At 40.6% G+C, this 72089-nt stretch overlaps 1 protein-coding gene across 1 annotated transcript; it reads left to right on the top strand.

Moving 5' to 3' along the window:
• Positions 1-26050: 26050 nt before the first annotated feature.
• Positions 26051-68714, top strand: LOC129007442 (putative fatty acid desaturase 2-like protein FADS2B). Its single transcript, XM_054438355.2, is given in 12 exon segments — positions 26051-26629; positions 36063-36173; positions 38854-39051; positions 40387-40488; positions 53405-53530; positions 56237-56297; positions 62313-62389; positions 62584-62681; positions 63699-63795; positions 64538-64617; positions 66626-66751; positions 68141-68714. Coding segments are annotated over 12 exon segments (1455 nt in total). The 5' UTR covers positions 26051-26302; the 3' UTR covers positions 68193-68714.
• The last annotated feature ends 3375 nt before the right edge of the window (positions 68715-72089 follow it).

Below are 72089 nucleotides of genomic sequence, written 5' to 3'. Positions count from 1 at the left end.
TTAAGGTTATAAAAGGCTTATGGAAATTTTATCTTATGATGAAGATTATTACAATTTTATAGATTGTTTATAAAATTTTGAAATACAAATTTAATTTGCCTCATGCTGTTTCTTTTGGGGCTTATTGTTTGAAATATTAAATCTCCTCTCTTAAAGAATAAAGGTTTTACACCTTTTTTCAAAATCCTTGAGTTATCACTTTGGTTAAATGAATAACTTATTTTACAATGACCTGTGATGCTATTTTGTGATATCAAGCATTTTAAATCTTTGGTATTTGACAACTTTCCAAAATCAAATTATAAATTATAATGTCTTTTTCTGATCTAATTAATCCTTTAAGATATTAGATTCCCTAAAATCCAAAAATAACATATGTGGCTTATTTAGTATAAAAATCATACAGGAAGCATTGTCAAATATGAAATGGTGTTTGGCTTCCTGTGGACTGTATTTGTATAAATATGTTATTAGTATGTGTTTCAAAATTACAGGAAACTCCTATAATTCTGATATGATTTAGTGCACTTTATCAGTAATAATTATAATTGTTATGTTAAAATATTGTGTGCCAGAAAGATAACAAATTTCCTTGTCAATTGTGTCTTTGACTATGGCACCTTTAAAACATTTTGTCATCCAGAGACAATTGTTTTGGTCTTCTTTAGAGGGTAGTTTTATAACCAGCTATAAAACTCTAACAGGTGTTCTTGAATGCAGGGTTCTGATACCTTTGAGCTTGTGACATAAGAATAGATGGAAAAACTCAGTACTCTCATGGAGAGATGGAATGTTCATGAATATCATGCAGAACAGGAGTTTACTGCATGGACTGAACTAATAGAAGACTGAAATAATCTGTTTTGACTTTTTTGCTTAAGACATGGCTGATCCTTTGTTTTGTTTTTCAGAGTCAAGAAAACTTTTTGGGCAGGGCATGGTGGCTCACACCTGTAATCTCAGCACTTTGGGAGGCTGAGGTGGGTGGATCATCTGAGGTCAGAAGTTTGAGACCAGCCTGGCCAACATGGTGAAACCCCATCTCTACCAGAAAATACAAAAATTAGCCAGGCATGGTGGTGCGTGCCTATAGTTTCAGCTACTGGGGAGGCTGAAGTGGAAGAATCACTTGAATTCAGAAGGCAGAGTTTGCAGTGAGCCAAGATTGCACCACTGAACTCAAACCTAGGGGGCAGAGTGAGACTTTGTCTCAAAAAAAAAAAAAAAGAAAAGAAAAGAAAAAGAAAAAGGAAAAGAAAAGAAAAGAAAGGAAAACTTTTTGAGCTATTTACAGCTTCCAGGAATTGAGGTAAAGTATACTCCTGTGAACACAATTTGGAGCATATTTATTTCTCTCTGCCTGATTTTTCCAGAATTTGGAAACTATTTGTGAGTATTCTTAACTTACGGCAGTGTATTTATTGGCATAAGTGCAATATGCCTGTTTTCTTTTGCAGCAGGACACCATTGCAGAAACTGGTTATTTTACCAAGGTTTTGACTGGAATGGTGTGCTTCCCTTTAAGGAAGAAAACTTGACTTTTGGAGCTAATAAAAGCCCCTTGGGAAAACTGCTCTCTTACCTTGTCTACACAGTCTCTGGACAGAGTTCCTGACCTGTGGTAAGTAAAGAATGCCACTTTCTGACAGGCTTAGGAGCCCCAAGTTATCTTGGGACCTCAAGAAGAGAGGAATCTACCCAAATCATAGTTATTTGATGGTACAAAGCCGTGGCTGGGTTTGGCTTTAAAGAAGTCTTACTTGAGATTCCTTCTATGGAACAAAGTTCCATGAAAGCCAATTAAAAAGGCCTATATGAAAAAAATAATTATTCTTGCTGCACTTTATACAGATAATCAGGCCACATATAATAAAGCAAATTGGTCCTACCATGATTTGTCTTTAGCAAAAATGGGAAACTTGAGAGAGAAAAATTATGTTTTAGAAAGTATAGTATACCTATTACTAGATTCTAGTCTTGCCTAATGGTTTTCCACTTTTATTATTTTCCACAGTTTGGACTGAATCTGAATATCTCCTGGCTACAAGTCTCCAAAATAATGTTTTCATTTTTTTTCCTTCTTTCTGTTCCTCTCACTCCCCACTCCCATTTTTCCTAATTTAGAATCACTGAAAACTAAGCTGTGATTTCTTAAAGTCCTGCAAACTGAAGCTAGATAACTTAAACTTCAGAAGAAAATACATACATATACTTTCATACCTGCCTACTGATGCACAGACTTCAGAGTAATATGACCTATTACAATTTTCCAGGATTGTTTCTTTCTTGTTTGTTGTTGTTGTTCTCCCTTCTTCTCTTACATTCTCTTCATAGAACGTGTGATTTCACAACCTGCTAAAAATGAGCTTTCCTAATACAGTGGGACCTACTCATCTGGGGATAAACCATCCTAGCCATGAGAGATTAGACAAAACCTGAGACCAGAGACTCATTTTCTTCTCAAATGCTTTCTCCAAAAGATTTTAAAAAGAAAAGCGTGGGGGGAAATGTGAAAGAAAAATAAATCTTCGATGCCCCAAATCACTAAGTCAAAGGGAAAAATCAAGCTGGAAACTGTTTAGGGCAAAAACCTGTCCCCCATTTTATTCCTAAATAAAATAGTTACAAAGATAAGAAGCTACATTCCTCCCACACAATTTGCCCACAGGGAAATCCCTTGTGGACAAAGGACAGACAGAACTCAAAAGTCATCATTCTGACACTCACCTGAGGCAAATTTATATCTGATTATTTCCTCTGCCCTACTGTTTATGTAAAAATTCAGATTTGCCTAGCTAGACCAAATTGTGTATATAGTGGAAGGCTGATCAAGGACTCAAAAGAATGCAACCTTCTATCTCTTATCTACTTCTAACCTGGAAACCCCTACTTTGAGTTGTCCTGCCTTATTGGACCAAATGAATGTACATCTTACACATATTGATTGATGTCTCATGTCTACCTAAAATATATAAAAGCAAGCTGTACCCCGACCACCTTGGACACATGTCTTCAGGACCTCCTGAGGCTGTGTCATAGGTGCGTTCTTAACTTTGGCAAAATAAACTCCCTAAATTGACTGAGACCTGTCTCAGGTATTCGGGTTTCACGGTAGTAAGTTCAGAGATCACATGCACTAGGTTGCTGACAAGGTCATGGCGGATCTCACAGGATTAGCAGAGGAAATTCCATTGCGGTGTAAACTCCCTCCTCATGAAATGCGATCCCACACAGCAGCAGGCCCAGGTGAGAACACATACTGCTTTTGCATAGCTGCATACCCTGATCTCAAGTTGCCAATCCCACTTTGTTTGGTAAAAGACTGTTACTGGGTGCACTATTCAGCCCATTGCCCCAGTGGAGACTGTAAACCAAAATCCAACCATTTTCTTTCAAATCCAACCATTTCTATTTGAACCATCGGGGGGAATGTTCCAAAGAACAAATTAATTTTGTAAAACACACCATGCTCCCCAAGGAGCTAGATTTCAACTTTAGAATGATTTCCTATAGATATTCTTGTGAGTTTGCCTCAATTGATGACATAAGTGCCCTTTTAGGTTTTGGTGCAAATTACAGAATTCTTCTTACCCCTTCTTCTTTATCTCTTCAACCAATTACCAAAAATGAGGACAGTAGCATTTTGAACCAGAGTATTTGATTCTGAATCTTTTCTGATTCTATTCATTTTCCCCATGATTTAACCACAGACACCAATCTTTTGGGGCCAGCTTCTTCTTGCTATATATAATGCTATATAATAATATTCTTCCTGCTAAAATCTTCCAGTCACTGTACAGATGATTGAAAATGGAAATAGGAAAGTCATAGTCTCTGCCCTTAAGTGTGTATGTGTGGCAGGAGTGAGGGCAGGGTGTCAGTGAGAGACAGGACTAGCTGGATTTCCTAGGCTAAGAATTCCTAAGCCTGGCTGGGGAAGGTGACTGCACCCACCTTTAAACATGGGCTTGTATCTCAGCTCACACCCGGCCATCAGGTAGTAAAGAGAGCTCACTAAAATACCAATTAGGCTAAAAGCAGGAGGTAAAGTAATAGTCAATCATCTATCACCTGAGAGCACAAGGGGAGGGACAATGATCAGGATATAAACCCAGGTATTAGAGCCAGCAGTGGCCACCCCCTTTGGGTCCCCTTCCGTTGTATGGGAGCTCTGTTTTCACTCTATTAAATCTTGCAACTGCACACTCTTCTGGTCCGTGTTTGTCTGGCTTGAGCTGAGATTTTGCTCACCATCCACCACTGCTGATCATCGCGGTCGCAGACCCCCCCCCCCACTGATTTCCACCCCTCCAGATCTGGCAGGGCATCCACTGAACTTCTGATCCAGTGAGGTACCCATTGCTGCTCCCAATAGGGCTAGAGGCTCGCCATTGTTCCTGCATGGCTAAGTGCCCAGGTTTGTCCTAATCAAGCTGAACACTAGTCACTGAGTTCCTCGGTTCTCTTCCATGACCCATGGCTTCTAAAAGAGGTATAACACTCACCGCACAGCCCAAGGTTCCATTCCTTGGAGTCCATGAAGCCAAGAACCCCAGGTCAGAGAACAAAAGGCTTGCCGCCATCTTGGGAGCTCTAAGAACATAGACCCGACAGTAACACTGGGAAGAGGGTTGCCTGTGTGGTAGCAAAGCTAGACAATTAAAGAGACACATACAGTGTAGTAGAAACCAGCTAAGGCTAGCATAAAATAGACACACCACAAGAATATCTTCCATTGATACACTGAACCTTATGAAACTAATGATATTTGAGCAGTTTGACATGCAAAAAATGGCAATGCAATACAGGTTCTGATAGGATTAAGCATTAGGTATTATAGAAATATAGTGGAATAGTTATATGGACCCAGGAACTGCCTTTTTAAAATTCAACTTTAGGGCTGTTTCCTGGTTAGAAAAGCAATAAATCAGGGAAGAATCTTGAAGGATGAATTTGGTTGGACACTCTCCATTTCCACTGCCACTCTTCTTACCCAATCTACCATCATCTCTTGCCTGGGCTAGTACAAGATTTTCCTAACTCGTCACTTACATTTTTCTCCATCCTCTTTCTACACAGTATCCAGAATGAGTGATCCTTGAAAATCTCAAATCAGATAATGTCCTTCAGCTACCTAAAACCTGTCAACGATGACCAGTTGTACTTCAAGTAAAATCCAAATCCTCTCAAGGTACCAAGGTACAAACATGATCCTGTATTCGCTACCTCTCTTACCCTTTCCACACTACTGCTCTCTCTGTCTCATTCAAAAGCTCCAGGTTTACAGGCCTTCATTTTCAACTTCTCCAATAAGCATTTTTATATCTGTGGCTCAAGCCTCAGAGGAAGGTTTCTTCATTTAGAGAATAATAAGAAAGTCATATAAATCTCAACTCCATGTTAAAACCTTATTAAATACAACTTTTATTATTTATACTGCACAAATAAAAAGCAAAGAAACATGGCCCTTTTATTAATCATATGGTAAGAGGCCATTTTCCTTCAGGCATTTTGAATTATTGAAGATACCTTCCCTCTCTCCCCCATGTATTCTTCGCTTTCTTCCTTCACTTTTGGTTGTGTTGTTTTGTGTGTCCATAATTGATGTGACAAAGAGCATTTAATGAGCCCTGGTCTGGTGATCTTTTCCTGCCCCACGCCACCGCCTGACATTTGTTCTAATTTGGACTTCTGCTTCTGACCTTTGCAAAGCTCTCTACGTAATAAGCTCCCAAGATAATAAGCTCCCTAGATAATATGTTCTCTAGATAATAAGTTCTACAACATCAGAGCTCACAATACATCTCCCATGGCTACCACAATTTCATGTACGTCAATAAGTATTTATGGAAAACAAGTTGTGGATTCAGCTGCAACCATATATGTGTGGCCTATTAAGGTATATGAAATAAGGACCTGTCACCTAATATTTCTTAGCTAATATGTTGGCAGGGGAGAAGGAAGAAACAATACAAGAATTGGCCCCAGGAAATATTTATTCTAAATCCAGCACATGCAAAACCCTGAGATAGACATCAAGGACAAAAATTGTCACTGGGAGGTGGGAAGCCCTGGAGGAAAAGCACTAGTCTTGGTGTCAGGAGACCTATGCTTGTGTTTTCATGCTGACAGGATGTGTGGATTTTGACAAGTATCTTCATCTTCTGAACCTATTTCCTCATCTATAAAAGGTCACTAACACCCATTTTGAAAAACCACATGTAGGTTAGAAGGATTCAATATATGTGAAAGAGTTCTTCAAACTCCTAAACACTTGCTGTGCTGATGGTAAAGGTGATAATGAGGAGAAAGGAGTGTCTGCTACGGGCAAACTACTGTCCTAAAACTTTTAAATACATTGTTAATTAACCTTCATCAATAAGTCTATGAATTAGATTCTATCATAATCTCAATTTTACAGATGAGGTTCAGAGAGATGAAAAGTTTTGCCCAATGTCACACAGTCAGTTTAATGGTGGAACAGAAATTTTAACCCAAATCTATCTGGCTCCATAGTTAACACTCTTAACTACCATATTATATGGCCAGTCTAACTCCCTTATCTTTGGGAAATACTTTTATTTACAGGTCACTGACACAGAGTTACAGATCCTGGGTACAGCCTGGGTCTGTAACTTATTCAATGTATAATGCTGTGTAAGTCTTAACCTCTCTGTGCGTCATCTGTTAAATGAAGGAGTTGAACTCTAGGATCTCTCAAGTTCATTCCCTTTGAGTTCATCTAACATTATATGGTCTTCGTTCTTGTTGGTACAATACTTTATTAGGTAATTGTTTATTAGATAATTAACAGTCCAAGTCACCTTGGCTATCTGCCAAATGAATAGAAGCACACTACAGATATTAGAGGGGGTTGAAGGGAAGAGATTTCCAAGGGCTTTGGCAGGTGGAGAAGGCTTTTTGTAGAAGATAGGCCTGAACCATTTCACCATTAAAAGCACTTTTATTATTTTTCTCCATAGTCACTATATTTACAAAGATTTTATTTTTACTTAACATTGTGGCATGGCCTGGCAAAAGAAAGCATCTGCATCTCCTCCAGGAAAGAAGAGAAATCCTGCAAGCCCTAGAGAGAGTCAAGCAGGAAGACAAAATTAGTGGCTGCATGCTTACTGCAGACCAGCATGGTATAAGAACAGTATTTTGTCATCAGCTGTGAGTCAGCTAAAAGTTGAAGCCAAATGTTCAAGCATTGTTAGGAGTTGAGTCTTTTCTTTGATGAAGCATATGGGAGGCTCATTCATCCACACTTTCCTTGCCTCCACATCCTTGCCATTATGGGAATGGCATATAAGCCAGTGGTTCTCAACCAGAAGTGACTTTGTCCCTTATGAACTACAGGCGATATCTGAAGACAGACTAAATGCCATGACTTGGCTGGGGAGGAAGTGGGAGCTTGCTACTGATATCTAGTGGGAAGAGGCCAGGAATACTTAGGGCAGGCTCCCCACCCTCCATCCCCAGCAACAGAGAATTATCTGGTCCAAAATTTCAATAGTGCTGAGGCTGAAAAACTCTGATACAAGGGAACAGCAGTTACAACAAAGAAAAAGAAAGCCAACTCACCAAAAGCAGCTGTAAATAGAAACATCTTATTTTTACTCTCTCCTCTCCTCCCCAGCATTAAAGGGAATAGAAAGGAAAGCACTTGGAATCCCCAGGCAAGCTTGTGGAAGGTTTTGGGGTAGTGTGGGTGGAGCTTTAAACTGAACATGAGATTGATTTTTAAAATAACTTTTTATTTTGAAATAGTTTAAGACTCACAAGAGTTGCAAAAACTATAGTATAAAGTCCTCATATACTCTTTAGCTAACTTCTTCCAATAATAATGTTATATAACCATAGTAAATGGCCAAAACCAGAAAAGTGACTGTGATGCAATAATACTGTTAACTCAGGTGCAGATATTATTTGGATTTCACCAGGATATACGTGCACTCTTTTTGTCTGTTTATTTGTTTTGGTATATAGTTCTGTGACATTTTATCACATGGGTAGACTCAAGTACCCATCACCATAATCAAGATACAGAACTGCTCCAAATCCACAAAGAAACTCTCTCATGTGTTACCCCTTAATAGGCACACACTTCCTTCAACCCCAGTCTCTAATAAACACTGATCTGTTCTTTATTACTGTAATTTAGTCATTCCAGTAATTGTATATAAATATAATTTTACGGTATATTGCCTTTTGAGGTTTTGTTTACTGTTTTATTTTTCATTCGGCATAATGCACTTGAGTCATCTAAGTTGTTGTATGTATCAATAGTTTATTCCTTATTACTGATGAATAAGAGCCCATTGTATGGATGTACCAAAGTTTATTTAATGATTTACTTGTTGAAGGATATCTGGATTGTTTCCATTTCTTGGCTGTTATAAATAAAGCTGCTATGAGCTTTTGTGTTCATCTTTTTGTGTGAACATAAGTTTTCATTTCTTTAGGAGAAATACCCAGGAATGTGATTGCTGGATCATTCATATGGTAAGTACATATTTACTTTTATAAAAAAAACACCAAACTGTCTTATAATGAGACTGTACCATTTTACATTCCCATTAACAATTCATGAGAGATCCATTTATAAGGTTGATGTTTTAAAATAGAAGCACTATGTGAAAATAACCCAAATGAGATTGTTTTAATAACTAAAATGACTTCACAGCTAAGATAATCTGAGTACAATTATATTAAAGGAATCCACTGCTAACCTGGAAAGGGAGGTTTCAAAGTGCACAGGAGGTAGCAGTTATTAAGGAAAATAACAATTATTGTACATCAAGCAGATTCTCCTCAGTCAAACATATTATACATTAAATATCATTTTCTTTGAAAGGTAAATTTCTGTTTTCAGTTTTTATTTCTAAAGGATATAAGTCACTGTTATTTGGAGTTTCCAATTACCATGTGATAACACACAGCATTATCCTGAGATAAAGTAATTCCAGCCAAGTGCAAAGAACCAGACTTCCTACTGAGACTAGTTGAGCTAATATGAAAAATTAGTACTTTTAATAAACCTGGAAGCAACTGGATCTGTCAGTTAATGATATGGCTATAATATCCAGTAAAGGACTTAACCTTCCCAGTCTGTCATAAATTATAGCACACAACAATTCTTATCTCACATACTTTTTTTAAATTTAATAAGGTATGCAAAACGTTTAACACAATATCTGAGACATAGTGAATACTTAGCTCAGTCTATGAGATGGAATGAAAATACCTACCTGTCTATTATGAAGAAGAATAAAACAGCAAATGTGAAGCATGTAATCAGCAATAGAAACACGATAAATGTGAGCTGAATATATTGCCACCTTGAGTTTTTACTCCAGGAGGTGCACACAGTACCAAATTAAAAGAGAGTGCTGGAAAGGGGCCAGTTTAAAATTTACCTGGTTCTTTCCTCAATGCCTTTGAATTATTTGACCGTAAAGATTTCAGATGGGCTAATCATCATGCTTTCCAAGTTTTTTCGTTGTAATTGTATTTAATTATTGTGATGAAAATGACACTGTTCCCCATAAATACTCAAGACCCACTCACAGTTTCTTATATTTATATTCACATATCTAGGATCTCTCGAGTTCATTCCCTTTGGGTTCATCTAACATTATATGGTCTTCGTTCTTGTCGGTATAATAGTTTATAAGGTAATTGTTTATTAGGTAATTAACAGTCCAAGTCACCTTGGCTATCTGCCAAATGAATAGAAGCACGCTACAGATATTAGAGGGGGTTGAAGGGAAGAGATTTCCAAGGGCTTTAGCAGATGGAGATGGCTTTTTGGAGAGGATAGTCTGGAACGATTTCACCATTAAAAGCACTTTTATTATTTTTCTCCATAGTCACCATATTTACAAAGATTTTACTTTTACTTAACATTGTGGCATGGTCTGACAAAAGGGAGCATCTGTAGCATGGTATATATACATATATATATGCTATCGTTGTATTCTTTAAAAATTATTATATATTTCTTGAATCATATTGACTTGTATACTATTGGAAATGTTGTTCAGGAGATACAACATTTCTGCTGAATGTGTTCATTCAACATTTAACGTTTCTCCTCCTGAATGTGTAGAAGTGTTGTGTAGGAGTGTTGTTTCCTACATAACAAACATGTAAGCTCTCTTTGTTTATTTCTTTACTTCTGCTCTGGTTCAAGCAATTTAAGCAATATCAACAGAAATATATCCACAAGCATCTCATGAGCATCTATTAGAAGCTCAGCACCAACCCAAACTCTGGGGAGGAGTATAGTCATCAGTCAATTAATCTCCTAGTAGGATAGTACATTCTGGAAAGTAACCTCAGACTAGATGACAATATATATTTATGGCAATATCAATCAAGAAACTTAGAAAGATGCATTCCTTTGGTGTTGCAGTTATTAAGCCTTTAATGAAACTTTTAATGGCAGCATAAATGCTGAAAAGTAATTTGATAAGAAGTGTCAATAACTTTAGCATAAATTCTGAAAGGTAATTTGATAAAAGGTGTCAATAACTTTAAAAACAGTCAAACCCTTTAACGCAGCATTGCCTACTCAAGGCATTTATCCTACAGAAATAATGCAAATAAGTACTATCAAAAAGGGTTTCATTACATCATTATTAATAATGGAAACAATTGGAGATTCACATAACCAATAATAATGCTATTTCTAAATAAAGGATGATACATACTTAATTTGGAAAATTATGTAGCCATTTAAAATTGTGCTTTTTAAAAGAATATTTTACACAGAAAATATTAAAAGATGTTAAGTGGATAAAAGCAGGATACAAAACAGCAATATTATTAAATGTGTGCAGTTTTATTTCAAACGTATGAATAAATGTGTGTATATTTGTGTGTGTGTGTGTGTATATTTGTGTGTGTGTGTGTGTGTATTTGTGTGTGTGTATATTTGTGTGTGTGTGTGTATATTTGTGTGTGTGTGTGTGTATATTTGTGTGTGTGTGTGTGTATATTTTTGTGTGTGTGTGTGTGTATATTTGTGTGTGTGTGTGTATATTTGTGTGTGTGTGTATATGTGTGTGTGTGTGTATTTGTGTGTGTGTGTGTGTGTGTGTGTGTGTGTGTCTCGAATGATCTCTCTCAAAGGGACAAGGCCATCAGTATGTGGTAGAATTACAGTCATTTAAAAAAATTCTTTATATGTCCTATAGAGTCAGAAAAATATAGAAGGACGACTAAGCTCTCCCTCCTCTCCCTCTCCCTCTCCCTCTCCCTCCTCTCCCTCCTCTCCCTCTCCCTCTCCCTCCTCTCCCTCTCCCTCTCCCTCCTCTCCCTCTCCCTCCTCTCCCTCCTCTCCCTCTCCCTCCTCTCCCTCCTCTCCCTCTCCCTCCTCTCCCTCTCCCTCCTCTCCCTCTCCCTCCTCTCCCTCTCCCTCCTCTCCCTCCTCTCCCTCCTCTCCCTCCTCTCCCTCCTCTCCCTCTCCCTCCTCTCCCTCCTCTCCCTCCTCTCCCTCTCCCTCTCCCCTTTCTTCGGTCTCCCTCTCCTTCTTTTTTCGGTCTCCCTCTGTTGCCGAAGCTGGACTGTGCTGCCGTGATCTTGGCTCGCTGCAACCTCCCTGCCTCCTGCTCCTGTGACTCTCCTGCCTTGGCCTGCCGGGTGCCTGGGATTGCAGGCACGCGCCGCCACGCCTGAATGGTTTTTGTGTTTTTGGTGGAGACAGGGTTTCCACGTGTTGACCGGGCTGGTCTCCAGCTCCTGGCCTCGAGTGATCTGCCTGCCTTGGCCTCCCGAGGTGCTGGGATTGCAGACGGAGTCTCGCTCACTCAATGCTCAATGGTGCTCAGGCTGGAGTGCAGTGGCGTGATCTCGGCTCGCTACAACCTCCACCTACCAGCCTCCTGCCTTGGCCTCTTAAACTGCTAAGATTACAGCCTCTGCCCCGCCGCCACCCCGTCTAGGAAGTGAGGAGCGTCTCTGCCTGGCTGCCCATCGTCTGGGATGTGAGGAGCCCCTCTGCCCAGCCGCCCCATCTGGGAAGTGAGGAGCGCCTCTGCCCGGCCACCATCCGGTATAGGAAGTGAGGAACATCTCTGCCCGGACGCCCATCGTCTGGGATGTGAGGAGCGCCTCTGCCCCGCCACCCCGTCTGGGAAGTGAGGAGCGCCTCTGCCCGGCCGCCCCATCTGGGAGGTGAGGAGTGCCTCTGCCCGGCCGCCACCCCATCTGGGAGGAAGTGAGGAGCACCTCTGCCCGGCTGCCCCGTCTGGGAGATGAGGAGCACCTCTGCCCGGCTGCCCCGTCTGGGAAGTGAGGAGCGCCTCTGCCCGGCCGCCCCATCTGGGAGGTGAGGAGTGCCTCTGCCTGGCTGCCACCCCATCTGGGAGGAAGTGAGGAGCGCCTCTGCCCGGCCGCCCATCGTCTGGGATGTGAGGAGCCCCTCTGCCAGGCTGCCCCATCTGGGAAGCGAGGAACGCCTCTGCCTGGCCGCCCCGTCTGGGAGGTGAGGAGTGCCTCTGCCCGGCTGCCACCCCGTCTGGGAGGAAGTGAGGAGCACCTCTGCCCGGCCGCCCTGGCTGGGAGGTGAAGAGCGCCTCTGCCTGGCCGCCACCCCGTCTGGGAGGAAGTGATGAGCGCCTCTGCCCGGCTGCCCCGTCTGGGAGATGAGGAGCACCTCTGCCCGGCCGCCCCATCTGGGAGATGAGGAGCACCTCTGCCTGGCTGCCCCGTCTGGGAGGTGAGGAGCGCCTCTGCCTGGCCGCCACCCCATCTGGGAGGAAGTGAGGAGCGCCTCTGCCCGGCCGCCCCGTCTGGGAGGTGAGGAGTGCCTCTGCCCGGCCGCCACCCCATCTGGGAGGAAGTGAGGAGCACCTCTGCCCGGCTGCCCCGTCTGGGAGATGAGGAGCACCTCTGCCCAGCTGCCCCGTCTGGGAAGTGAGGAGCGCCTCTGCCCGGCCGCCCCATCTGGGAGGTGAGGAGTGCCTCTGCCTGGCTGCCACCCCATCTGGGAGGAAGTGAGGAGCGCCTCTGCCCGGCCGCCCATCGTCTGGGATGTGAGGAGCCCCTCTGCCAGGCTGCCTCATCTGGGAAGCGAGGAACGCCTCTGCCTGGCCGCCCCGTCTGGGAGGTGAGGAGTGCCTCTGCCCGGCTGCCACCCCATCTGGGAGGAAGTGAGGAGCGCCTCTGCCCGGCTGCCCCATCTGGGAAGGGAGGAGCGCCTCTGCCTGGCCGCCACCCCATATGGGAAGTGAGGAGTGCCTCTGCCTGGCCACCCTGTCTGGGAGGTGAGGAGCGCCTCTGCCCAGCCGCCCCATCTGGGAGGTGAGGAGTGCCTCTGCCCGGCCGCCACCCCGTCTGGGAGGAAGTGAGGAGCACCTCTGCCCGGCTGCCCCTTCTGGGAGATGAGGAGCACCTCTGCCCGGCCGCCCCATCTGGGAGATGAGGAGCACCTCTGCCCGGCTGCCCCGTCTGGGAGGTGAGGAGCGCCTCTGCCTGGACGCCACCCCATCTGGGAGGAAGTGAGGAGCGCCTCTGCCCGGCCGCCCCGTCTGGGAGATGAGGAGCACCTCTGCCCGGCCGCCCCGTCTGGGAGGTGAGGAGCGCCTCTGCCTGGCCACCACCCCATCTGGGAGGAAGTGAGGAGCGCCTCTGCCCGGCTGTCCCATCTGGGAAGTGAGGAGCGCCTCTGCCCAGCCGCCACACCGTCTGGGAAGTGAGGAGCGCCTCTGCCTGGCCACCCCGTCTGGGAGGTGAGGAGCGCCTCTGCCCGGCGGCCCAGTGTGGGAAGTAAGGAGCACCTCTGCCTGGCCGCCCTGTCTGGGAGGTGAGGAGTGCCTCTGCCTGGCTGCCACCCCGTCTGGGAGGAAGTGAGGAGCGCCTCTGCCCGGCCGCCCCGTCTGGGAAGTGAGGAGCGCCTCTGCCCGGCCGCCCCGTCTGGGAAGTGAGGAGCGCCTCTGCCCGGCCGCCCCGTCTGGGAGGTGAGGAGCGCCTCTGCCTGGCTGCCACCCCGGCTGGGAGGAAGTGAGGAGCGTCTCTGCCCAGCCGCCCCGTCTGGGAGGTGAGGAGCGTCTCTGCCCGGCGGCCCCATCTGGGAAGTGAGGAGCGCCTCTGCCCGGCCGCCCCGTCTGGGAAGTGAGGAGCGCCTCTGCCCGGCCGCCCCCTCTGGGAAGTGAGGAGCGCCTCTGCCCGGCGGCCCAGTGTGGGAAGTAAGGAGCACCTCTGCCTGGCCGCCCTGTCTGGGAGGTGAGGAGTGCCTCTGCCTGGCTGCCACCCCGTCTGGGAGGAAGTGAGGAGCGCCTCTGCCCGGCCGCCCCGTCTGGGAAGTGAGGAGCGCCTCTGCCCGGCCGCCCCGTCTGGGAAGTGAGGAGCGCCTCTGCCCGGCCGCCCCGTCTGGGAGGTGAGGAGCGCCTCTGCCTGGCCACCACCCCATCTGGGAGGAAGTGAGGAGCGCCTCTGCCCGGCTGTCCCATCTGGGAAGTGAGGAGCGCCTCTGCCCGGCCACCCCGTCTGGGAGGTGAGGAGTGCCTCTGCCCGGCTGCCACCCCGTCTGGGGGGAAGTGAGGAGCACCTCTGCCTGGCCGCCCCATCTGGGAGGTGAGGAGCGCCTCTTCCTGGCCGCCACCCCGTCTGGGAGGAAGTGAGGAGCGCCTCTGCCTGGCTGCCCCATCTGGGAAGTGAGGAGCGCCTCTGCCCAGCCGCCACACCGTCTGGGAAGTGAGGAGCGCCTCTGCCTGGCCACCCCGTCTGGGAGGTGAGGAGCACCTCTGCCCGGCGGCCTAGTGTGGGAAGTAAGGAGCACCTCTGCCTGGCCGCCCTGTCTGGGAAGTGAGGAGCGCCTCTGCCCGGCCGCCCCGTCTGGGAGGTGAGGAGCGCCTCTGCCTGGCTGCCACCCCGGCTGGGAGGAAGTGAGGAGCGTCTCTGCCCAGCCGCCCCGTCTGGGAGGTGAGGAGCGTCTCTGCCCGGCGGCCCCATCTGGGAAGTGAGGAGCGCCTCTGCCCGGCCGCCCTGTCTGGGAGGTGTACCCAACAGCTCCGAAGAGACAGCGACCATCAGGAGTGGGCCATGAGGACGATGACGGTTTTGTTGAAAAGAAGAGGGGGAAGTGTGGGGAAAGGAAGGAGAGATCAGATTGTTGCTGTGTCTGTGTAGAAAGAGGTGGGCATAGGAGACTCCATTTTGTTCTGACTAGGAGAAGTTCTTCTGCCTTGGCATGCTGTTGATCTATGGCCTTTCCCCCAGCCCCCTGCTCTCTGAAACATGTGCTGTGTCAACTCAGGGTTAAATGGATTAAGGGCGGTGCAAGATGTGCTTTGTTAAACAGATGCTTGAAGGCAGCATGCTCTTTAAGAGTCATCACCCACTCCCTAATCTCAAGTACCCAGGAACACAAACACTGCAGAAGGCCACAGGGACCTCTGCCTAGGAAAACCAGAGACCTTTGTTCATGTGTTTATCTCCTGACCTTCTCTCCACTATTATCCTATGACCCTCCCATATCCCCCTCTCCGAGAAACACCCAAGAATGATCAATAAATACTAAAAAAAAAAAAAAAAAAAAAGAAAGTTCAAATTCTTAAATATTGACAGTGACATTCTAGATTACCATTTTCTAGGTGATGTAGTTTGCATTTATTAGTACTACCTTTCAATTTTTCCTTTTGTGGTGTAAGGTTATAAAAATGCCTTCCAGTTGATTTCCTGGGTAATAGCAGAATCTGTTTTCTCAGTAGCCTAAGAATTCTTGATATACCACTCTTAGAGGTACTGAATACTTAGGCACTTGTCTGAGTTTGTTTATGACATCCCTTGCTTGGGGTAGCTGACATTACAGAAAAGAATATTGCTACTCTAGTAAGATTTGGAACAAATACTTATGTGCTTGTAAACCTTTGCCTTAATCCTTAGATAAATGTCATTCTGACTCAGTCCTTTTGGTACAACTTCTTATGATTCTAGAGTCTCCTTCCCACCAAAGTCAACCCATGGAGTTTTCAGCTTTTTATGTTTATTTTTACCCAGTAAGCTTCATAGTTGACATCATTACATTGGCCTCCCCCAGGGAATTCCTGAGCCTTAGAGCTGACCATCCTACCTCTTCCTTCTTGTCTTACATTGTCTGTTGCTGGGTCCCTCTCACTCCATATTTGAGCCTTCATGAGGCCTCAGTTTGGAGGAACCAGAGGAAAGCATTGTCATATATGTTTGGTTGAGAATCAGGATCCTCTTGAAGATAAAGACTTTACATTTATTATTCATAATACAAAACTGTATTTTGAGATGTGGACATGTTTCACTCAAATTAAATAAAAATGATTTTATCAGTAAAAAAAAAAAAGAAGGATGACTAATAGGTTTTTATCTTCAAAAAGAGTTAACATCCCAGCAGAAAAGATATAATTTACACATGGCATAACAAAAAAAAATATACAACAGAATATGGGAACTAGACTTCTGCTGTCTCATCCTCTGTTCCTTCTTTGGGGAATTACCTCTCCCTCAACATGATTGTGTCTCTAGTAAGGCAACCTCATCAGGTAGACTTGCAGCTTCTTGGGCTCAGTCACGAGTGGGGTCCATGACCCAGGCCAGCTCACGTGGTATCGCTCTTTGTCAGGACACAGAATGAGTGAGAGTCCATCTGGGTCCCATTTTTACACTTTAGAAAAGAGAAGCTCTTTGTAGGAATTTGAAGCCCAAACTTCTAGCATTGACCGAGGAAGTAATATACCTGAGAACGAAGCTAACCTGGAGAAGAACTGAGTTGAACATTGAGAAAGAGAGACATTAGGACAATGTCCTGAAAAAAAGTAATTTTTGCCCAATAGAACCAGCCATGCTTGAAGACATATGTAATCCTGAACTTTTCTGTTTTGTGAGCCAATAAATACCTTTTTTATTTTCATTTTTTCAGACAGTAAATTCCATTTTCCCTTAAATCCATTTGATCTATGTTACTTGTCTTTCAACTCACAGGGTCATTATTGATATAAACACATCTTTCAAAGACACAGCATGAGTTACTGAATCAGGGGAGAAAGAGGTCACTTCCAGCCTGATGACTGGGAAAGGCTTCTCAGAGAAGAGGCAATCCAAGCTGGACCTTGGAACAAAAGAGAGAGTAAGCATAAGGACCAGAAGAAAGCTGGAATTTATAGAGGTATAAATGTAAGGTATTTGGTAAGATGCTTTTACTGAAGGAGAGACTTTGTGTTGGGAAGCAGGAAGTGATGGGCTGGGGCCAACACTGTAATTATCAGGCTAGTGGGTTTAGAAATTATCCTGTAAGCAATGAAATATCCATTAAAGAATTTTAGTAAGGGTGTGACCTGTTGAAAATCATCCTTCCAGAAAAATAATTAGTGTGAGAGTTATATCTAATAAAAGTATAAAGTTGGCACCCTCTTCATCCTTTTCCTTCTGTAATCTCTTCCCAGGGAAATTCACTAGCTAATCTCCTGGTCTTCAGTTTTCCATACTGATTTATCCTCCATACATTGTCTGGTGGACTTTTTAAAAATATGTCAAATTGTGGCACTTAAAAAGTCAGGATGTTTCCTAATGTCCATACTGCAACATGGATAAATCTCAAAATAATTATGTTGAGGGAAAGAAACCACACCAAAAAGGAAAAATGCATAGTATATGATTCCATTTATATAACATTCTAGGAAAAAAAATGACAGAAAGCAGATCAGTGGTTGCCTAGCAATGGGGAGAAGGTGAGGAGGAGGGGTGAGAGTGTAATTACAGGGGGATGAGAGGACTTTAGGAGGCAATGAGGTAATCACTGTCTTGTGTGCTAATGGCTTCATGGGTATATACACATCTCAAATTTTGCACCTTACATATATGCAATTTAGCATTTGTGGAATTGTTACACAGTTATACCTCAACATAAATAATACCCCAATAAAGCTAATTTAAAAATAAAGTGACAATGACGATGTGGTCCAGTCTCAAAGCAGAAAGGAAAACAGTACAACTAAAGACCAGTTTTTAAAGTAGTTCAGGCTATTTTCATGTATTTTCTGAACTCGACAGCAACAACTCTCTAAAGCACCCTTATTCTTTCTCGATCCAACTTCTTCCAAATTCCTTCGTTGTTCCCACATCCCTTTATTCTAAATTCCTTGAAAATTTTACCTTCTACCATCAGCCATAAGGGAATAGATTCTCTATTTTTTCTAAATCATATTAAATCCAGTTCCAGACTCCAAATGTTGGCAAGAAGTTCTCGAATCAAGTATTTTTGGTATTAACCACTGCCCTTTTATTGTTTAAGGATCTCAGGGTACCAGAAGAAAAGAAATAACAGAAGATGCCTCATCTTCATCATCTTCATTCTGTGGTGATTATCCTTATCACTGTTGATCGTTCTGCTACACAAGGCTATTTTTTTACCAGTTAGCATTCAGTAGTTCTTTCATTGTGCCAGGCATTAAGCTAAATGCATTTTCTTACTCCTCATAACAACCCCATAAGAAAAGACATATGGTATCCCCTTTTCCCACTCACTTGCCATCTTAGTTAGGGCTAGTCACTTACCTTCTCTGATCACCAGTTGTCTCTTGTAAAGCGAGATGTAAAACTAGGTGGCTCTTCAAACTCTGACGTTGGTCTTTTTCTTTATTTATTATACATACCAATGCCAAATAAGGTGCCATAAGAAAGAAGAAAGGTGGATTGCACACTGAAATTGGGCTCGTTTTTATAGACTGGACCTACATGGACATTTACTGGCCTAAAGTAACTTTATTTCTTTCTTTTCTTTTTTTTTTTTTTTTTTTTGAGATGTAGTCTTGCTCTGTCACCAGGCTGGAGTGCGGTGGCACGATCTCAGCTCACTGCAACCTCCACCTCCTGGGTTCAAGCAATTCTCCTGCCTTAGCCTCCTGAGTAGCTGGGACTACAGGTGCATGCCACCATGCCCAGCTAATTTTTGTATTTTCAGTAGAGACGGGGTTTCACCATGCTGGCCAGGATGGTCTATATCCTGACCTCTTGATCGGCCTGCCTAGGCCTCCCAAAGTGCTGGGATTATAGGCACAAGCCGCCGCGCCCAGCCAGTAACTTTATTTCTTGTTCAGCATACTCAGAACAGATTAAGACTACAAGAAATCCCTGAATACATAGACACATTTAAAGTTCTTGGAGACCATCTGGTCCCTGGAAGAATTCAAGACTTGATTTCTGAGCACATAGAAGAAGTCTGAGGCTAGGCAGGTTTTTTCTGGGATCTGGCAGGGACCCAGCCAGGACATGGTGTAACACGGGCAGTGGTATTCCAAGGACAGGGTGATGGGAGCAGTCTATGCTGGTAGAAAGGATGATTTTATCACTGGCTTTAACAAAATTATTTTTAAGTGGCAATCTTCAACCATATGTGCTGCTACTTCCAGCAGTCTCTTCCAGGACTGCTGATTCAGCATGGCAAACTTCCCCAAAGCATCCAAGGCCACAGTGCCAAGTGGCAAGCATCCCTGTGCCCCCAAAGATACCACACAACACAATATATACCCAGCTTCAATATGACAACACTGGGCTCTGCCTCACAGGAAGCTCAAAGCCTCATCACAGGAAACTCATACATTGCTACTGACAGCATAAAATTATATAACCCCTATGGAGGGCCATAGAACAAAACTGCCTACATTTTCACCTTTTGACTCAGCAATTTCACATTAGACACTTACCCTGAAGATACACGTCCTAGATATCCACGCAATGAATATCATGGATATTAATTTTCTGTAAAAAATAATACACTCTACGGTGCTTAGGGGTGAGGTGTCACAATGTCAGTAACGAACTCTCAAATGAATCAGAAAAAAAATGGATGGATACTTGAACTGAATGAATATAGATGGATGGATAGAGAGCAAAGGATGAATGGACAGAAATGAATAATGACAGAGATAAATGATTGATTGATAGACTGATAGCACATGCAACATGAAATAAATAAAGCAAATATGGTAAAATTCTGACAACTCATGAATCTAGATGATAGAAAGATAAGTATTCACTTCCCTATTCTTGCAACTTTAGGTTTGAAATTTTAAAAAATAAAATGCTGGGGAAAATTAAACCAAATTACTTTGTTCTTAAATGACTGAGGGACCATGGACCAAGGACCTCATGAAATTATAGGATAAACCTATGGCATTTCCCAAAATTGAAGTGAGGCTAAACTGGATATTACTGAGCAGGAAGCAAAATAGCCATGAAGTTTTAAAATAAAACTGCATCAACCAGTCACTTGAAGCCACTTGAAGCTTAAACCCTAGAGCGTACATTTATTTTCCTTAAATATTAGGGAGTATTTAGGGAAAAATTTGAAGAAGCCATCTTCATCTCCACACCTTTTAAGCTATCTAACTCCTTGCATGAGATTTCCTCTCTTTGAACCTGATTTCTCCTTTGAGAGAAATGGCATTAACACTTATCACACACTACTATTGTGAGAATTAAGTAGTGTCATATACCACTTATCACACACCCCTATTGTGAGAATTAAGTAAAATTAAGAGGTATGTAAACATGAGGGATGCATGACAAACGCATCACAAGTGTCTCTTCTCTTCAATTTCTTTCTACCAATAGTGTACCTAAGAGACCAGCTAAAGGTCATTGGCAAACTTAAAACAATGTCCCATTCCCCAAGATAGTTATTCGTGCATTATTCATTTACTTAGCAAATATTTAGCAAGGACCTAATTTTATGCCAGACTCTACAGTGATGAATGAAACAGGCAAAAATCCCTGCCCTCCTGGATGTTGGAATTTAATCCCCTGCTCTTTCCTCCACCACTCCCTGTCTCTTACTTGACTAGTTGAGCACCATTTTGGGTGTTCCTGAGAACAGGCCTCTGTTTCTCCTTTTCCCCCATGAGATAAGGCAGCAGCTGAGACCACAGAAGTAAATGATTGATTTGAGTTTGTGTGAAAACAAGGCCACACTGCCCCACTTGAATACTGCCCATGGCAGGATCAGGACTGCCCATGGCAGGATCAGGGCTACCCTGTCAGCACAGCTAAAGCAGTCCTTCCTGAATGTCCGCTTTGAGACAATGAGACTCTTTTAAGCCAAGGCACCAGTAGCCAACTGGAGTGTTTCTCAAACAAACTGTTGAAATTATAAAGCAGTACTTCAGAACAGTTGCCCTGGGAAAAATGGGAGTGCAGTTTACACAGTGTTCATACAACAGAGCCAGGGTGTGCCTCAAGTTAAATAAACCCATCTGGGGAGCAGATCGGCCCTGATCGTAATGAGCAAATCAGCCCATGATAAAAATAGCTGTACTCACATGCAATAATAAAGTAGATCTCAAGGAGCTCAAAGGACGTTATAAACAGATAGGTAAGTAGTGAGCCAACAGAAGAATCCCTTTATGTTCAGTCCAACATTCTATATGGTTCTGTAGCTAAGAAGAAAAGTTATGTTTTTCTCTGTGTGACACAATGGATCCAGCTGGAATAGTTCCTATGGAGAACATAGAAAATCTTGTACTCATTGTAAAATCACAATTATCATAATAATATTAGCTTGGTACAAAAGTAATTGCTGTTTTTGCCATTACTTTTAATGGCATTAACACTATTACTAACCTAATAACAGATTTCTGCATTAAACCCATACTTGTACTTTCATTGTCTCTTTTGAGCCTCACAACGGCCCTTTAAGATAAGCAGAATAGGTATCATATCTAATTGAACAGAGAAAGAAACTGAAGTTCAGAGAGGGTAAGTGCCTCATATAAAGATGCACAGCTTTTTAGAAAGAAGTAGCATAAAAGAGACATGAACAGTTTTTATGCTAACACTGGCACTTTTTTGCTCTCTTTGCTATCTTCAAAAAAGATCTTCTTTCTCTGTTGGTTACAGAGTCTGAATCCTCAGAACCTCAAAGTGGCATAGGCTGGCATCCAAGCCTGTTGTAGAATTCTTTTTAATGATTTCCATTTTTTTACCTTAAAGAGCAGTGCTTTGGTTTTGAGGGTGTTACCATAGAACTGTCCATAAACTTGATCTTTTGGTTGATTTGTGACATTGCAGAGCTGGAGAATGTTCATTTATTAATTTAAAAGGAGTCGAGGAGCCTGAAGAAGAGAGATTCAAAGTGGGACAGCTGTGATTCCAAAAATCAAGCCCTTGTCCGTGGGAGAAAGAAAGATGAGCGTGCTTCTTCAGTCTGTGATGAATGCTTTGATATTTTTTCTCCCACTTCTTTTATTGAACTAATACATGTTTGTCTCTTTTTCCTGCCCATTGACTGACTGTATTCTCACTTCCTTTAGGAACACTGAATTATTCAGTTCAGAGTTCAGTGCCTGGCGATTGCATGTACTCACTGAACACTGCTGAGGTTGAGTAACATGCTGACTCGGAGATAAATGAATGATATCAGTAGCTAATATTTACTTCTAGTACATCTAGGTATTATCTTAAGCACGATACATGAATTAACATATTTAAATTCTACAATGGAAAGTCTATTAGGCATTAGTATTATTAGCTTCCTCTCTATTTTATAAATGTGAAACTGAGGCACAGGAAGGTTAAGGCACTTGTCCCAATTCACAGCACTAGAAGCAGCGATCCTGGATTTTGAATCCTGGAAATCTAGCTCTCTACAAAGAAACCACATGCTTAGGAATGGAGGGAGTTGGGCAGTGTGTTTTCTTTATTTGTTTTGTTTCATTTCAGCAGCTCCTCATACAGAGAAAAGAAAGTTTTGTTCATCTCACATCTCCAGATTATCTAGTGTAGCCATCGGAAAATAATAAGTTCTTGTGAAAACTTCAATAAATTACATGAAGACAAGATGGCTCTTGGCAGCAGGAAAAACTCATATAATACCTCTGACCAGTTTCAGGCTGAGAAGTAGGGGCACTGGGATTTTGAAGGTCAAACTGCTTTGGCCAAGGGATACTGCCTTGAGTATCTTAAGTGATTGAATACACATATTTGAGTCACAGTAATCCCTATTCTGCTGCCCTGTTGAGGTACCATGTGAAAATGGCCCAATTGTTTTAAAGATGGTGAAAAGTCCTGGAGGCACAATGCTGGACCATGGAAGCCACTCCATATGGGTTTGGTGGATGGATTCATAAATGAATGAATGAATCATTCACCTTCAACCAGCAAAAGATGTCTGCTTTTCCAGTAGCTCAGTGTGGGATTCACATCTCAGAATCTTATCCTTAAAAGAACTTTGGTTTAAACACTTCTTTTTGTAATCATTGTAATGATTACAACGATTACATCTGAGGCAAGGAATTTACCAAATTTTCCACCAGGAAGCATTAAAATATTATGAGGGAGCCGGGGGAAGGGGGTGGGGAGTAGTTAGTGAGAAGGGGTCAGTTCTCTGTGATGCTAGGACATTTGTTTCTGACTTTGGGAAAAAATTGAACATAGCTAACATATCCCCATATTCTGACTGCATTCAATCTGAAAAGGAACATTTTAAAGTTGCCAAGCATACAGAGGGCTTTTGCTAGGAAATCTCTCATTACCAATACTTTCTGAGTCTTCCAAACACTTTGCATGCATATACCTGAGACTGGGTAATTTACAATAAACAGAAATTTATTGGCTCGCAGTTCTGGAGGCTGAAAAATCCAACCAAAGTGCCAGCATCTGGTAGCCTTCTTGCCATGTCATTACAGGGAAGAAGGAAATAGGATGACAGAGAGGGCTTGAGGGGACTGAACTTGCCCTTTTATAAAGGCACCAATCCTACCCATCAGATGGAGCCCTCATAGCCTAATCATCTCTTAAAGGTCTTACCTCTAAATACTGTTACTATGGCAATTAAATTTCAACATGAATCTTGGAGGGGGCAAACATTCAAACCGTATCATCATGATACGGCAAAACGACATTCTCTTAAATTTACTTAAAAGTGCCAGGCAACTCCTCTGGACAAGCCCCTGACCTGCCCTCACCAAACTTCCAACCAGATTCTTACCCTAAAACCTCATGTATACTGGAACTCTGGAGCTGTCTTGAATGTACGCCTGGGATCTACAAATACTCAGTGTGTATATGTTGGATTTATAAAATTCCCATTCAGCAATCATAGACAGTACAGGGGATTTCTGTTAATAACACAGAACCTAAGTTAATTTAAAGTAATCCTGAAATTTGTGCTTATTCTTTCCTTTTGCAGATGGGAAACTAAAGCCTAAATAAGTAATTTGCCTGATCTTCCGCAGCTAATAATGGGGAAGCCAAAATATGATCTGAGCTTCAAAATCAGTTTCTTTCTTTGATTCCCTATTTTTATTAAAGAAACTGCCTTTTACATTGTAAAAGTAACATACTAATTTGTAGAAAACTTAGAAAGTATCACAAAAAATAAAGAAAATAATATCAAATAATGTTTTAATGCAAAGAGAAATAATGCCAATATTTTGGCATATTTCCTTCCAATCATATACCATCTAGTAAATACAATTTATTGACTAATTTTTTTCTTTTTTATATAGCAAGCAGGAGTCCATGCCATTAAAAACTTCCTGTTTAGTATCTATATAATATTCAGTATATACATACTTTGTACTTTATTTTAATATCTATGTAATATTGAGTATATACAGACCTTATTATATAGTAACACAGTCTTTATTGCTAAATATTTAGATCATTATTCTGATCTTAACAATTATAAATAATATTGAAATAAATCTCCTTCTACATAAATCTTGAACTGAAAGACTGATAATTAAGTTAGTACAGACTCCCAAATGTGAGAATATGTCTTTTCTATTTTATGTAGCCTCTTTCCTTAAAACTAAGACCCTTCCCCCCACCACCACCCTGAAATTATTTCTTCTGCTTTGTTTATAAACCACAGAGTTATCATTACAAATGTCTAGATCAAGGTATGGGAAACAGAGTGAAAGAGTTGGAGATTTGGAATCAGAAAATCTAGATCAATGCACCAGTTCACTTCTCACTCACAAGGTGATCCTGGAATGTTACCTGAGAGGCTTTCTGTCCATGTTTTCTCACCTGGAAAATGGGGCACTAATAGCACCTCCCTCAAAAGATTGAACTGTGGCTTAAATCAGATCAAACATGTGACACCAGCTTTGTAAACCATCATGTGGTCTCACAAACATCAGTTGTGATTACCTTTACATGTGCTGACAGATTTAAACAGCTTTCAAAGGGAAATCACAAGAGAGAAAACTAGCTTATGTTGATGTGCTTTTCTGGTAAAATGAAACCCAAACCTTTCTTTACTTTACTTTTTTTTATTTGTAATGTTTTTGGGTACATAGTAGGTGTCTATATTTATGGGGTACATGAGGTGCTTTCATACAGGCATGCAATATGAAATAAGCACATCACGGAGAATGGGGTATCCACCCTCACAAGCATTTATCCTTTGAGTTACAAACAATCTAGTTATCCTCTTTAAGTTATTTTAAAATGTACAATGAAGTCATTATTGACTACAGTCGCCCTGTTGTGCTATCAAATAGTAGGTCTTAATCATTGTTTCTATTTTTTTGTACCTGTTAACCATCCCACCTCACTCCCCCAAATCCCCACTACCCTTCCCACCCTCTGGTAACCAACCTTCTACAATCTATGTCCATGAGTTCAATTGTTTTGGTTTTTAGATCCCACAAATAAGTGAGAACATGTGATGTTTCCCTTTCTCTTCCTGGCTTATTTAACTTATTGTAATCCAAACCTTTCTTTAAAAAAGTTTAAAAGAACTGAAAGGGCCTTGGGATAAATAACAGCTGTCCAAAGAACATTTCCCAAGTCCAAGTTGTGTCATCCTGGAGATTTTGAAAGCTTTTGCTCATATGTTGGATTAGCACATCTAAAAGTCTCTGATCACAGGCAAGTCCGAGAGCTAGAGAACCCAACACGCCTTGAGGCTGTGCAAGAGAATCGCCAGGACCACAGCTTAGTCCCTCCTCCCTCAGGGAGGGCCACGACATGAGGCCAGAGTGTGATTGGCCTAGGATCTTTACTAAGGAGCATTTAATGATGAAGGAGGATGCTTCCAAGAGCCTAGGCAGCAGAGAGAGGAGAAGTGAAGAGAGAAAGAAGGAAGGAAGGCATCCTAGCCTTCATCAAGGCAGAAAAGATTCAGGACAGGCAAAGAAGTGAGAAGCTGGGAAGGTGCTCACTATCAGATTTGTGAAGAGACAACTAGGCTCAGAAATTTTCAGTGTAGGGATCATACAGCAATGGAATGAAAAGGGGGAAAGGCAGTCATTTTATGGTTCAATCAGAGGCAAGGATTAGAAATTTCAAGCATTAATCCAGAAATCTTAGGGATTCAATGACAATGAAATTTGAAGAAAAGTGTGGGGACAATGGAAGCATTGTAGGAAGGAACCAGTCATACCTGGGTGAGAAGCATCAGCCAAAAGGAAAACCCATAGCAAATGGGGAAGCTGAGGTCTATGTAAAGCAGGAGGCAAACGGGAAATGCAGCGTGCCCAGGAAAAGCCTCAACATGTACACCTGGCAGGAGATCCAGAGGCATAATCAGAAGGCTGACCAGTGGCTGGTCATCAATTGCAAGGTTTACAATGTCTCCAGCTGGGCCGACAGGCATCCAGGTGGGCACCAGGTCCTCAACCACTGTGCTGGGGAAGATGCCACGGTAAGAAACTCCAAGCTTTCCCCCCAACCCTCTCTGTCTTTGCCCCGGCTGCTGGGTGGCTGAGATCTTGGCTCTCCTCCCAAAAGCATTCCACAATCACTCATCTCCTCCCAAACCAATTTTTCAGGATTCCTCTCTAGCAAAATTTTAGGAGTAAATTAAGCCTCAAGGTCTAGCTATGAGCTGCGCCTGGTTTGGGATGAGTTCAGATGCTGCCAGTGAATACTATGTTTGCATATTCTGAGTTTTGTTTTGTTCTTGGTGGTTTGTTTTGCTTCATTTTGAAGCTGAGTCAGTCTTATAAGAAGAAAATGATAAATGTGCGAGTAAAATCTGGAAAAAAAAAAGAACATCTGAACCTAAATAGAAATTTATAAGACTCTTACAAAGTTGACATTCAAAGATGTAAATAACATGTCACACAGCCAGCAAGTAATGGTGCCAAATTTTGAAATCAGGTCGGTTTGATCCTAAAGCCCTAAATATCTGGATTGTAAAAAATAAAATAAAATTTCTACTTAATATTTGATAAAAAGGTGTCTCAAAATCTTAAATGCCTTAAGGAATCTCTTTTAAAATATTCCATAAAGCAGTCAGTTTTCTCTCAATTGGGACTTTTATTTCCCACACTGTACAGACGAGGAAACAGAATTAGAGGAACTAAACAACTAACTCAAGATCAGAAATTAATATATGACAGAATAGAAATTTAAATGCAGGCTTTTAAAAAGTATGTGGCTCCTGTTGGTTTTACAGTTTAGCATATAACTTCTTTAACTGGTTTTAAAGATCGGATTGAAAACATTATTTTGCTAAGTACCAGTCTATACATGGTACTGTACTAATAATAACAAAATTCACAAATACCTGCAAGATTTCATCTTTTGATGCCATCTGCATCTCTTTTCCTCAATTCTTACTTTTTCCCCAATTTCTCATCCCTCTTCTCTGTCTAGGTTCCTGTTCTTCTACCGTCTTCCTATCTTGTTTTTACAGTCAGATGACTACCTTTCTGAGTATGCCCAGCTACAGCCCCACCACTTCTCTCAGATATATTTCTTAAACAAAGTTCAAACTTTCCTTGGAAAATAAGCATGGGCTTGTACACAGTGCCCAGAAATCAGAGAGCAGAGGGTAGAAGTAGCAAGAAGAAGAGCATTTGTGTAAGAACAACAGGAGAAAAAAAAACAAGAAGAAAATGTAAAACATACTACAGATGCCTATCTATACCATCCCCTCATTTCTACAACTCGGAGAAAATACAGGAGAGACTTTGTTAACACAAGTCACAGAATTAGCTCAGAGGATGTGTTCGCAAAGACATGAGCCTTCAACCACCTTAAAAATAACTGATAGCCTCACTCAGTTTGAGGCAGCCCAGATAGATGATAAAGTTTTAATTTGCTAATGATTTTTATCTCCTAGAAGTCAGGAAAAGACCCTAAGTTTGTGTCCAATTATAGCCAACAAGGAGGAATTGATTAATATAATAGAAACCATCAGAATCTTGTGGGAAAATACCCATGCCACCTTAGAATTTACCTGTGTCAAGGAAGAAAATCGTAAGTTGGTCAGTAATGTACCTTAGACTTTAGGAAAATAGATAAAAAATGTCCAAAGAAAAGATTCTCCTAGAGAAAATGGCTTAAGAAGAAACGGGGAGTGCCAGAACAATCCACAGTACTCCATGACTCAGAGTACAGGGAGCCTGAGCTTTGGAATAGGTTATGTGAACCTAGGAATGTTATTGGGATGTTCTGAGCCTCAGCTTCCTCATCTGCAAAATGAGGCTGACATTACCCATCTGAGTGATTTATGGCCAATAGAACCAACACATGTAAAGTGCTTGGCATTGGTGCCAGATACTTAGTAAAAGTTCATTTGATCATATCTATTATCAGTCTTATCACCAGCATCTTTATCCTCATAAATATAATTATTATTTCTTGTTTGTTCACCACTAGCTTAGAAATCCTGTGTGACTGGGAACAGAGGGATATATAATGAAGCATCATGCTTTCCAATGAAGGAGGGAAGATCATAAAGTCAGAAGGTGTGAGATCAAATGCTCACCCTATAGCTTAAGAGACGCTTGCAGGTCAAGCCTCTGAGTGGCAAGTGTGAGCCAAAGTATTCTCACTGTGTGCCAGCCTCAGGCCCATGGCTGCACCCACCCAGAGAAAGCACCCTTTTCTTATATACATAGTAATCTTCTGTAGGTCTCCATTGTCCTCATAAAAGGTGAATGATGGTGTCTACGTAATCTATCCCACAGGGTCATTAATTCATACATTCATGCAGTCAGTTATTCCAAAACTCTTGTTAGGGTTCCAGCCTCATGGGAATGAAACAGGTCTGCTTTGCACCTGGGCTCCACATTTACTAGGAATGTCCTGAGGCTCTTGAAGCCTCAGCTCCCTTATCTAGAAAATGAGGATAGACTGGATTAAGAAAATGTGGCACATATACACCATGGAATACTATGCAGCCATAAAAAATGATGAGTTCATGTCCTTTGTAGGGACATGGATGAAATTGGAAATCATCATTCTCAGTAAACTATTGCAAGAACAAAAAACCAAACACCGCATATTCTCACTCATAGGTGGGAATTGAACAATGAGAACACATGGACACAGGAAGGGGAACATCACACTCTGGGAACTGTTGTGGGGTGGGGGGAGGGGGGAGGGATAGCACTGGGAGATATACCTAATGCTAGATGACGAGTTAGTGGGTGCAGCGCACCAGCATGGCACATGTATACATATGTAACTAACCTGCACATTGCACACATGTACCCTAAAACCTAAAGTATAATAATAATAAATAAATAAATAAATAAATAAATAATACCTTCACCTTAGCATTGCCGCAAAAGTCAGCAGAGATCAAATGAAGTGCTCCCTGTGGTGCTTGGTACAAATTAGGTACTCAAAACATAGAAGCTCTTGTATTTTATTATTACTTCACTCTTCTGAGATGGGTTTCCATTTTCTCCAAGGAACTTTACTAAGAACAATAAATCTATAAAACAAAATTGGTATATAAGTTCCTGTTATTGCACACATGAGTTATCCGGTATTTTCAAACGATACGGTTTAAAACTAATGTCACTATGCTAATAACTAGAGTTATGGCCACAGTCTTTTTATCTGTAAGAGCTCTCCTAGGAAAATCCAGAAACAACCTGTAAGTACAACAAGGAGGATTAATTCTATAGATTATAATTACAATACAATAAGCTATTTTGCAATCATTAAAATGAGGATTATAAAACATATTTTTCTTCTTAGAGAAAGGTCTCACTCTGCTGCCTAGGATGGAGTGCAGTGGCATGATCATAGCCCACTACAGCCTCCAACTCTTGGGCTCAAGTGATCCTTCAGTCTCAGCCTTCCAAATAGCTGAGACCACAGGTGTATGCCATCACAGCCAGATTTTTAAAATTTTTTGTAGAGAAAGGGTATCACTATGTTGCCCAGGCTGGTTTCCTAATACCTGGCCTCAAACCATCCTCCTGCCACGGCCTCCCAAAGTGCTGAGATTACAGGTATGAACCACTGCACCTGGCCTACCAAACACTTTGATGGCAGTAAATATATATGAATAAATAGCTGGCCACAAATTTTGTATAAAACAACTGTATGTTCTGAGCTCCACGAAAAACATAATTGCAATCTTATAATGCATTCAGAGAGGCAGCATAATCAGAACAAAGAAAGCAGTTTTATTGTTTTGTGTGCTGTTTAGCACACTCCTTATTTCTGGACACAACACTCTAGTAGAGAGACTAAGAAACTGAAGTTCTTTCTCATGAGACTTAGAGTCCAACATGATGGGAAAGAATGACAAAAGCTTATAGGAAATATGGCAGGATCCATTTCAACTATTTGGAGGACTGGTATGTGGAAGAAGGAAGAGTTGTGTGCAGCACCAAAAGAGGGCATTCTGAATGGTTTCAGATGAGCAGAGCCAGCAGAGGCAAGGCTGGGGCAGGGGAAAGGGAGAGTGCATACAGAAATGGAGTACAAATATGATTCATGGCGTAAGCACCCCACCAGAGTGGGCATCCCAGCCTGGACACTTCCTTTACTCAGCACAATATTGGCCAAAACTACATGCTAACTAATGTTAGTGGTTATTACAGAGGAATTCACTGTCTAAAAGAAAAGGAGAAGACAGATAGAAGATGAAGAGAGAGAAGAGATAAAGGAAGAGAAAAGAGAAAGCAGAGGGAGAGAAAGGATCTTGTGTGCTGAGCTAAGGAGTTTGCATTTTATCCTTACTGCATTGCTGCCTCTCTTCCTACTATACATGAGAATGTGTCCCTAGCACAGCATCCCTCCCACCTTCATCCTCACAACACAATCACCTGGCATTTCTAAGCTGTTGGTAAAAGAAAAGTAACAATCAGTGATAATTACATCTTTCCTGCATCATCAAAACTTTTAAAATTATCTGATTCTCATGGAAATGATAGTTCTAGCTGTAAAATCGATGGAGGAGAGGAGAGAGAAAGAAGTTCAAGTGCTAAGAGATGAAAATGGGCCATGAGGAGACACTGCCTTTCTGGAAGGTGAGTCTGGCAGTTAAGTGAAGGATGAAATCCAGAAGAGCCTCCCAAAATGAAGGAGGACCAGGGTGGAGTCCAGGGAACATGTTGAAGGCCCAAGCAAGGTGTTGGCTATAGGAATGGAGAAGAGGAGATGGGTGGGAAGGATTTTTAGCAGACATAATTTATAATATTTGATGAGTGACTTGATAAACTAGCAGGATTGAGGAGTCTAAGCTGACTTATAGATATCTGGCTTGGGCAACTAAGTGGTGATATCTATTACCAGGAAGCCCAGGAGATGCACAGGTTTGAAAGGAAGAGGAAGGGGAGGGGAGAGTTGAGTTCATTTGGGCTGGAGCTCAGCCGAAAGCATTATACCAAAAAATCTCAATATAAGGAAGAGTTTTCAAGAAACAAAAGTGTTCAAACAATAGAATGAGTTGCAGTGGGAAGATAAACCTCTGCTTATCCCTATGGGTGAAGAGGAATCTGGTGACTTTCTGTGATCATTCCCACTCCAAAGCAGCTGTCTCCCAGGACAAGGGCAAAGATTCTTTCTCCACACAAATTGGCCTGTTCAGAACTCACTGTCCATCTGAAATTTGTAGAGACTTGTTCTAGCCATTGCCTTAGGGCAGATGAAATCTGAGAAGGAAGCAGAAGAGGAATTACCCAAAGGTGTGGGAGCAGGAGTCTTCATCTGTGGTTAGATATAGAACAGTCTCATGAGCTTTTTTTTTTTTTTTTGCAGTGAGTACATCAAGGTCTATATTCTAGTTATCTTGTTTTATGACTACATACACAAAACTCTCTATGGATGGTTTCTAAATTTATGTTTGTTCCTTAGTAAACTTCTTTTGGGAAATTTCAACCCACCTCAAATGAACTAAGTAATAATCATATATAATCATGGCCACTTATTGATGTCTGACTCCAAAATCTAAGCTTTTAACCTCTAGGCTGGGTCCTCCATAGGTTTTAGAATGACTGAATAAATGAATGAAGGAATTAATGAGCTCATAGAGAAGATTAGGTAGTATTATCTACATTTAGGAGAAATTAAGTAATTTCTGTGTGTGAAACAGCCTACTCCTCTGCTACCCTATACTATGCCTTAGTGTGAATTAGGAAAGGCACACTCTCTGGGTGATTGCAGCCCTATAGGCACAAAGTTCGGCAAATGGAGTGTCCATTGGAAGTCAGGCCACACTTGCCATCTTGGCCGAGTGCCTTTGTACAGGTCACAGCCTGTATACAACATTTAAGTTGTAAAAACAGAATTTTATCTCACACCCTTTGACTTTATATACTTTTCTCTTCCACTAGGAATCATACTGCTTTTACACGAAAGCACATGACTCCATCTCCCACCAAATAACAGCAAAAAAATTAGCACTTTATCCAAGGTATTTGTAAAAGCAAAGCAGTAATCACATCTTCTCCATGCTGTTACTATTTTGGAAATAATCAGTTATGAGATGAGCTACGGTATAAATCTGTGAATAATTTAAATAGTAAAGATGATGATTGAGAAGGAAGCCAAAAGGCTAACAGATGAAAATGTGAGATGCTGAAGTCACAAAAAGGTCAGAAAATAGAGATACCGTGGATAGGAAGAGACAGCAGCGCTTAACACCTGTATACTTAGAGTGCCACACTTTGATTATCCTAATACCTTGTTATAGAAATGCTATATCCATTCATTCATTCACCCTTTCCCTTATTTGTCAGGTGTCTATTGATCACATGCTATACTTTAGGCACAGTGATTGACATTAGGTATACATTAACCAATAATAGTACATGGTCCCAGTCTTTAAAAAACTCACAAACCACTAAAAAAAGAGGTGAGTACACAGATTCATTATAGTATAAGTATAGTATAGTATAGTATAAATTTGAAAAGCTCTAGGAACAAAGTGTCGTGTGAGCCGAGGAGCAATCATGAATCATTTTCCTGAGTGATTGGGGGAAGCAGTGTTTAATCTGGGCCTTGAAGGGTGAGAGGAGCTTTTAAAGAGAGAAAATGAAGGAGGTAGTCAAGGTCAAGAGAGCAGTAAGTGTAAAGCCTCAGAACTACAGAAGGCCATGGAATGTATACTGAATGGGGAGGCTCCAGCAGAGAAGATGACGCATGAAGGGTATAGAGAAGGTGAGTCTAGGGAGGCAGGTTGGAGACAGAGGCAAATGTTTTATATGACTCAACCCTATGGTGGAGACACGCCATTACCATCTGCCAAGCAGATACATACTGATTTAGCATCATCCCCAATCTGTCATCACTCCTTTCTTGGGAGGACTTTAAGAAAACAAACTATATGTGTTAAGGCTGGAATGGACCTTTAGGGCTTTAAGGCTTTAGAATTGCATAACCTTGAATTCAAACCCTGGCTCTGCTATTGAGTGTGGCATTTGGGGCAAGATACGTCTCCCCTCTGAAACTTAGTATCTTGATCTGTACAATGAAAGTGACAGAACCTCACAGAACTAAAATGGTGACTATGAGTTGGCCCATAGAATGCCTTATACACAGGACACACTTCATAAACACTGACACTACCCCTTCTACTCTTCATTTTATCCCCTCTCCGTCTTTCAGAAGGAACACATTTGGCCCAAGAATGTTGGTAACAGGACTTGCATTATTGCAGTCTTTTCACGAGGAGAATTTCACAACTTAGTATCTAGATTCTGTTTGAAAATTCTTTCAAATAGAATATTCTACCTAAACTCCTTTCTTGTGCTGCCCCACTGATGCAGGAAAGAGTTCCACAGAGCAGACCAGTATCTACTGTTCTGAAAATCTCTGCGGCATTCCCATATGTGTTGTCACAGTTTTAACCTACGAACCTTCCTGGGGATTTGAAGAAACAATGAACCCAGAAGAATATTATTGTCAGTACACTGTTCCAGGACTCTAGATAGCTGCTCAGAGTACAGTGAAATTGCAATAGATTATATTCTATACTTTGATCTTGATCCATCAGGATATCTTCCATCCTAATCTGCTCTGAAACAACAAGCAGCACATGATTTTTCAGTATGGGTCACAATGAGATATTTTAATCACCTTCTTCATCACTGAATCACTCTTCCTGGTTAGGGGACCTAAGCTTTAGTATCACAAATGTGAAAAATTTAAACACCTTTGAAATTATTTAGTCCAGCATTTCCCAAGGGACTCAGGAGGAGTGTATAGAAGCAGAATGGACACTGGTGGCATTTTCTGTACAAAAGAAGAAATGGCACTTCACTGCCTGGACTGATTCTAACAGATAAAGGCCCATTTTACATCACTGCATCTGGAGACCCATAGGTGAAATGAGTCTAAAGAGTTGATATTGTATCCTTCTAATTAACTTTGTTCATTTATAATGAAGGTATTTTATAAAACACCTTCTTATTTCTATAAGTAATTATATTAGAATATAGCATTATTATAATACTACAATAATAAGTAGGCTCATATGTAATTCTTGGATATATCTAAAGTTGATTTACTATTTGAAGATGTAGCACTCATTATATTCACTAATATAATCCAGAGCTCACTCCACATTAGGCACTGAGGTAAAGAGAGGAAATCTCTGAATATCGAAGAGAAGGTAGGTAGTGGGTTCTTATCAGTGGAGGTATACACATAAGAAATATATCTGATGTGTATTTAAAACATAGTAAATGCCATTTGGCATTATTATTAATTTACTTAACCCTCATAATAACTTCATGAATTGAGCGGGTATTATCATCACCCCCATTTAGGAAAGAGAATATAGAAGTGTCACAGGCAATTCAAGAGACTTGCCTACAATTACTTAGCTAGTAAGTAGCAATGCTAGAATTTGCATGTAGGAAAGCTGGCTCCAGGGTCCACTTTCATAATCAGTATAATGCAACACCACCACTGCAGAGTAATTTGTATGGCTTCCATATACACAGTTTACAACTTTGGTAATATTTCTTCATTTTTAATTACTCCCGTCCCCAAACCATAATAGCAACAAGTCTAGCATCTCCCTCTTGGAAAATCTTTCTTCTTTCCAAAAACAATTTAAATTCCTGGAAGAGAAGACTCTCTTTCTTCCAAACATAAGCAGGATATAGGGACCATCACTGCTTCTCATAGCCATATGGAATTGCTACTTAACATGCACCTGAGGTGGAAAAATATAGTTTGTCACCTCTATTCTGTTTCTGGCTGTCACCAAGTCTCTGCACAGACCACAACAGCACTTTTTTAATAGAGAGTGAGGAGACTCCAGTGACAAGCTTAGCCAAAGGTGTACTATTTTAGACCACCCAGGGCTCTAGGGCTGTGCTCTTATAATCTCTCATGCCTTTGCCTTAAGGCATCATCAACTTTAAGCTGTCCTTCTCTAGAATTAACTAATTCAAGGGGCCTTATTCCCCTGGGCTTTGGCCAAGAACCCAGAGAGGGCCCTCAATGGAAGATATAATTTGCATAGCCAATCTTGGTTGCCGCACTGTCTCAGATAGTGTGAGCAACTTTCACATTAAGACTGATGCTGGACTTTTATAAAGATTTATCCCAACCCATAAACTCAATTATTTCTTCTGGTGATAAATAAAATAGTGATCTCATCAATGCTCCAGGATCCCCTGACTGTGTTGGTCATACCTAGAGAAGCAGTATACGTAGTAGGTGGGTATCCAGCAGGAAGCTTTCACAGAGGTGGTTTTCAGGGATAATTTTGATCAATCAACTGGAAACATCAACTTGGAGTTACAAGCAAATCCTCTGCAATGAGGTTTGTGCTGATTGCCAGACTGAGCACAGGACAAGATAAGAAAAGGAACTGATCTGTGGATAAGCATGTCTCTTCAAAGCCTCTGACAGGTATCTCTGATTTACAGGATGTCTTCAGGGCCATGCATCCAGAGCTTGACATTGTGCAGTTGTACCTGAAGCCACTGCTCATTGGAGAACTTGCCCCAGGAGAGCCCAGCCAGGAAAGACACAAAAATGTGAGTGAGATGTCAGGATCCAAGCGTGTAGAAGGATGGAGATGAGGCATATTTTAAAGCCAATTAACTGTTTTCTGTGAAGGGTGGGACCACAGTAGAGTCAATGGATGGAGTCCATGTATTTCAAAACTGCCTTTTTCTTTAGATCATGAGAACTCTTAAATCTTTGTGAAGCAAAAGAATAAAATTCTTATCCCTTCATCAAACAGTAATTTCATGTCTCTAAGCACCTACCTCATGCCAGGGAACTTACGGATATAATTTCCTTTTCATTGACTGCTTTTAATTATGTTTCATATGTATGTCTATGTTCCCAGCCCAACTAAGTTGCATGAGAGGTGAGACTATGTCCACTTTTCTTATCCCTGTGTCTTGAAGACCTCCTTTCACAGGATCAACATGTAGTAGGAACTCCAAAAACAACTACTGATTGAAAGCTGTCACTGTATCCTAACTACAGCCTTTTTACATTTGGGGAAATTATCATTCAGGGAAAATAAATTACTTTCTAAAAGTCCGACAGCTGGTGTATCAAAGAGCTGAGACTCCAAATCACTTCTCTCTGGCTCCAATCCTTTAGGTATTCCCAAGTAAAAATGCCATTCTTTCTTTAATATTTTGGCTACATGAATACTGTCTTCTAAAGGACAGAGTCTCCATAGGACTAAAAATTCACTGGGATGGTTTTACATCACGCCGAGAGGAATTTTACTTAATATTGAGTAATTCCATTTTTTAAAATTTATTTTTTGTAACAGCTTACATTTGCCTGACTCTTGAAATAATTTTTATAACGTGTGGATCCATAGACCCCTGTGAAGCAGAGGGAGCAAGGATTTTATTCTCTCTTTAAAAAATGAAGAAAGAGACTCACAAAGTGAGCAGGACTAATCTGAGGACACAGAACTGGTTACGGGCAAATCTGAGACTAATACTTAAGCTCAATCTTTAGGCCCATGTTCATCCCACAGCACAGCTCTGTTCTGAAGAGTGGGTTGGTAGGATGGACAGCCTGCACTCAAGCCCTAACCTTGCCATTCTCAGATTGTGTGAGTCTAGGCCAGTTCCCAAACCTCTTTTGGCTCAGTTTCTCCCCCATAAGATACCGAAAACAATGGTACCAACCTTATGAGAGTCATTGGGAAAACAATTGAAAGAAGTAAAGTCATCATTTAAAGTGCTTAGAACAATGCCTGGAACACAGTAAATGCTCAATACATTTATCTTATTATCATAATCATGAACTGATGATGGTACTAGTAATTTTAAAACTTTCAGATATGTCCCCATCATTTGGGTCAGGTAGCTCTAGGTTAAAAAGTGAAGGTGATGCAAAACTTTATTGTTTTTCCTAAATTTTTTCTGTAAGAAAAGTAAAATCCCACTAACGACTGAGACCTATCAGATAATCATTATCTAAAAGAGTGTTGGTCTCTGGAGATAAAGGTCTACCATAAATTTTCTTTAATACATTTATGTGGATATTCAAGTTGCTGTATATAGAAAATTAGTATTTGATCATAAAATTGTGTGTCAGGTGTGGGTTTAAGTTCACCACCTGTCACTGACTTGTTGACAACTTCAACCCAGTCACTCTTCTGGGTTTTGCTGACCTCCCTCAACTCTGCAATAAATGTTTTGCAAAAGATGACCAGGCTGGAGGCACCCTAGAGATAACAAATTAATATTAGATAATTATTAAAATAATCTGTGGCCACAAGAATTCTGAGATTGATGGGGGCTTGGGAGATGAGCCTGTCCAGAACTTTTGCCAGGCAGTAGGTCCTTTAAAAGTTGTGTCTGAGAATTTTGAAATTTTTGGCTTCTAGAATTATTTTCATAGCTCTTTCTTTTTTTGTTTCTAACATTTCTCCTTTCTTACATCTGTACAACCCTGTTATAGTTCTCATAACCTGGTCACTTTCACAGCTGTCCTAGTTTCGAACCCATAATAGTCAATAAGCCAAGAGCTATTTCTTTCTAACCTTGTGCGCTCCACAGTATGATGTGGCAAGCTTGTAAACCAATGCTAATGTTGTACATGAACACTCATACATGCACATACACACAGGGCCCTTAAACGAGACCTCTCCAACCGAGTACACACACGCTAATAAGCCCTGCCTTGTTTTGGGGGATCCATTAAGCAGCTCTCAGAAAATTCATCCTGAAAGCTAATCTAAGTGAACTATATTGTTCTATGATCTCCATCTCTCAGGAAATAACCCTTTCTACACATTAAGCAACTGATGGCCTGGAAAGCACTTTGTAAACTATACCAGTAACTATGGTAACACAGATCCATATAGATGATCAAGTTCCCCCAAACAGAACCAGAGCTCACTCAACACCTGAAATAATTCTGGTGGTTTAAAAGGCGACAGTTAGGTGCATGTATCTCTCCACTGCATTCTCCTCTCCTTCCCCCTCCCCTGAAAAAATCTAATTCTGAATTCCATAACAGCTTTAGGACAGTTTACAAGTCATAAACTTTGTTTTAAGGTTTTATTTGCTGGTTCATTGTTTTGGGGTTTTAATTTTGGACAATTAAATGTATTAATAAAATTATATTAATAGAAGAGATGTATACAAAATTAATAAAATAAATTATTAATTATGTTCATCTGTATTCCCTTTCCCCTGAAAGAGCTAATTTACTCTTTGAATATTTATTTCATAGTCCCAGTTGGTGAAAGATTTCCAAGAATTGCAGAGGATCGCAGAGGCTATGAACATGTTCCATGCCAACCTGGGGTTCTTCTTTCTTCACTTTGCCCAGATCTTAATTTTGGAAGTGCTGGCATGGCTAATGGTGTATCATTTTGGCAGTGGCTGGCCTGTTACTATATTCATTTCCTTTCTTCTCACAATTTCTCAGGTAAGCAGGTATACTAAGCCCAGGCAGCGTCCTCATAGAAAGGCTCAGAATTTCTTCTGTTTTTAGATTGGTGTCAGCTGCTGCCTAACACTTCTTGGAAAGGTACTCATCATTGTCAGGCACTTACCAGCAAGTGACCAAGCTTCATTGGGCTTTGGTTCTCTCCTCTCTAAAGTGAGGATAATAATGAATGTGGAATTATTCTGAGACGGACTAATCAGGCAAACGTGTAAAATATAAAGCACAGTGTCTGGCCTATGGTAAATGTTTAATTAATGACAATTGCTGCTGTTTGCCCTGTTTTAGCCCCACCATCTCAGTGATTGAAGTTCTGTCCTTAGCCATGCAACACACATATTTATCTTTCATTCTTTAATCAATCAACATTTATCAATGCATCAGACCATGAATTCTTCAAGGGCAGATGTGATATCCTATGTAAGAATAAGAACATGTGAGTTCCTCCATAAATGACAAACAGCAACTGACACTTAGCAGGGCATTTGATACATCTTTGTTGAATGAAGTATGAATCTCTGAATGTAGCCTTCTATGAGCATGATACCATGTTGTTGATACAAAGGAAAACTCAACATGCTCCCTGCTCCTGAGAAAGAAGTCACCTAGTGGAGGAAATAGTCCTTCACAAACAGCTAAACACACTGCCTGGCACAAATCAATGATATTAATCCCAAAGAGAGGAACAAGCATGTACTGTTGGAGCACAAAGGAGCATTTAAGTCTCATTAGATCATTGGAAGAGGTTTCATAGAGAATTAACTGCAATGTGTTTCCAGTTTCCAGAATTCTGGATGTTGATTCTTTTTCTTAAATCCTCTTGTTTTATTTCTTGAAAAGTGACTTTTGGAAACAAGAAAGGAAACAAATATTTGTTTAGTGCTTAGCATAAGCTGGACACTTTACATATAGGTACGTAGCACAACAACCCCATGAGTCAGGTATTAGTGTCCCCTTCTATCAGATGAAGAACTGAAGGTGAGAGCTACTGAGTAACTTGCCCAGAGTTGTGAAGCTCATTAGTGGTGAAGAACAGTTTAGAATTCAAATCTGTCTGACACCAAAGACCATGGTCTTTGCACTCCATACTGGAAACCTTTGAAAGTGACAAGGAGAGCATTCCAGGCTGAGACAACAAAGGCATAAAAGTTGGAAAGAACAGGCAGGATATGTATGGGAAACAGAAACTAATTTTGGCTGGAGGTTGAACAAGATCACCCACTGTTCCCAAATAAGGTTGTGAATCTACTACGGGACTCATTGATTGATTTCTTGTTAGGGTCCCAATTTCTCTAACAGTAACTTCATCTCTCCTAGGCTCAGAGTGCATTTTTGCAGCATGACGTGGGGCACCTTTCCATATTTAAGAAGTCCAAGTGGAACCACGTGATGCATAAATTTGTGATGTGCCATCTCAAGGTACGGGACGTCAGGGAGCATGAGGGGGATTCCTGAACATGAGTCCCTAAGGAGTGGCTCCCATGTTTGTGCATTGATATCAGTAAAAAATATTTATGATACCCCACAAATAAATGTAAGTGTACTAACAAGGTAGATAATATGTACTAATATATAATGCAACACTATAAAATATGTGCTGAAATGAGAATTTTAAATTAAATTTTTTGTGAGGATTTATTTAGTTCTATTTAAGAAGCTCTTATATTTTGTATTACCCTGGTAGACACTTTGGCTAAATCCCTGGCACCCCCCACCCTAAGGAACCACCTCACAGAAGAAAGTGTGTGCCTTGGAAAATGAAGATGTGCATTGTGAAATCATAAGTGGGAATATTCTTAGAAGGGATTTGAAGATTTATTGTTGGGAAGCTAGGGGAAACCAGCAAGCCTGATTAGTCCTAAGGGTGGGGGCAAGGAGGAGGCAGCTATGAAGAAATAAAGGAAAAGATGCAAAACAGATACTAGTGAACAGAAAGACTAGTCAGGAAAAGCCAGATGGCTCTGTTCAAGAGTGGAGGATTGCGAAAATCCAGACTGCTGGAAAAAGCAGGTAGTGATGTGACAGCTGGTCTTATCCCCCCTTACTTGGGCTCCAGGAAGCAGGTACACTGTCCTATGCACCACTGCAGTGCAGCACCCAGGAGAGTGCCTGGTGCATGGGGCGGGGGGGGGGACTTCAATAAGCTTTCGTTGAAGGAAAGAATGAAAGAAATAAAGAAAGAAAGAATGAGTGAATGAATGAACCAGTTAACAGTGCAGGACTTCCAGGCATCGCTTCTAGCCCTGGCTCTGACAGTGCTCATTGTGAGATCTTTAGTAAATCACATTCTATCTCTGGGCCTCAGTGTTCCCATCAGTAGTACTAGGAGTTAAACTAGATCTCTGCTTTTCTAGAACTTTCTAGGGTTTGGTGACTATGTACTCTGGCCTAGAAGGGAAGCAAATGCCTCTGAGCCTTCCACTAAACCAAATCCTTGCATTCAAAGCAGGACCCCTTAGGAAAAACCTATGGGCACTGACTCGGAGCCTATTAGTTCTTCCCTAACACAGTGATTTTATACATATATCTCGTTCTGGTTATCTGCTTCCCCAGCCCTTAGTGGCTTGGAAGTAGCCAACTAATAAAAGGCTGAAGACAATGCTGGAGTCAGGCCCACAGAAAGTAGTGAGCAGTAACTACTTACAGCAAATGATAAGGAAACACAAATGGGGACTCACATTGTGTGAGCCTGACAAGTGCCAGATTCAGAACTTCCCCCGTTAGGCTATTTTCTCAAGTAATTCTAATGACGTGAGGACATAGCACTCCTAATTTTCAATTGAAATTCATGTTCAGAGGGGTTAAGTATTTAAGCCAATGGCCATAAACTGGTCAGTGGAGAATTCATAGCACAGCACTAAATAATGCAGACACTAGAGCAGAGCTGCTCAATGCTGGCTATCATTTGGAGCCACCCAAAGAAGTTATTTTTTAAAGTCCCAATGCCTAAGCACCATCTCTAGATATTCTAAATTCATCCCCAGTACAGTCTAGACATCAGTGTTTTTTGAAAGTTCCCCAGGTGATTCTAACCTGCAAAAATGAACCTGCCTTCTGTGAGAATTCAGGCACTCATGAGCTGAGCCACTTTGAACAAATTACTTAATAATTTTGAACCTCAGTTTCTTCAACTGTAAAATGATGATAGATGATGGCTTCAACCTGATAAGGATGTTGTTAGGATTATACGCAATACTCATGTGTCATGCTCAACAAAGTGTCTGGCATACAGGAAATGCTTAATAATTGTTAGTTGTTACTAATACTAGGAACAGTCTTTCCATAATCAAAATGAAGACTCAGAATCAATAAGAAAAATATTTAATCATTGAAGTATTAAGAAGATGGAGATAAATCACATCATCACTGAGTTGCAAGGTACCTGGAATCACCTACTTTTATCTACCCTCTCTCCCATTGAGCAGTTTGAGCCTTAAGTCAATCAGATAACACAGAGCTGGATTTTGATTCGTATTGGAGACGTGTCCCCCAAAATAGTTAGAATGAATAATAAGTTGTTATTTCATGTGATAGCTCACATTTGACCAGAAAATTCCTATGGGCATTCTATTCCACCCTCTCTTCACCAGTGTAAGATAGATGAGGCTGTTTCTGGATTCACTCAGACATACTTAGCACAGAATAAAAGCAGAGGCGGTTTCTTCTGCTATTGTGAGTTCCAGGTAATAGAGCATCCCATTTTTCCTCCTCTGTTCTGAGGAGTCAGAGGAAAGGTAAGATTCATCTGCCCTGGAGGTAGCTGGCAGTTGATTCAGTGCCAGCATGTGAAATATTTCAGATCAGCCCCACCCATGCTGGCACTTAAAAAAAAAAATCACTGCTTTCCCATTGATCCAGATTTTTACACATCTATTCCTATGTAAGTTGTGTCTCCAGAAACAATTTTGCACTAGTTGAAATGAATATAACCTTGATGACTTGTGAACTGAGTAAGAAAATGGGAAATGGCTCTAAAAGCAAATCAAGTGTACTCTGCCTTTTTTGCAGATAAAAACAGTGACTCATGAGCAAAATGAACATTGGCTTCAACTATGTGCAGGAGAGAAAACTACCTGTGGAAAAGGAAGGTGGGCGGGGAGGATGTGACAAAGAAAATTATAATATAAATAGCAACATCCCCGCCTTAGACATGCATCACAATTTTAAAGTTTAAAAGTTAACTTCATGTCAATTACCTCCCCCCACCACCTCCTGGAAAAGGCACCAATATGGAGATTTTTTAGAGTTTTCATTCACCAACTGCGCAAAAATGTATATGCTCTGGTCTTTCCAGTGTTTGTACAATAAAAGAGCACTTCCCAAAATAAACCATGAAATGTTTGCATACATTTTGGACTACTGTGCAATACTAAAATCAAAGTGGACTCCTTGTAGCATGTTTTTCATATTCATCAGTATGCGCATATAAAAAAACTAAGAATCAAGTCTCATTATAGGGATAGTGGGACAGAACATTTGAAATTAAGATCTTCCTAGAAATCAATTCTGGCCTATACTGATTCCATGATGACATCCTAAAACATTTTATTTTGGTAAGGAAAAGGAAAGTGTCAAGCATGTTATTTTCTGCAATCCTCTAAGAAGCCTCATCCATTTTACAGATCAGGAAATTGCTCAAGGTCACACACCTAAATAGATGGCCAAGCAGGAATTAAATTCAGGTTGGTTTCATTCCAAAGCCGGGGTTTGTTCTTTTTTTTTTTTTTTAATACTCTAAGTTCTAGGGTACATGTGTACAATGTGCATGTTTCAAACATAGATATAGATGTGCCATGATGGTTTGCTGCAACCATCAACTCATCATTTACATTAGGTATTTCTCCTAATGCTATCCCTCCCCCAGCCCCTCACCCCCCAACAGGCCCCAATGTGTGATGTTCCCCGCCGTTTTTCTACTGCACTGAGAATAGACCTAATGAGGAAATGAGGAATGACAGGGTTGTTCCTGCCTAGAATTTGGCGAAGGGGCAGCCTATTTGGCATGCAGCTGATAATCCTCTCTTGCCTGTGGAGTACTTTCTTTCCCTTGTCTCTGGAAATAGTGGCTTCCAGAAAGAGGGGCCAAGGGAAGGTATTTATTTAGATCACACCCATAATTACTCAGACTGTTATTCTGAGCTTTACCTGTTAAGATCTGCTCCCTGTCATATCATGGATCCAAACCAGACTCCCACATTACTACTCACCACAGATAGTCATTGGCTAAAAGAGTACAGTCAGCTGGTGGAAGAATCCAAACATTGGTTCTCAGGGGACTTAATTGAAAAAGGAGAATCTCTCCTTATCACATTGTCCTTGTTCAGTTGTCTACTGCTCCCATTAGATTATATGTTTCCTAAGTGTGGAAACCCCATTTTATCATGTTTATCTTTATGTTCCAAATGCCTCACTCAGTAAGTATCTGATACCTAGGACATAATTCAAAATAAATAATGAATGTGTGAATAAATACACAATTGTAAGATTAAGTGGGTCATATGCAATTTTAAAAATCTTTTATCATTTTATTTTATTTTTATTTATAATCGACACATAGTAATTGTATGTATTTATGAGCTACACTGTGATGTTTCAATACATATGTACGTTGTGTAATGATCAAGTCAAGGTTATTAGCATATTCATCACTTAAAACATTTATCGTTTCTTTGTTGTAACATTCAATATCCTCTCTTCTAGTTATCTTGAAATATATAATACCTGATTGTTAGCTACAGTCACCCTACTGCAGTGGTCCTCAATCTTTCTGGCACCAGAGACTGGTTTCATGGAAGACAATTTTCCCATGGACCAGTGGGTGGGGTGCGGTTTCAGGATGATTCAAGCACATTACATTTATTGTGCACTTTATTTCTATTATTATTAAATTGTAATAATGAAATAATTATACAATTTACCATAATGTAGAATCAGTGGGAGCCCTGAGCTTGTTTTCCTGCAACTACTGGGTCCCATCTGTGGTGATGGGAGACAGTGACAGATCATCAGGCATTAGATTCTCATAAGGAGCTTGTAACCTAGATCCCTCACATGTGCAGTTTACAATAGGATCTGTGCTCCTATGAGAATCTAATGCTGCAGCTGATCTCACAGGAGGCAGAGCTCAGGCTGTAATGAGAATGATGGGGAGTAGCTGTAAATACAGATGAAGCTTCCCTTGCTCGCCTGCCACTCACCTTCTTCTATGCAGCCCAGGTCCTAACAGGCCACAGACTGGTAGTGGTTCATGGCCTGGGGGTTGGGGACCCTTGCCCTATGTGTAATAGAACACCAAACTTATTTTTCCTGTCTAGCTGTAACTTTGTACCCATCATATGAAATTTGATGGAAGAAACACAGAGCACTGATGGGGCCTTTGAAGGGAGGACAGAAATTGTTAAGTATATTTTGTGACATGTTGAGGAGTGAGTATCATGAAATATCCAAATATATATGTATATATATATATATACACACACACATACATACACACACATACACATATATATATCACATATATATCACATATATATCATATATATGATATTTCATGATACTCAAGCTCAACATGTCACAAACTACACTTAACAATTTCTGTCCCCCCCTTCTGGGTGGGGGGTAGAGAGAGAGAGAGAGAGATCTAAATATATATATATATTTGGAAAGTCCCCATTCAGGCATAAGATTCAGGATAGGGACTCAGGCTGGAGGATTGCAAGAAGGCTAGGGAGTGTTAATTGGGGATGTGAGGGGGGTTGCTAAGAAACAACTGCAAAGAAGACTATGGAAAGATAATGCTAATGCTTACAGGTTTTCAAATAAAGAGCTATCCCCTTCTACTACAGAGGTATGGTATCCAGACCAGCATGCTTCAACAGAAATATAATGCACCACATTAAAGTGACATATGCATTTTAAATTTTTCAATAGTCATATTTAAAAGGTAAGTTTATTACTCCATATATATTCAAAACAGTGTTATTTCAACGTGTAATCAATGTAAAAATTATTGATGAAATATTTTACATTCCTTTTTTCATGCTGAATATTCAAAATCCAGTAGATATTTTATACATACAGCTTGTCTTTATTCGGTCGCTTTTCAAGTGCTCAATAGCCACATGTGCTAATGGCTATTGCATTGGACCGAGCAGACTAGAACATGTATAGACTGGTTGCTAAGCTATGTCAAATAGGCAACAAAAACTACTACTGCTGCTCATTCTTCTGTAAATGATTAACATAAAGGAGGAAAAACTGAATATCCCAACATGCCAACTTTTTTTTTTTTAAATAGATTGATGCTTTTATTCACCATCTTTATTTTTCATTAGTAAAATATTTATCTATTGAAGATAGTATGCAGAATTCAGAAAAAATTACAGGTAGAAAATTAAACCACTCTTAAGGATCAATACCATTAATGCTTCAGTATACTTGACAAAGATTTTTCTTTTTTTTTTTTTTTTAATACTTCTAAAACTTTTACTTTTTTTTTTGGATTTGTCAAATTATTATTATTTTTTTATTATTATTATTATTATTATTATTATACTTTAGGCTCTATGGTACATGTGCGCAACGTGCAGGTAAGTTACATATGTGTACATGTGCCATGCTGGTGTGCTGCACCCACCAACTCGTCATCTAGCATTAGGTATATCTCCCAATGCTATCCCTCCCCCCCTCCCCCAACCCCACAACAGTCCCCAGAGTGTGATGTTCCCCTTCCTGTGACCATGTGTTTTCATTGTTCAATTCCCACCTATGAGTGAGAATATGCGGTGTTTGGTTTTTTGTTCTTGCGATAGTTTACTGAGAATGATGATTTCCAATTTCATCCATGTCCCTACAAAGGACATGAACTCATCATTTTTTATGGCTGCATAGTATTCCATGGTGTATATGTGCCACATTTTCTTAATCCAGTCTATCATTGTTGGGCATTTGGGTTGGTTCCAAGTCTTTGCTATTGTGAATAATGCTGCAATAAACATACGTGTGCATGTGTCTTTATATCAGCATGATTTACAGTCCTTTGGGTATATACCCAGTAATGGGATGGCTGGGTCAAATGGAATTTCTAGTTCTAGATCCCTGAGGAATCGCCACACTGACTTCCACAAGGGTTGAACTAGTTTACAGTCCCACCAACAGTGTAAAAGTGTTCCTATTTCTCCACATCCTCTCCAGCACCTGTTGTTTCCTGACTTTTTAATGATTGCCATTCTAACTGGTGTGAGATGGTATCTCATTGTGGTTTTGATTTGCATTTCTCTGATGGCCAGTGATGGTGAGCATTTTTTCATGTGTTTTTTGGCTGCATAAATGTCTTCTTCTGAGAAGTGTCTGTTCATATCCTTCGCCCACTTTTTGATGGGGTTGTTTGTTTTTTTCTTGTAAATTTGTTGGAGTTCATTGTAGATTCTGGATATTAGCCCTTTGTCAGATGAGTAGGTTGCGAAAATTTTCTCCCATTTTGTAGGTTGCCTTTCACTCTGATGGTAGTTTCCTTTGCTGTGCAGAAGCTCTTTAGTTTAATTAGATCCCATTTGTCAATTTTGGCTTTTGTTGCCATTGCTTTTGGTGTTTTCGACATGAAGTCCTTGCCCATGCCTATGTCCTGAATGGTAATGCCTAGGTTTTCTTCTAGGGTTTTTATGGTTTTAGGTCTAACATTTAAGTCTTTAATCCATCTTGAATTGATTTTTGTATAAGGTGTAAGGAAGGGATCCAGTTTCAGCTTTCTACATGTGGCTAGCCAGTTTTCCCAGCACCATTTATTAAATAGGGAATCCTTTCCCCATTTCTTGTTTTTGTCAGGTTTGTCAAAGATCAGATAGTTGTAGATATGTGGCATTATTTCTGACAGCTCTGTTCTGTTCCATTGGTCTATATCTCTGTTTTGGTACCAGTACCATGCTGTTTTGGTTACTATAGCCTTGTAGTATAGTTTGAAGTCAGGTAGTGTGATGCCCCCAGCTTTGTTCTTTTGGCTTAGGATTGACTTGGTGATGCGGGCTCTTTTTTGGTTCCATATGAACTTTAAAGTGGTTTTTTCCAATTCTGTGAAGAAAATCATTGGTAGCTTGATGGGGATGGCATTGAATCTGTAAATTACCTTGGGAAGGATGGCCATTTTCACGATATTTATTCTTCCTACCCATGAGCATGGAATGTTCTTCCATTTGTTTGTATCCTCTTTTATTTCCTTGAGCAGTGGTTTGTAGTTCTCCTTGAAGAGGTCCTTCACATCCCTTGTAAGTTGGTTTCCTAGGTATTTTACTCTCTTTGAAGCAATTGTGAATGGGAGTTCACTCATGATTTGGTTCTCTGTTTGTCTGTTATTGATGTATAAGAATGCTTGTGATTTTTGTACATTGATTTTGTATCCTGAGACTTTGCTGAAGTTGCTTATGAGCTTAAGGAGATTTTGGGCTGAGACAATGGGGTTTTCTAGATATACTATCATGTCATCTGCAAACAGGGACAATTTGACTTCCACTTTTCCTAATTGAATACCCTTGATTTCCTTCTATGGCCTAATTGCCCTGGCCAGAACTTCCAACACTATGTTGAATAGAAGTGGTGAGAGAGGGCATCCCTGTCTTGTGCCAGTTTTCAAAGGGAGTGCTTCCAGTTTTTGCCCATTCAGTATGATATTGGCTGTGGGTTTGTCATAAATAGCTCTTATTATTTTGAGATACGTCCCATCAATACCTAATTTATTGAGAGTTTTTAGCATGAAGTGTTGTTGAATTTTGTCAAAGGCCTTTTCTGCATCTATTGAGATAATCATGTGGTTTTTGTCTTTGGTTCTGTTTATATGCTGGATTACATTTATTGATTTGCATATATTGAACCAGCCTTGCATCCCAGGGATGAAGCCCACTTGATCATGGTGGATAAGCTTTTTGATGTGCTGCTGGATTCTATTTGCCAGTATTTTATTGAGGATTTTTGCATCAATGTTCATCAAGGATATTGGTCTAAAATTCTCTTTTTTTGTTGTGTCTCTGCCAGGCTTTGGTATCAGGATGATGCTGGCCTCATAAAATGAGTTAGGGAGGATTCCCTCTTGTTCTATTGATTGGAATAGTTTCAGAAGGAATGGTACCAGCTCCTCCTTGTACCTCTGGTAGAATTCGGCTGTGAACCCATCTGGTCCTGGACTTTTTTTGGTTGGTAAGCTATTGATTATTGCCACAATTTCAGCTCCTGTTATTGGTCTATTCAGAGATTCAACTTCTTCCTGGTTTAGTCTTGGGAGAGTGTATGTGTTGAGGAATTTATCCATTTCTTCTAGATTTTCTAGTTTATTTGCGTAGAGGTGTTTGTAATATTCTCTGATGGTAGTTTGTATTTCTGTGGGATCAGTGGTGATATCCCCTTTATCATTTTTTATTGCATCTATTTGATTCTTCTCTCTTTTTTTCTTTATTAATCTTGCTAGCGGTCTATCAATTTTGTTGATCCTTTCAAAAAACCAGCTCCTGCATTCATTAATTTTTTGAAGGGTTTTTTGTGTCTCTATTTCCTTCAGTTCTGCTCTGATTTTAGTTATTTCTTGCCTTCTGCTAGCTTTTGAATGTGTTTGCTCTTGCTTTTCTAGTTCTTTTCATTGTGATGTTAGGGTGTCAATTTTGGATCTTTCCTGCTTTCTCTTGTGGGCATTTAGTGCTATAAATTTCCCTCTACACACTGCTTTGAATGCATCCCAGAGATTCTGGTATGTTGTGTCTTGGTTCTCGTTGGTTTCAAAGAACATCTTTATTTCTGCCTTCATTTCGTTATGTACCCAGTAGTCATTCAGGAGCAGGTTGTTCAGTTTCCATGTAGGTGAGCGGTTTTGAGTGAGATTCTTAATCCTGAGTTCTAGCTTGATTGCACTGTGATCTGACAGACAGTTTGTTATAATTTCTGTTCTTTTACATTTATTGAGGAGAGCTTTACTTCCAAGTATATGGTCAATTTTGGAATAGGTGTGGTGTGGTGCTGAAAAAAATGTATATTCTGTTGATTTGGGGTGGAGAGTTCTGTAGATGTCTATTAGGTCCGCTTGGTGCAGAGCTGAGTTCAATTCCTGGGTATCCTTGTTGACTTTCTGTCTCGTTGATCTGTCTAATGTTGACAGTGGGGTGTTAAAGTCTCCCATTATTAATGTATGGGAGTCTAAGTCTCTTTGTAGGTCACTCAGGACTTGCTTTATGAATCTGGGTGCTCCTGTATTGGGTGCATATATATTTAGGATAGTTAGCTCTTCTTGTTGAATTAATCCTTTTACCATTATGTAATGGCCGTCTTTGTCTCTTTTGATCTTTGTTGGTTTAAAGTCTGTTTTATCAGAGACTAGGATTGCAACCCCTGCCTTTTTTTGTTTTCCATTTGCTTGGTAGATCTTCCTCCATCCTTTTATTTTGAGCCTATGTGTGTCTCTGCACGTGAGATGGGTTTCCCGAATACAGCACACTGATGGGTCTTGAGTCTTTATCCAATTTGCCAGTCTGTGTCTTTTAATTGGAGCATTTAATCCATTTATATTTAAAGTTAATATTGTTATGTGTGAATCTGATCCTGTCATTATGATGTTAGCTGGTTATTTTGCTCGTTAGTTGATGCAGTCTCTTCCTTGTCTCGATGGTCTTTACATTTCGGTATGATTTTGCAGTGGCTGGTACCGGTTGTGCCTTTCCATGTTTAGTGCTTCCTTCAGGAGGTCTTTTAGGGCAGGCCTGGTGGTGACAAAATCTCTCAGCATTTGCTTGTCTGTAAAGTATTTTATTTCTCCTTCACTTATGAAGCTTAGTTTGGCAGGATATGAAATTCTGGGTTGAAAATTCTTTTCTTTAAGAATGTTGAATATTGGCCCCCACTCTCTTCTGGCTTGTAGGGTTTCTGCCGAGAGATCCGCTGTTAGTCTGATGGGCTTCCCTTTGATGGTAACCCGACCTTTCTCTCTGGCTGCCCTTAACGTTTTTTCCTTCATTTCAACTTTGGTGAATCTGACAATTATGTGTCTTGGAGTTGCTCTTCTCGAGGAGTATCTTTGTGGTGTTCTCTGTATTTCCTGAATCTGAATGTTGGCCTGCCTTGCTAGATTGGGGAAGTTCTCCTGGATAATATCCTGCAGAGTGTTTTCCAACTTGGTTCCATTCTCCCCGTCACTTTCAGGTACACCAATCAGACGTAGATTTGGTCTTTTCACATAGTCCCATATTTCTTGGAGGCTTTGCTCATTTCTTTTTATTCTTTTTTCTCTAAACTTCCCTTCTCACTTCATTTCATTCATTTCATCTTCCAGGGCTGATACCCTTTCTTCCATTTGATCGCATCGGCTCCTGAGGCTTCTGCATTCTTCACGTAGTTCTCGAGCCTTGGTTTTCAGCTCCATCAGCTCCTTTAAGCACTTCCCTCTATTGGTTATTCTAGTTATACATTCTTCTAAATTTTTTTCAAAGTTTTCAACTTCTTTGCCTTTGGTTTGAATATCCTCCCGTAGCTCGGAGTAATTTGATCGTCTGAAGCCTTCTTCTCTCAGCTCGTCAAAGTCATTCTCCGTCCAGCTTTGTTCCGTTGCTGGTGAGGAACTGCGTTCCTTTGGAGGAGGAGAGGTACTCTGGTTTTTAGAGTTTCCAGTTTTTCTGCTCTGTTTTTTCCCCATCTTTGTGGTTTTATCTACTTTTGGTCTTTGATGATGGTGATGTACAGATGGGTTTTTGGTGTGGATGTCCTTTCTGTTAGTTTTCCTTCTAACAGACAGGACCCTCAGCTGCAGGTCTGTTGGAGTACCTGGCCGGCCGTGTGAGGTGTCAGTCTGCCCCTGCTGGGGGGTGCCTCCCAGTTAGGCTGCTCGGGGGTCAGGGGTCAGGGACCCACTTGAGGAGTCAGTCAGCCCGTTCTCAGATCTCCAGTTGCGTGCTGGGAGAACCACTGCTCTCCTCAAAGCTGTCAGACAGGGACATTTAAGTCTGCAGAGGTTACTGCTGTCTTTTTGTTTGTCTGTGCCCTGCCCCCAGAGGTGGAGCCTACAGAGGCAGGCAGGCTTCCTTGAGCTGTGGTGGGCTCCACCCAGTTCAAGCTTCCCGGCTGCTTTGTTTACCTAAGCGAGCCTGGGCAATGGCGGGCGCCCCTCCCCCAGCCTCGCTGCCGACTTGCTGTTTGATCTCAGACTGCTGTGCTAGCAATCAGTGAGACTCCGTGGGCGTAGGACCCTCTGAGCCAGGTGCGGGCTATACTCTCCTGGGGCACCGTTTCCTAAGCCCTTCGGAAAAGCACAGTATGTGGGTGGGAGTGGCACCCCTGGAAAGGGAACTCCCTGACCCCTTGCGCTTCCCGAGTGAGGCAATGCCTCGCCCCTGCTTCGGCTGGCGCATGGTGCACTCACCCACTGACCTGCGCCCACTGTCTGGCACTCCCTAGTGAGATGAACAGGGTACCTCAGATGGAAATGCAGAAATCACCCATCTTCTGCATCGCTTGCGCTGGGAACTGTAGACCGGAGCTGTTCCTATTCGGCCATCTTGGCTCCTCCCCCCATGCCAACATTTTACATAGGTCATCTCATAACTCCCCAGACCACCCATGGAGGTAAATGTCCTTATGTTATTTACGGGAGATAGAACTGAGCCTCAAAAAGGTTGGGTGATTTGCCGAAACCATGCAGCAGTATTTATACATCCAGCATATGTAACTAGGTTGATGTGCCTCCAAATTCTTTGCTCTATTAAAATTTCAGACTTTCTATGATTAAAAAAGAAAAAAAACACGAACAACCTAATCAGAGGTGACTCAAGATTGGCATCTGCTAAAATCTTTTTATTCTCATTTATTTTTGTATGAGAGCATTGAAGCCGGGACATGCAAGGACCTGAGCCAAGACCCCCAGGGATAGCACTTCAGATCCACAATTCTTTGAAACACTCATTGAAGTAAGATACCCGGGCCGCTTCTTTTTCCCCAGAACTAAAGCCTCGGAGCTAAGTCTTCTTTATACGTAAAATAGAAAAAAGACTCTCTGCGCCACCTACCTTCAGATTTTTTTTTTAATGAAGATCAAATAAGAGAAGGATGGGAAAACATTTCTTTTCAACCAGCTTTTACGATTTTCCTTACCAAGACTTTTAGCCTAAAGTTGTGTTTCCGGATCAGAGAATTATTTCTTTGTAAGCTATGAGTGCCTCTGTCCCATGAGTCATGCTGTGGCTCAGCAGTGAAGGCAAGCTAGAGAAACTCAAATATCTTATTTTGACTTTGGGGATGCATGCAGAAAACTCTGACAGTGAAGGGTATTTCAGGAAACAATTATTTCAAGTAACGAGCCCTCACTTCTCCTCAGGGCCTGTCAGCAGACTGGTGGAATGACGCGCACTTTCAACATCACGTAAAGCCGAACATCTACCCCAAAGACCCGGCTATTGACACGGGCCCACTTTTTCTGCTTGGAGATTCACAACCTGTCAAGGTACACTTAGAAATCTTGAGCACCGAGGAAATGTTCCTGGAAGTGGTTCCTGGAAAGGCTTACAGCCTTGCCTTGGAATGATCAAGCTGGAAATTCTGGCTTCACACACAATCTGAGAACATCTCTCCTTCTTTTAGGTTCAAAATACAGATTTGAAATAACTGAATCTGGGGCTGTAAGAACACAAGGGGATAAGTCTATGACCTTAAAGATCATCCAGTCCAACCTCCCATGGCAGGAAATATAGAAATCCACGTTACTCTGAGCAATCCCAGTGACAGATGGGTCCCTGCCCAGTGCCTGTCATTTTCTCTGAGGCAATACAAGCCAATGTTAGATCGTCAAACCAGATGACTGGAGTTGCAATGACTGTCTGAGGTTTAAAACAGGGCATGGAGAAACATTCACTGAGAGAATATAGGTCAATATATTCAATAAGCACTAGATCACGTACTTTCATGTACCTAGTTATCTCAACTAATTCTAGCCCAGTTAGAAGAAACTATGCTGTTATATTTAGTTCATGTTCATTTTGGTGCATTTACACATGAACTACAGCCCAAATGCCATGGAAGAGAGCTAGAAGTCTCACCTCTAATTTGAGCTTCTTAAACAACAGAAAAAGGAGGGGGAAAGTCATCTTCAGAATTTCTCAGTTAATTATTACTTTTTAAAACTCCAACTTAAAACCATCATGTACAATGTCAATTACCAAGATTTTTAGGAGGGAGTCTTTCTTAAGCAAAGGAGATATAAGGATAACCAAAGAAAAGTGCCTCCCCTCAAGTGAAGTACCTGAGAGTCAGGTACTTGGGAAGAGGTTGCTATCTCCTAGAAAAACTAGGAGTTTTATAAAAATAAAACAGTATAGCCTTCTCAGTTGTTGCCTGTCTGGTACATTAACCAAAAATTGTTCAACTTTTTGAAAGTAGTTTTTTTCATCTTTGGGAGACTCACCCTTTTCCCTAGCTGAAATAGACAACAAGGTCTCTTGCTTTGAAAAAATTCCTGGTGCTGTGATCACAAATCAGTTGCTTTTGACAATGATTCCACAAACACATTGGACTTCCCTGATGTTTGTGGGTTTCTATGATCATCATTAGAATTCTGAAGTGTTGGTTTCTCCAATTGTCCCCTCATATCTCCCCTTCCCCCTGGAGAGCAAGGGAGTTTGTCTCAGGGAAGTTCATGAAGCAGCTTGAGTTCAGACATGCCTTCTATAGAGCTATTTTCAGCACACATGCTACCTCTTCACAAATGATAGAAGCTATATCTCCAAGTTCTGAAGCTGCTCCTGGGACATCCCTAAAATCTTAGAGTTCTATATAATATAATTTCAAAACCACTGCACAAGACATTATTTACAATTATTTATTTAAACTCTAAAATTCAGTAGCTTCACATCAAAAACATTTCTAATCAGCCCTGGGCTTTTCCTTTCTTCCTTCTTTACTGTCTGCCTTTCTAATACTTTATTCAAATGTTAAGTTTCTTCAGCAAGCATTTACATTCTTCTATGTCCTGTGCTTATATCCTGGAAGACAGAATCCTCCTTTGAGGTGATACTCAAAATCTGTCCATTATGGTTTGTGCACTCCCACGCACTTCCAAGTAGTCCCTTTACCATGTTTCCTGTTACTAAAATATTTAAACGTTTAGGAATAACTGCAAATAGCTATTATTACTTTATCACTATGATATTTCTTGTAATTTTTGGTAATGAGAAGGAAGGACCAAATATACCATCCAAATGCAAGAAGAAATCTATACATATGAGGAAAGATATCAAAGGAAAGGAGAAAGCAAGAGTCAAACACTGCCCAGAGTTATAACTGAATGAACATAGGCAAAAATACAGAGTGAGTGTGAATTATCACTCATTCGTTAATTCCTTCAATAAACATTTTTGAGTGTCTGCCAGATACTAGAGATATAACCATTACCTCTATCCTCCTTTCAAAGTATTTGCTTTGTGCCCTGAATATATGCCAGACTAACTAAGGAGACTCTTAGAAAATGAATCAAATTTTCAGTAGTGAATGTAATATTATATTATTATATAGTAATTATATAATGTATAATAAATATTATATGTGCTATCATCATGTGCTAAAATAATAAATGATAGTGTGATTTCATTTGATTTCATGATGAGAACACAAAAGAAGAAAGATGAGACAGACAGGAGGGGCCACGACTATATCTTCTATCATATTACCATTTAGTATCTTTTGGATGAATGAATTTAAAAGAAAATTCTTGACTGTGATGAATGAATCGTACATCTGTTGGATGAATGAATAAATATGGAGCAGAATCCTAAATGCCGTAGTTGAAGAAGCACAAGAAAAACTCGGAAATGTCCCATTTCAGTGACCATTCCACCTCACGTAAAGAGAAAAAAATTCAAAATGATTCCCATAAGAACAAAAAAAAGATCACAATTCCTACAGTCAAATGGAATATTCCATTTGTGCCAGAATTACCCACATATAATTGAAGCAAAAAGAGGCCACAATATTTCCTCCTATACTGGTTCTGGTTCTTCTACTTCCTCAGACTTGAAAGCTAATGAACACTGATCAGATGGCTCTTTCCATAAAGATTTTAGACATACGCACATGCATGTGCACACACACACGCATCCTTGAGTGTGATGACCAGAAGTGTGGTCTCTTATTTTAGTTTTATTCTCTCTCTATTCAGTACGGCAAGAAGAAAATCAAATACATCAACTATGAAAAGCAGCACCTGTACTTCTGCATAGGTGAGTCTCCCAGAGCCACATTCCTTATATCCCATTTCCTTGAAGCAAGTACTTGTCAAGGGAGAAGGCACGACTGGAATGCTCTCACAGAAACCAGCCCATGTCCTATTGCTACTGAGCAAAGCAGAATGTCTTATTTAGACTCACTGGGGTGGAAATCGGCAAAGGGAAATGGAAAAGTAAACAGCCTTTTTAAAGGGCACCTCATCATTCTGAGAGTTGGATGGGGAAGGAAGGAGATACCCAACGAGAGAGGGAAAGCAGGCTGCCAGTCAAGGGGCCTGCATCTAGGCCTGTCATTCTGGAAAGACCAAACATCTATCAAGAGAAAAGAATAATGGTGTTTGGGTAGGAAGGAAGTAGAGATGGGGAAATAAATCTGAAGCATTTGCAGTGTGACACCAGAAATGGAGAGGCCGGGGAATAAAGGGCACCTGCAGTGCTTTTGTGTGGAAGAAAGCTGTCTGCTCCCATGACCTGCATACAGCTGTGGGAAGGCATGAGACATATATATCTGAGTGTGGGCATGTAGGTCAAGTTTGAAGGAAAATAAAGGTAGCTGAGTAAATCTGATACCAGTAAAAGAACATCATAAGCAAAGCAAAGAGCCTTTGCTCTTAACCAACGTCAAACTCATAGCAGCTCACAAAAAAAAGAAACCCCCAAATCTGCCCAAATAAAACATACATCTGGGGAATAAACCAAAATCAGGGAAGGAACCAAACATTTCCTGTAGTCCAGTTGTTCTCAACCAGAGCAATTTTGCCTCCCAGGGGCAATGTCTAAAGACATTTTTTTGGTTATCGCAACAGAGGAAGAGGGAACTTATTGGCAGTCAGTGGATAGAAGCCCGGGATGCTGCTAAACATTCCATGATGCAAAGGACGGCTCCTCATAAAAATAATCATCTCACCCAAATTTCCAGCAGTGCTGGGGTTGAGAAACACAGTTGCAGATGATCCGATTTGCCCACGTGTAGGCCACAAGTGGCCACCCCTATCATGCCAGAGGAGGACAGCAGGGGGCAAATATTTTGAAGTGTGAGATCGACCATCACTGCTGGCTCCTCCACAGTTGGAATTCAGCTTCCCCCATCCTGCACTCTCACCTGCCCCGCTTCTCTTGCATAACCTAAAAGAGGAATGAGGACATTGGTGCCCCATTTTTTATTTATTTATTTATTTTTAAATTATTATTATTATACTTTAAGTTGTAGGGTACATGTGCACAACGTGCAGGTTTGTTACATATGTATACATGTGCCATGTTGGTGTGCTGCACCCATTAACTCTTCATTTAGCATTAGGCGTATCTCCTAATGCTATCCCTCCCCCCTCCCCCCACGCCACAACAGTCCCCGGTGTGTGATGTCCCCCTTCCTGTGTCCATGTGTTCTCATTGGTGCCCCATTTTTAAAAGGTAGCTGATTCCCAGCCTAACTAGATGTGTGTTTGCATAAGAAAATGCTGTTGGACTTTCTTCTGTGAACTTTCCTGAGAAACATGTGTTTACCTCCCTTGTCTGTAGTGGGGCAATATGTCCTTACCCTATGAGAAATGAGGGAATGGTGTGAATTCACTGCAAAATGCCCACCTCACAAACCACACTGCCACCACCAAGAGCTGTTTTATTGTGGCCTTTCCCGGCAAATGCTAGCTTAACATCTTGGGTGCAGATGAGTCATACTCAAACTGTCAAAAAGAAACAAAACCAGATATTTGTTAAAGGCAGCAAGACAAATTATATTCAGGCAATTGCACTAGGGGAGAGAGACTTCACCATAAACTGAGCTTAATTCTCCTGACGCAAAAGTGAGAGAGAAGCTTTTAAACGCTGGAGCATACTAAAGGAAAAATACTGAAAGACACTGGGAGATGGGGTAGGGGGTGGAGGATTTGGTTGATAAGATTTGTCCAGTCTGTCTGTGTCTGCTAACTGGTACTTATCAAAGTTTGTCTCCTATCCTCCCAAATAGACTGACAGATAAGAGCCCCATCCTTCTTGATGGCTAGATTTCAAAGGGATTGTTACCAGGCCCTTGAGAAATACATTTCTGGAGTATAGACGCTACATTTCAAAGGAAGACACAAAGGATTTACAATTGTCAGTGTCCTAAAATAAATGCTCTAAGAAAAAGGGGTGTCAGGTGCCTATAGTCAGATACTGGCCAGAATAAACAGTAAATTATTTTGGCAGCATTGAGCTTTCTCACGTAAAAACTTCAAGGATGCTGGGATTATCCCAGAGAGATGGCCTTGAGTTTGAGAAACTATGCTAGTGTTTGTTCAAGTTTCTTAGTTTGGAGAGTGGATGAAATCATTTGTGCTGAGAGTCTGCAATTTTCGTAGGCCAAGGTTGAGGCCTAGTCAAGAAGAGGGCTTAGAAGATCCTAACTAAAGTTCGACCAGGAAGACAGGCTTTGTGAAAAGCCAGAGGATCTCCTTAAGGATCCTCTGTGCCTGGGAAGCCTCAGTGATGCTGGGGCAGAGGCAGGTAAATAACTCTGACCAGGAAATGAGTATACCTTCTTTATCTCTGACACCTCAACACACTGTAATGGGGCTAAATCCCAAAGATCCAGGGAGACTGAAGGACTCCAAGTACCTTGAAAAAACTTGAAAGCTGATAGCAGAAGCTCTTCAAGGATGCTTTCATCAAAAATGACTCAAATCTCCCAAGCTTTCCTAGCTTCTTTGAGGTAGCTTGAACCTGGAGCTACTGACCAAATTCCCAGCCCAGGCTTTTAGACTTGAAATGCCCAGTGCAGTCCAGGATGAGGCTGTGGATCTCCACCTCGCATCTTTCCTTGGGGCCAGCATTCCAGGAATGCTGCATTAAGGAGATAGAGTCCTGCTGACTTGCACTGGGGTCACATTTTTCAATTAAATACATTTACTGGATTTATTAAATAAATGTATTAAGTGCTTTATAAAAATACAACACAGTAATTACAAAACAGATGCTGGATCATCCTAATACCAAAAACTGGCAGAGACACAACAAAAAAAGAAAATTTTAGGACAATATCCCTGATGAACATCAGTGCAAAAATCCTTAGTAAAATACTGGCAAACCAAATCCAGAAGCACATCAAAAAGCTTATCCACCAAGATCAAGTCAGGATTCAAGGCTGGTTCAACATATGCAAATAAATAAATGTAATCCATCACATAAACAGAACCAATGACAAAAACCACATGATTGTCTCAATAGACGCAGAAAAGGCTTTCGATAAAATTCAACAACACTTTATGCTAAAAACTCTCAATAATCTAGGTATTGATGGAAAGTATCTCAAAATAATAAGAGGTATTTATGACAAACCCACAGACAATATCAATCTGAATGGGCAAAAGCTGGAAGCATTCCCATTGAAAATCGGCACAAGACAACCTCTCTCACCACTCCTATTCAGCATAGTATTGAAAGTTTCTGGCCATGGCAATCAAGCGAGAGAAGGAATTCAAATTGGAAGAGAGGAAGTCAAAGTGTCTCTGTTTGCAGATGACATGATTGTATATTTAGAAAACCCCATCATCTCAGCCAAAAATCTCCTTAAGCTGATCAGCAACTTCAGCAAAGTCTCAGGATACAAAATCAACGTACAAAAATCACAAGCATTCCTATACACCAATAATAGACAAACAGAAAGCCAAATCATGAGTGAACTCCCATTCACAATTGCTACAAAGATAATACAATACCTAGGAATACAATTTACAAGGAACGTGAAGGATCATTTCAAGGAGAACTACAAAGCACTGCTCAAGGAAATAAAAGAGGACACAAACAAATGTAAAAATATACCATGCTCATGAATAGGAAGAATCAATATCATGAAAATGGCCATACTGCCCAAAGTAATTTATAGATTCAACAGTATCCTCATCGAGCTACCATTGACTTTCTTCACAGAATTAGAAAAAACTACTTTAAATTTCATATGCAACCAAAAAAAAGCCCATATAGCCAAGACAATCCTAAGCAAAAAGAACAAAACTGAAGGCATCACGCTACATGACTTCAAACTATACTACAAATACATCAAACTATACTACAGTAACCAAAACAGCATGGTACTGGTATGAAAACAGAGATATAAACCAATGGAACATAACAGAGCCCTCAGAAATAATGCCACACATCTACAACCTTCTGATATTTGACAAACCTGACAAAAACAAGCAATGGGGAAAGGATTCCCTATTTAATAAATGGTGCTGGGAAAACTGGCTAGCCATAGGCAGAAAACTGAAACTGGACGCCTTCCTTACACCTTATACAAACGTTAACTCAAGATGGATTAAAGACTTAAATGTAAGACCTAAAACCATAAAAACCCTAGAAGAAAACCTAGGCAATACAATTCAGGACATAGGCATGGGAAAAGACTTCATGACTAAAACACCAAAAGCTATGGCAACAAAAGCCAAAATAGACAAATGGGATTTAATTAAACTAAAAAGCTTCTGCACAGCAAAAGAAACTATCATCAGAGTGAAGAGGCAGCCTACAGAATGGGAGAAATATTTTGTAATCTATTCATCTGACAAGGGGCTAATATCCAGAATCTACAAGGAACTTAAACAAATTTACAAGAAAAAAAAAACAACCCCATCAAAAATTGGGCAAATGATATGAACAGACACTTCTCAAAAGAAGACATTTATGTGGCCAACAAACATATGAAAAAAAAAAGCTCATCATCACTGGTCATTAGAGAAATGCAAATCAAAACCACAATATGATACCATCTCATGCCAGTTAGAATGGCAATCATTAGAAAGGCAGGAAACAACAGATGCTGGAGAGGATGTGGAGAAATAGAAATGCTTTTATACTGTTGTTGGGAGTGTAAATTAGTTCAATTATTGTGGAAGACAGTGTGGTGATTCCTTAAGGATCTAGAACCAGAAATACCATTTGACCCAGCAATCCCATTACTGAGTATATACCCAAAGAATTATAAATCATTCTACTATAAAGACACATGCACATATATGTTTATTGCAGCACTGTTCACAATAGCAAAGACTTGGAACCAACCCAAATGCCCATTAGTATTAGACTGGATAAAGAAAATGTGTCACATATTTACTGTGGAATACTATGCAGCCATGAAAAAGGATGAGTTCATGTCCTTCGCAGGGACATGGATGAAGCTGAAAACCATCATTCTCAGCAAACTAACACAGGAACAGAAAACCAAATACTGCATGTTCTCACTCATAAGTGGGAGTTGAACAATGAGAACACATGGACACAGGAAGGGGAACATCACACACCAGGGGCTGTTGGTGGGTTGGGGGTTAGGGGAAGGATAACATTAGGAGAACAACCTAATGTAGATGATGAGTTGATGGGTGCAGCAAACCACCATAGCACGTGTATACCTATGTAACAAACCTTCACGTTCTGCACATGTATCCCAGAACTTAAAGTATAATTTAAAAAAAAAAAGATGCTGGAAAATATTTAGAGAAATGGGAAGATAGTCATGATATGTTTTCTTTTTAAAGGTAGTGTACAAAACAGTACTACAGGTAGCATAATACCAATTTTTAGAACATATATTAATATATCTATATTCAAAATGTTTATGGTAATATCTGGGTAGTAAGATTACTGGTGATTTTCCTTTTTTTTTTTTTACTTCTGTTTTAGTGTCAAGGGTACATGTGAAGTTTTGTTATACAGATAAATTGTGTGTCTCGGGAGGCATCACTACTCACGATAGCTAAGACATGGAATCAGCCTAAATGCATATCAATGGTAGACTACTTAGATAAAATGTGGCATGTATACACCATGGAATGCTACACATCCATTCAAAAGAATAAGATAATGTCCTTTGAAGCAACATGGATGGAGATGGAGGCCATTATCCTGGGTGAACTAACGCAGGAACAGAAAACCGAACACTGCATGTTCTCACTTCTAAGTGGGAGCTAAACATTAAATACACATGAACACATTCTGTTTATTTATTCCGCATCATTTTTTGTTCTATTTCAGTTGGGCTCCCACTCTTCATGCCAGTATATCTCAACCTGCGATCCATGCAAGTGATGTACCTTCGAAGATATCGGGTGGTGAGTAATGTGGCTCATTCTCGGAAACTAGACCAAGTAGAAGAGGGGAAATGAAAATGCTGTGTCCTCTCCAGATATAGCTTCCTTAATAACAGGGCATAAGATTTAGCCAGAACATGAAGGGACCCCAGGCCAATGAAGAGGAAATGAAATCATGTTCAGGGTGTGTAACTTTCAAGTGCTTTTCTCTGCAGGACATCGCCTGGGTTAGCAGCTTTTACATCCGATATTTCATCACATTTGGCCCTTACTATGGCATCTTCGGGACCATGTTGCTCATATATTTGGTCAAGTAAGAATACTATTTTATTCCAGTGATCCAGATGATCCTCATACCTTCCATATCAGAGCTATTTGTCATTAGCTTTAAGAGAGATTAGATTATGACATCATGCCCCATTTCTTGCAGCTGAGGTGTTTTTAAGCAAATGTGAAAAAAAAAATGTTGAAATAGTTGAATAAGACGAGCTCTTTGCAAAAAAAATTTGCCCAATCTCCATTTTTTCTCCACTTCCTGGATTCTTAATTGAAGCATTTCAGTTGAACCCTAAGTCCTTAAAACTATAATCTAGGTAGACATAGTAATCCCTACCAAAGAATGACAGGGAAGGATTTTTTTTAAGTTCTTTTATGACTAGAGGTTTTCCCAAAGCAAAACGACTTCCAACGCATTTTTGCTTGAATAGTCCTCTCCAATTTTCCAATGTAATCCTCCCTCATTCTGTTGCCACATTATTCTAAGTACTAAATAATTATAAGAATAATTGTAGCTACTATGCATCAGACACTTTGTTAAAGGCTTTACATGCATTATCTTATTTGATGTAATCCTCACACAACTCTGCAGTGTAGATAGTATCATGGTAATTTTTCTGCTAAAGGAACTGAAATTTAAGGAGATTAAATCATATGCCCAAGGGCATGTAAGAGCAAGTAAGAGCCAAGGCCAATGCCAAAACAGAACTTGAATCCAGCTCTTAACTGAGGACAAAGCCCAGGCTGTCAACCAGTTTGCATACGCCCTTAAATATCCCTAGTTGGTTTTGATCTTTGCACTAGAGCTACAGAAAACTTTAGAGGCTCTGCTCCTATACATTTGGCAGTCATGTGGCTGAATGCTTAGTGTGTCATCTCTTGATATAAAGATCTTTCAAATAAGAAAAAGAAAGATCACCATTTTACTGGAACCTTTGAGTCTCTTTCATTTCCTCCAGTGATCAACCAGCTCTACCAGAGGTTATGCAAGCCCAGTGCTTGCTACTGAAACACCCCAAACAGTCATCACTTCCTCCTTTTATTCCTCCAAAAGGTTTCTTGAAAGTCCTTAGGTTGTATATGTTACTCAGATGAGCCACGTAACAATGAGAATGAGCACAGAGGAGAACCGGGACTGGCTCAGCACTCAGGTAATGATGGAGTTCCTGGGGGAGAATCTTTCAAACCACACTGACTTAGAACCAGGTCCCTCCCTTGACACGTGGGGATTATGGGGATTATAATTCAAGATGAGATTTGAGTAGGAACACAGGCAAACTGTAGCAATGGACAATTTGATGGGAAGAGGGCTGGGAAATGGGTGCTAGTTGACTGGTTGGGGAAGAAATTATAGGGGTGTGGAAAATGTTCCCACTCCACCTTTGGGTGGGGCCAGAGGACCCATCGAGTCATGAGTCATGCATGGGTCCAAGTGGGGACAGTCTGAAAAACATCTCAAAAAATTAATCTTAGGTTCTATAGTAGTGATGTTATCTACAAGCAGAATTGGGAAAGTCACAAATCCTGTCACCTCTGGCCACATGATTCCTGAGCAGTAAAGAATTATAGAAACTATGCCTCCATCTTAGCAGAATTCAGGCCCCTCTCACAATCCTAACATTATGGCCTTTTATTAGTTATACAAAAGCAGTTTAGTTTTGGGAACGGCTACTATCATCCTTTCTTTAAGGTTAAACTACAAAATAAGTTCCTCCCAAAGGTAGCTTAGCCTACACCCAGGAATTACAAAGGACAGCTTGGAGATCAGAAGCAAGATGTAGTCAACTATGTCAGATTTATCTTACTGTCATAATTTTGCAAAAGTGGTTTCAAATATTTTCTTTGTTTGACACTTGGGCTCATTTATAACTAATATAAGCTTTTTCTTTGCAGGTCTTGGCCACCTGTAATATTGAACAGTCCTTTTTCAATGACTGGTTCACTAGGCACATGAACTTCCAAATCGAGCACCAGTGAGTAACAAGAATAGTCCTTAGTAGGGCAAGTGCAGTCACTTATAACATCCCCAAATATAATCCAGATCAGGCCCTAGGCTCAAGGTCTCAGAGGGGAAAAAATGAACCAGCATTTTCCACAGGCTGCTATCTTTCTATTAGCAATGATGGGGAAGGAAGGAAGGAAGGAAGGAAGGAGAGAAAGAGAGAGAAAGAGAAAGAAAAAAAGAAAAAGAAAGAGAAGAAAGAAAGAAAGAAAGAAAGAAAGAAAGAAAGAAAGAAAAAGAAAAGAAAGAAAGAAAGAGAAAGAAAGAAAGAAAGAAAGAAAGAAAGAAAGAAAGAAAGAAAGAAAGAAAGAAAGAAAAAGAGAAAGAAAGAGAGACAGAAAGATTGATTGTGAGTAACTAGAGTGAAATCTTGGAAAAGTGCCACTGATTCCATTTTCAGATACCTGCAGGCTTGAGACGTGGGTAACCAAGTTGTGTTGAAATTTAATTTAAATATCTATCTCTTTAGATCTGAAGTTACAAAATAATCAATGATAAAACCTGTTCCCTGATGCAATATTCAAATGGCATTGGCAATACTTTACCAATAAGTCAGTTAGGTGGCCATAAAATAAAGAGAAAATCATAACACTTGGAGAATCAATCTCCAGAATATTCAAGGGAGAGACTGTCCACATCCTCTTTACCTAAGCCATATTTAGGATAGTCAGAGAAGGAAAGAGCTCTTACACCTGCTCATATAATTTTCTCATCCTTTCCTTCATGTTATTCCTTAAAAACCTCAGCCAAACAAAAAAGGACTATTATTCACATTTTATCAAAGAGGAAGTTGAAACCCAAGAAAGTCACCTGGGTGATTAGTGGAAAACCTTAGATAAAAACCTGTATCTCCTCACTCCTTATTCCTATCCTAGGACTTTTTCCTATATGCCATGACTAGAACTTATTGAATATTCATCTCTTCATGGGATAGGAGTTAGACGGTGTTTGGGAACCTCCGCCTAGTCTCTTTGCTAAAACATAACAAGAGTCACCTTTATTCCAGTTCCCAACAAGTTCCTGATCTTCATCTGAGACCACCTCAGCCTGGACCTTATTGTCCATATCGTTATCAGCATTTTGGGCAAAGCCATTCAACAAGTCTCTAGGAAGTTCCAAACTCTCCCACATTTTCCTGTCTTATTCTGAGCTATCCAAACTTTTCCAACCTCTGCCTGTTACCCAGTTCCAAAGTCATTTCCACATTTTGAGGTATCTTTTCAGCAACATCCCACTTCTGGTTCCAATTTACTGTATTAGTCTGTTTTCACACTGCTGATAAAGTCATACCCAAGACTGGGAAGAAAATGGGGTTTAATTGGACTTACAGCTCCAAATGGCTGGGGAGGCCTCAGAATCATGGCGAGAGGCAAAAGGCACTTCTTACATGGCAGTGGCAAGAGAAAATGAGGAAGAAGAAAAAGCAGAAACCCTTGATAAACCCATCATATCTCATGAGATTTATTCACTATCATGAGAATAGCAGAGGAAAGGCTGGCCCCCCATGACTCAATTACCTTCCTTTGGGTCCCTCCCACAACACGTGGGAATCTGGGAGACACAATTCAAGTTGAGATTTGGGTGGGGGCACAGCCAAACCATATCAGATGGATAGAGAGAAAGACAGAGACAAAGACAGAGACAGAGAAGGAGGACAGGGGTATCTTCAGCTCCCCTAGGTAATTCAAAGTGATAGACAATCCATACCTTCATCTGAACTGGCCAAATATAAACATATTCGATGAAGATAACATTTATTCTGTTAGCATTTCCCAAACATTCACCATCCACTTGGCTTGCAGAAGTGTTAAGAGATAAGGGTATTTGGGAAGGAGTTTTTGAACTTCCCAGAACAGCAGTATTGTGCAAGGTCAAGGTTGGGCCTGCATTGCTGATATAGTTTTATTTGGTAATAGAAGGAAGAAAACTCAGAGTTTTTCTTTAGGTCTAAATTTTATATCTCTTGTATGTTTCTCCAGTCTGTTCCCCACAATGCCACGCCATAATTATCACAAAGTGGCGCCTCTGGTGAGGTCACCGTGTGCCAAGCACGGATTGCAGTATGTGAATAAACCCATGTTGAGGGCATTTGGAGATATTGTCAGGTAATAACATAATTTCTCTTGGCTCACAGCTCTCATTTGTATTTACTGCCACGCCCCAGACTATTCAGTGGCTTGTGAATCATTCATATAACAACCATTTATTAAGGGTCACCTGTGTGCTCAGCGTGGATACATGGCACCATAGGGAACCGTATCAACAACAACAAAATAATAATAATACTGACCTTTTACCTATAGGTACAGCTTAGTGAAAATGCTTTACTGTCCTACTAAATTTCAAATTTCTTAAAATCAAGGCTGTATATTATTTGCCTTTTTATCCCCCACAGAGCTTCCTACAAATGTTAGAATTTAAGTAGTGGGAGACGCTGTCAGATCATCTGGTCCAGTGTTGCAAATTTAGATGCCTATTTAGATGCCTGCAACATTTATACTCAGTGGGGTATAAATGTGCAGCTCAGGCTGGGGTGATTAATTAAGAGTAGTGAGGCATGCAGAAACTGAAAATCCATACTCATCCTTAGGCATTCACATACAATTTCCTAAAGAATGTTGTGCTGGTTAAATTAACAACCAGTAACCTGGGTTTAATAACTTTCTCTTTAGTTTAGGGTTGAAAAAAAACAATCTTAAATGAGGCCAAGGCCAGGCCTGATCTGATCTGATCCCTGACCGGTGCTCCAGCTCCAGACCCTCCACCACACTCCTCCTCTTTCTCTATCCTCCAGATAATTTCCTCCAGAAATCAATGTAATTGGCCTACCTTAAGTTGCTGTGAAACTCCTTTCCCTAGCTGTCTTATCCTTTTGCCACTTTTTCTTCTGCCTGGAATGTTCCTCCAAACCTCCACCTCCCCTGACATCATCTTGTCAATTGCCATTCTTTCTCCAAGGCTCAACTCAAATGCCTTTTCCTCATGTCTATCTCCTCTGACCCCCAAAACTAAATTAGTCGCATGCTCTTGCAGCACCTGCTTCTCTTCATTTGTGAAATTTATCACAAGTGTATTCAAATAACATATTGGGTAATAAATTATTTAATATGTGTCTCCAAAGCTAGACCAGGAATTTCATGTGGACAGGACTCACATCCACCCTACTCATTGCTGTCCCACCAGAGCCTAGAAAAATGTCCTCCATATTATAAAATAGGGTTGACAGGTAAATATAGGATGGGTGGATTTACAGGTATATAGGCTCAGAAAAGAATAAAATGAAAGAAAATCTCAATGTTCTCCATAAAGAAAAGGTGAATTCACCTGCTAAAAACAATTTAGTCAACAGAATTGGTCAACAGAGGATGATATTTATCAGATATAGCTGGAAATGACAACATTGTTCTGAACCAGGCAGAGGAGCAAATTCCATGTAGGAGCTTTCTTAACATTACAGTCTCACCTCCTGATGATCTTGTTTATTCCTTTCACAGAGCCTTGAAGAAATCTGCAGCCCTCTGGGCAGATGCTTACTATGAAACATGATGCCGAATGTCAGCCTTGACACACATGTAATTGCATCTCTGATGAGGGTTGGTGCATGTGCAGGAGCTTTTCCCTGCTTAACTGGGAATTAGTTATCACCATTGGTATACTTGACTGTGCTGTTCTAGGAATATGAATCCCAAGCACATGTGATAACCCCTTCTCTGAAAGTCTTCTCTGCAAATAAGAACCTAGGAAACACAAGATGACACTGACCAGGGTGACAAAAGGGAAATGGAGCCCAAAATTTTTGTTTTTTCATTAGTACCTTGAACTCAGTCCTCCCAATAGACTTTAGTCAGATCATCTCAGTCAAGGGCCAGAAGTACAAGAACCAGGCAAAAGTTTTATGGATGAAGTGGACATAGGGAGAAGTCAGCCAAAAGAGAGCCATCTAACAGAGTACTTTGGAAATTAGTGCAATTGCTCTTAGAAAAGAATCATATGTTTAAGAATTTCCTGTTGAAGCACAAATGCTTTTTACTTCTTTTCAGATGTGTGAACTTCTTTTTCTTTAAAAACTGAGTATAATTAACATTAAAATTTCTTCAAATATTTCAATATTGACTTCAGATCTTCATTATTGTAACTGCACATGTGTCATTAATGCATATATACATTTTCTTTCCAAGTGGAAAAAAATAAAATGTCTATGAAATATCTTAAAAGAACTTCCTACATCTAGTCCTAATAGCAACAGATCAAGCAGGTTAATGTTCTGTATTTAAAGATGTGTTGTGTTTCACTAAAGAATAGACTGTGTTTTAAGTATAAGATTTTGTTGCCTACTCCCTACCTACCATGCAGAACTACTGTACCTTGTAATTGAGTTACCCTGATGAAAGAAAGAGTTTTGTTTTCTCTGATGGAAACCCCAGGCATTGACAAGGCAGTTTTCAAGTTTGACACCAAAATAAGCATGTCTTAGAACAAGAGGGCTTTCTCTCTCACAAGAGAGAGTTTTAGTGCTAGAAGGATAAGTGGATTCTCTTAGTAACATACTGATCTCTAGTGTCTATACTTTTATTCAAGGTTACCTTAGCTGCAGAAAGCACAATAGTGCAAGCTTGCTTCCCCAGCTCCAAGCAAATCGGCGCTACTGGATTATCTGTTGCCTGAAATTCTACCAGTATACATTCATTCCCTTACTTCAAGCTCTGCAAAATACTCTTTTAGCTTTGTTTGTTTCTCAGTTAAACCCCTACTGGAAAATAACACATTAAATCACTCATAGCTCCTGGGGACTTAGCCACACATGTCAAAGTTAAGAAAACAAAAACTGGTTGTCTAGGAGGAAGAGGCATTATTAAAATGATAATGGCTGATATCAAATAGGAAAGTTGGGGAGGAGATGAAAAGAATAAAAAGCTATTTTGACTTCAAGACTCTTCATACTAGGCAGACAAGTACCCATATTCCTCCTGCTGGTGGATTCTAGATGATTTCTCCTGCCTCAATTCAGTGTTACAAGTGGGAGTGGGCTCAATGGTTCACTTATTCTGTCTCCCCTGGTCCAAACCAGAGACTCTCAAGCACTGCTTGTTCTCCTGATTACTTAGAAATAGCAACCCGACTCTCCTTAGGCAAATTTACTATCTCAAACGTGTTCCCCACTTAGTGTTAAAAATAGCCCACTTTGTAAATCTCCAAACAGACTTGGTTACTGTGTAATTTGAAGAAAGTTGGGAGATTTAGACAGATGATACAAGGAGACATGAAATCAATTCAAAAAAGGTGCTTGGGCCAGGCTCACATCTGTAATCTCAACATTTGGGAGGCCAAGGCAGGAGGATCTCTTGAGCCCAGGAGTTCAATACCAGCCTGGGCAACAGAGATTTTTTTGAGCAACTAGAGTTTTGGTTTTTTTAGAGATTCTGTCTCTAAAATAAATAAATAAATAAATAAAATTCATAATTCAAAAAAGGTGCTAGACCATCCGATTCTGGGCTCTTCTTTGCTGGGAGGTTTTTGATTACTGCTTCACTCTCCTTAATCATTATTGACCTGTTCAGATTTTCTTTCTTCATGATTCAGTCTTGGTAGGTTTTATGTTTCTAGGAATTTATCCATATATTCTAGGTTACTCAATTCGTTTGTGCGTAGTTGTTCACAGTAGGCTCTTATGATCCTTTGTATTTCTATGGTTTACAAAAATGTGCAAACTAAACAATGTGTTAAGGATTCATAAATATGTAGTAACGTGACAAAGAGAAGCAAGAGAATAGTAAACACAAAAATGAGGATCATAGTAGGGGAAAGGTGCTAGATAAGAATGAAAATGTATAAGGGAGGTAAATTTTAATTTGCTTAGTAGGTTGTTAGTTAATGAAAATCATCATTTTTCTGAACTCACTATCTCAACTGATGTCTCTCTCTCACTGCGTGGTGACTGGCATTTGCACTTGGTGAGGCATTAGCCATATTTTTCTTGCTTGTTCAATATACTTTCCAGAGGAGGAGAACCAAAGCCTACTGCTTTCACAGCTTTGAATACCACTGAGCACTGAGTTAAATTCAGATGACTGATCCTGCAGGTCATTTTATTTCTAACCTTCAGGCTATAGGGCTCTGCTTTATGGGCATAGGAATGAAAGTGGCTTCATCAACCAGGCTCATGTCTCTTTAAACTAAATAACTCCTGGCAGTTATGTTATAGCCCTTTCTGAAAATCTTCAATGGATTCCCATGACTCTTGGAATAAAGTCCAAACCCCAAGACTGCCCCATGGCCACTACCCCACCTTGTACTACTCTGGCTCTTGCTATCTCTGTTTCAGCCCACTGGCTCTCTTCAAGTCTTCACACTCTTTTCTGCCACAGGCTCTTCGTTCCTGATCCCAATGGCTGAGCCATTTTGTCAACTCCCTGCCCTCATTCTATCTCACCTGGTCAATCTGCCACTCACTTTCAGATCTCAGCACTATTATCACATCTCAGCATAGCTTTACCCACTATCCCAGAGTGCTTCCTCACTGAGTCAAGGCTTCCTGTGATATACTCTGTAGCAATTACCATGGGCATAATTTTACATTAATTTATGTGGTGTGTTAATTTGTTTGTCTCCCTCTCTAGCCTGCAATATCCATGAAGCAAGGATTTGTTGACATGTTAGAGACACTCAGTAAAGATGTGCTAAATGGAGGAAGAAATGAATGGATGGATGGATGCTAATTCTAAGGGGCTACAGCAAAAAAAGTCCTCCTTGTCCTCTCTCATGGAAATCCATCCTTTTGTTTAACAACTCACCAAAAGAAACTTCTCCTCCTCCTTCATTTTTTATGTCTGTACCTTAAGCTTATACTGTATACCTAGAAAACCATTTAAAGTTCTCTTACTGCAAGAATTTTCTGATTCCAAAAATATGTTTATGTAATTTCTTCCAATTAGATAAATTTTATTAAATATATGAGAATAATTACATATTCTAATTTTGAATTTTTTTAATTTTACAGTGGTGAAAACACTTATTATGGGCCGGGCGCGGTGGATCATGCCTGCAATCCCAGCACTTTGGGAGGCCGAGGTGGGCAGATCATGAGGTCAGGAGATCCAGACCATCCTGGCTAACATGGTGAAACCCCGTCTCTACTAAAAATACAAAAAAAAAAAAAAAAAAAAAAATTGGCCGGGCGTGGTGGCGGGCACCTGTAGTCCCAGCTAATCAGGAGGCTGAGGCAGGAGAATGGCGTGAACCTGGGAGGTGAAGCTTGCAGTGAGCCAAGATCGTACCACTGCACTCCAGCCTGGGAGACAGAGCCAGACACTGTCTCAAAAAAAACCACTTATTATGATATCTATCCTATTAACATTTTTTAAGTGTACAATACAGTGTTGTTTTCTGTAAGCACAATACTGTGAAGTCTATCTCTAGAACTTATTTATCTTGCATAACTGAAAT

The sequence above is a fragment of the Pongo pygmaeus genome, chromosome 9 (genome assembly GCF_028885625.2).
Source record: "Pongo pygmaeus isolate AG05252 chromosome 9, NHGRI_mPonPyg2-v2.0_pri, whole genome shotgun sequence".
Lineage (NCBI taxonomy): Eukaryota > Metazoa > Chordata > Mammalia > Primates > Hominidae > Pongo > Pongo pygmaeus.
Note: the sequence above shows the minus strand (reverse complement) of the source record. Positions and strands in the feature narration are given on the sequence as shown.